This window comes from Salmo trutta, chromosome 18 (assembly GCF_901001165.1).
Source record: "Salmo trutta chromosome 18, fSalTru1.1, whole genome shotgun sequence".
In the NCBI taxonomy this organism is placed as follows: Eukaryota; Metazoa; Chordata; class Actinopteri; order Salmoniformes; family Salmonidae; genus Salmo; species Salmo trutta.
The window spans coordinates 33,066,928-33,139,016 of record NC_042974.1 but is presented as its reverse complement, the minus strand read 5'-3'; the positions used below and the strand labels follow the sequence as shown (position 1 = coordinate 33,139,016).

General features: G+C 44.0%; 1 protein-coding gene across 1 annotated transcript; it reads right to left on the bottom strand.

The window, feature by feature from the left end:
• Nucleotides 1-18,850: 18,850 nt before the first annotated feature.
• On the bottom strand, nucleotides 18,851-50,180 carry LOC115153208 (galactosylgalactosylxylosylprotein 3-beta-glucuronosyltransferase 2). Its single transcript, XM_029698407.1, has 4 exons — nucleotides 48,976-50,180; nucleotides 32,526-32,670; nucleotides 21,703-21,851; nucleotides 18,851-19,809 (listed from the first exon to the last, which is right to left on the bottom strand). The coding sequence occupies exons 1-4, from the start codon at nucleotides 49,498-49,500 to the stop codon at nucleotides 19,723-19,725; spliced, it is 906 nt and encodes a 301-aa protein (XP_029554267.1). The 5' UTR covers nucleotides 49,501-50,180; the 3' UTR covers nucleotides 18,851-19,722.
• Nucleotides 50,181-72,089: the final 21,909 nt, after the last annotated feature.

Below are 72,089 nucleotides of genomic sequence, written 5' to 3'. Positions count from 1 at the left end.
GAAAACCTATTCAAACGTTATGAATCTCCAGTTCACTGTTCTTTTACTCATATTTTCTTCTTCTGAAAATACCTCTTATCTGTTGTGACTTAATTGAAGGGTCCTCTCCTTCAGTTCGGTAGCCTATCAAACTTTTATGCATGTAACTGTGAATGACTGTCAGATAAGTGCGCACAGTGGGGGAGATACAGCTGTGCCAATGAGAGGCGGGTCTGCCCGTTATTCTAATAGGCTATTCGTACATCTGGCCCCTTCAGCATGTAAAATGGCTTTCGCAATGTCAAATCATAGGCTTTATCAGTTGAGTGACAACCATTGTAATTTGCTAGTTTACCTAATGCACTGTAGAAAATTGTGTTTTACCTGAGTTGTGTAGCCTACTAGAGTGGACGCAACTCACATCCAACTGCTGATTGGGGTTTTCAATCATTCCAATTTTATTTAGGCTGTTCAGGTACTCCATAAGACATAATTTTGCTTTAAACAGTTAGTGTATTTGGTCATTTTTACATGAACAGGTTTGGACCCTAATTTCATAAAGGACAGCAATAATTTCACATTTATTGGTCAGAGCAGGAGAAGCTATCTGTAAAATTCCAAACAGCCTAAAACATTCAATTTCGAGGCTGGAGTAAAATCCAAAGCTGCATTATGTTGATTGGCTAAATGACATGCTGATTTCAAAATATAACAAGTTAATCAGTGGGTTATTTAAGATAAAAGGTGGGGGGACAAAATGCCTACATTTCCCCCACCCCTAGTCTGATAGTGGGGCGGTAGATGCTCAGTCTGTCCAATGGCTCAGCTCAGAGAGGCTCAGCTCCTGAGCTCCCATCACCAGCGGATATGAATTTAAAATAGAAAATGAATGTTCATGCAAAAATGTTAGTGTATCGAACCCAAATCACATCAATTCGTTCTCTGAATCAAAACGAATCTCACTGATTCATGTCAAACTAAAAGGTATCATTCCTGTCTCTTATCGGAGCCCATGCATCTAGATGCGTATCGAGGCGTTCATGAAAGGAGAGATGCACATCCCTACATAATCCCCATCATATACATGTATATCCTCCGTATGACTTGTCTTTGGAATTCTGATTAATGGTTCCAAAAATAATGTATCCACAAATTCAATTCCATTTGAACTTCGGAAGTGAAATCACTGAGGATTCAGTTAATTAAAATCCATATCCAACAGAAAGGAATGGTAAAATGGTACAATAGTTATTATTTCTCTTAGTTGACTGTTTTGAGATGGCATTGTTTCGAGAGAGATGACTGTGCTTTTCCGTTGCACATTGAGGTTCTGAACCCCAAATAAATCCATCTCTGAAAACATCCTCCTACATCTTGAGGAGGGAAGGGGTGTAGGCAGCACACATCATGGATAACCAGGAGTCACACACACACACACACACACACACACACACACACACACACACACACACACACACACACACACACACACACACACACACACACACACACACACAGAGATAAGATTTTACACCCAATCAATCCTGCCTACAAGTCAATGTTTAATCTCTCTATCTCTCTCGCTCACTCAGATGCACCTGCAGGCAGAGCTGCAACCAGTTCGGCTGCTGCACACATCAGCGATGAAGACATCTTTGGTCCAATGGTGTCCAACCCTCTGCCGTCCTCCGACAACACTCAGATACCACCTCTCCCTCCAGAGCACGTCAAACTCATTCCGTGGAAGACCTAGCGTCTGCAGGTTTTCACTCCTCCCTTGTACTGAATTGATGAGTTAAGGTCACTGATTGGTAAGGAACTCTCCTCAACTAGTTGTTTAGGTGTTAATTGGACACAAATTGAAAGGAGAAACCAAAAACTGGAAGGCACTGGGCCCACCATGGAATGAGTTTGACTCCCCTGCTCTAGAGCACCCAACATCTCCACAATCCCATATCTCACAATCTTCTTTCTCACCTCTCTCCCCATCAACCTCCCAGTGTTGTCTGCCTATGTCCTCTCCCCTATGGACACAATTGCTGTGTTCAGTGAAGACAGACTGCAGCACTGGGCTTTGTTTTCCTCTGCAGTAAGAACACACACACACCTCTGTATTCATTCATACACACACACACACATTGACCCTAGTTCAAACACCCCTCACACACACACACAGTGTGCAGTCTCCCATTCCATGTCCTCAGAGAGCTGGAGCGAGGTTGGAGTGCATTGTTAACATTTCACAGTGTAAACAAAGGCAGTGTGTTCCAGCTCCCCAGCCCCAGCTAACACTGTCGGTTACAGGCCTGTCAGAAGAAAGGACACACCTCAATAATGTCTGTACATTACCACGGGGGAGGAGAGGGAAGCGGATGAGAGGGGAACGGAGAGGGATGGAGAAGAGGGAGATTGGGACGGAGTGCAGGAACAGAAAGAGAGTATAGTCTGAGAGTCGTACAGAGACTGGAAGAGACGAGCTGGCATTCTCAGCTGTCTCACCAGTCCGAGAACAGATGTGGAAAAAAGAGAGAGAGGGAAAACAGTTGTTTAAATTAAACATTTGTCAATGAGGTGTGTTTGAGAGGTGCCACAGTTATTCCCCCACCCCTACCTTCGTCCCCATCCCACTCCCCTATTCCCTTGGCCCTCCCCTGCCAACACACAGAACATGGATCTCCCCTCTTTCGTTGAATGGCTGCCAGCACACGCCGGCTACATGCCACCTGGGAGCCACGACAACCCGCTACACGTACCTCAAACTACCACTGCTAGCCTGGTACCAACCCCCTGCCTTCTCTCTCTCAGCCTCTCCCTTCATCTCTAAACCCCTCTCCTCCCTCCATCCCTCACTCATCCCCACTACCCTCCATCCTCTCCTCCATCTGCTCTCTACCCCTCTCCTCCCTACATCTATCCCTCAACTCCTCTCCTCCCTCCGTCCCTCCTTCCATCCTTCCTCCTTCTGTCCTCTCTGCTTCCCCCCCTCCCCTTGATTTCCCATCCCTGTCTCCCCCTCCCTGCCTTCATACCGTGCATCTAGGACACACTCAATACATTTGCACTGTTTGCATGTGGAATGAATTCGGACACACAAAGAAAGAATACACATGAATACACACATCACTTTCCTACTGGCTGCCCATTATTATTTTGTGCTACTGGTTTGAGCTGTGGCTGCACACACACACACACACACGTACACACACACACGTACACACACACATGCACACACACACACGTACACACACACACGTACACACACACACACACACACACACACACACACACACACACACACACACACACACACACACACACAGAAGACAGCACTGAGCTGCTTTCCCTCAACTATAAAACAGGATTTTGGGTATGCTCTGCTATCTCTGAATATGTCAATTATAAAAATATGATTAGAGCTCTTCATGATCTGGGATTTGTGTTATCCCCAGCTTTTCAACCAAGCATGCCTTTTTTCTCTCTGAATATTCTGGAAAAACAGAGGCTGACAGATTGGAGTGGGAAGAGAAATATTGATGGAGATGGAGAGAAATAGAGAAGGGGTTCTCCCACTAGTCGGTTATTAGTCTTTCAATCTGTTCTCTCTTTTTTCTCTCTTTCTTCCCTGGCCAGTAAAATAACACCCCCACCCCTCCACACACACACACACACACACACACACACACACACACACACACACACACACACACACACACACACACACACACACACACACACACACACACACACACACACACACACACAAAACCTTCTGTCTGTCGGACACATTGCTCAGTAGGATTGTTGACTGCAGATGGTGTATCAGAGGGGGATAGTGTGTGCCTGCATGCCTGAGTGTGTGTGCATTCTGCCAGATTCAGGCTGGCTGGAACACACGCTGCTAGTGTTTGTGGGTCTGAGTGTAGAAGTGTATGAATACTGACACAGTGGGAAATGGCTGTTGGATGGAAATGCCACTTCTAATTCACAGCTTTGTGGGGATTCAACAGAGGGGAATATAATATGGATACTGGAACACCATGTGCTAGAGTGGGAGCCCAGCTATGCACAGATCTGTGTGTGTTGTTGTGTACCTGACTGTGTCCACTACAACGACAGTCCCTGCTTTACAGTTTTTTACGATTGCTTACACACTCAAATGTAACTTTTCCCACAATTAGCAAAACCTTACACTCAAGGAGCAAAACACAAGGCTAGATTTGCACAACTGTAAGCACATTGTCAGCTTCACACTATTTGCAAAACATTACACACAGTGATTTGCAAAACACTAAACACACTTGTATACATCAGACACAGAAGTATGTCCTGATGTCACTTCCTTGCAATTCCAAAGCACTGACTGTGAAATTACCACACCTATGAGCCAATCTGTTAAACACAGCCATCAGGTGCACAAACACATGATTGCTAAATTGTAGACACACCAATCAGGTTTAAGCACTATAAAAATGCTGCAGGTAGGTTCACCTGCTTTCAACCAAAATGGAAGGATTCAGAAGAAGAGTGAGGGTGAGAGGAGGAGTACACAGAGGAGGAGAAGGAGGTAGAGGAAGAGGCCGAGCCAGAGGTCGAGGAAGACCTGAAGCAGGAGGAGAACGTGCACAAAGAAGAGGACCAAACTTATCAAATGACATTCGTGCAACACTAGTGGACCATGTTGGGAACCACGGATTGACGCTGAGGGAGGCTGGACTGAGAGTTCAGCCAAATCTTAGCAGATATACAGTGGCATCTGTCATAAGGACTTTTCGACAGGAAAACAGGTAAAAGATCTGTCTACAGTTACAGTAATTAGCCGCTTATTTTATGCACCATATCAGCACTTGTGATACCCCTTCCTGTGACATTGTACAGTAAGTTACATGTATTATTCTCTACATAGGACTGAGGGTCGGGAACGACAAGGAGGAAGGGGGCCCATATTCACGCAAGAACAAGAGAGAGAGAGATAATAAACATGTTTTTGGCCAATAGGCTATCGGTGACCATGCCATTTTCAATAATGTCCATCAGGTCTCTCAGTCAGTGAAAAGACATCAGGTTCAAATGAAACAACTTTATCGAGTGCCTTTTGAGTAGAATTCAGAGAGGGTCAAACGGCTGCGGCATGAGTATGTGGAGGTTTGTATTGTTCACTTTAGCACTGTGATGTTGCATACTGCACACATTACTTTTTTACATTGACTGTATACTAGACCTATCCTGAACTACACAATCTTGTCTTTCCCTGTATTTCAGGGAGTTTTGCAGATGGATGCTGAGGAAATCCTGCAGGAATTCATATATATTGATGAGGCAGGGTTCAACCTCACAAAAGCAAGAAGGAGAGGCAGAAATATCATTGGCCACAGGGCTATAATCAATGTCCCAGGGCAACGTGGGGGTAACATCACCCTTTGCGCTGCCATTTCACAGCATGGGGTTCTCCTCCGTCATGCCAAAATGGGCCCTTACAACACACCTCACATTCTCGCATTTTTGGACCGATTACACCACATCGTCACAGCAGGTAATGAAATGCACCAGATGCAATACACTGTCATCTGGGACAATGTGTCATTCCAGCGCTCTGCTTTGGTCCAGAACTGGTTTCAACACCATCCACAGTTGACAGTACTATACCTCCCACCATCTCCGTTTCTAAACCCTATCGAAGAGTTTTTCTCTGCATGGTGGTGGAAGTTTTACGATCTCCAGGCTCAGGTACCCCTCATTCAGGCCATGGAGGACGCCTGTGACCAAGTCGACGCCGCAGCTGTGCAAGGATGGATTCGACATTCAAGACGGTTCTTCCCGCGTTGTCTTGCTAATGAGGATATTGCTTGTGATGTTGATGAAATTCTCTGTCCAGATCCAGCTAAGCGAAGAGATAATGTATAGTATGTTTACTGTAGTATTTTCTGTACAATATTGACAGTTTTTTCAGATTATTTTTTGTTATTTACTGTAATTGTAACCTGTACTGGATACAGTATTTTACGTCTGTCTGTTTGCTGAGCTAACAGTGTTATGCACTCTACTGTAGTAGCATGAAAACTGGGACATGTTTTGTTGGATTCTCCATGTTGACTGATTTGGGTATATGGAGAGAAATAAATGATAATTTCCTCAGTCTGCAGCATTGGTCTTGTGTAGTGTTTGTATAGTTGCACTTTCTCTGTGTACTTCATTTACAGTGCTCTAATCACTGACAATTAGACTTGCTAAAAGGGTTTTAGGTTAGCAACAGCAGTGTGTAACTGGTTCAAAAAGATTGAAGTCATATGAAATGTGTTTCGTATGGTAACAAAATATTGTTTTTATGAAGTTGTGTATAGTTTTGACAAGTGTTCCATTTTGCAAATGATCTGAAGTGTTGTGCTACTTTGGTGTAGGGTTGTGCTAATTGTGTGTAGTGTTTTGACAAACCGGGCCCTGTTTTCAAAATTGTGCTTAAACAATTGAGAACTACAGTGGGGGGAAAAAAGTATTTGATCCCCTGCTGATTATGTACGTTTTCCCACTTACAAAGAAATTATCAGTCTATAATTTTAATGGTAGGTTTATAGACAGAATAACAAAAAAAATCCAGAAAAATGCATGTCAAAAATGTTATAAAATTATTTGCATTTTAATGAGGGAAATAAGTATTTGACCCCTCTGCAAAACATGACTTAGTACTTGGTGGCAAAACCCTTGTTGGCAATCACAGAGGTCAGACGTTTCTTGTAGTTGGCCACCAGGTTTGCACACATCTCAGGAGGTATTTTGTCCCACTCCTCTTTGCAGATCTTCTCCAAGTCATTAAGGTTTCGAGGCTGACGTTTGGCAACTCGAACCTTCAGCTCCCTCCACAGATTTTCTATGGGATTAAGGTCTGGAGACTGTCTAGGCCACTCCAGGACCTTAATGTGCTTCTTCTTGAGCCACTCCTTTGTTGTCTTGGCTGTGTGTTTTGGGTCATTGTCATGCTGGAATACCCATCCACGACCCATTTTCAATGCCCTGGTTGAGGGAAGGAGGTTCTCACCCAAGATTTGACAGTACATGGCCCCGTCAAATGATGCAGTGAAGTTGTCCTGTCCCCTTAGCAGAAAAACACACCCAAAGCATAATGTTTCCACCTCCATGTTTGACGGTGGAGATGGTATTCTTGGGGTCATAGGCAGCATTCCTCCTCCTCCACGGCGAGTTGAGTTGATGCCAAAGAGCTCCATTTTGGTCTCATCTGACCACAACACTTTCACCAGTTGTCCTCTGAATCATTCAGATGTTCATTGGCAAACTTCAGACGGGCATGTATATGTATTCTTGAGCAGGGGGACCTTGCGGGCGCTGCAGGATTTCAGTCCTTCATAGCGTAGTGTGTTACCAACTGTTTGGTATGGTCCCAGCTGCCTTGAGATCATTGACAAGATCCTCCCGTGTAGTTCTGGGCTGATTCCTCACGTTCTCATGATCATTGCAACTCCACGAGGTGAGATCTTGCATGGAGCCCCAGGCAGAGGGATATTGACAGTTATTTTGTGTTTCTTCCATTTGCGAATAATCACACCAAATGTTGTCACCTTCTCACCAAGCTGCTTGGCGATGGTCTTGTAGCCCATTCCAGCCTTGTGTAGGTCTACAATCTTGTCCCTGACATCCTTGGAGAGCTCTTTGGTCTTGGCCATGGTGGAGAGTTTGGAATCTGATTGATTGATTGCTTCTGTGGACAGGTGTCTTTTATACAGGTAACAAACTGAGATTAGGAGTGTGCTCCTAATCTCAGCTCATTACCTGTATAAAAGACACCTGGGAGCCAGAAATCTTTCTGATTGAGATGGGGTCAAATACTTATTTCCCTCATTAAAATGCAAATCAATTTATAACATTTTTTACATGCATTTTTCTCTATATTTTTGTTGTTATTCTGTTTCTCACTGTTCAAATAAACCTAACATTAAAATTATAGACTGATCATTTCTTTGTCAGTGGGCAAACATACAACATCAGCAGGGGATCAAATACTTTTTCCCCCCACTGTAACTTCCTCTTTTACCTATTTATTCCCTCCACATTGACCAGACACACCCCCCCTTCCTCCCTCTCTCTCATCCTCTCTCCTACTCCCACTTCGCTAATGGCACCCCAATGGTGGAACAAGCTCCTTCACGACGCCAGGACAGCGGAGTCAATCACCACCTTCCGGAGACACCTGAAGCCCCACCTCTTTAAGGAATACCTGGGATAGGATAAAGTAATCATTCTACCCCCCCCCCCCTTAAAAGATTTAGATGCACTATTGTAAAGTGGTTGTTCCACTGGATATCATAAGGTGAATGCACCAATTTGTAAGTCGCTCTGGATAAGAGCGTCTGCTAAATGACTTAAATGTAAAAATGTAAATGTAATGATCCAGAAGGTAGTCAGGCAGACACACAGATCCAACATTAGGAAAATGCTCCTCATTGGGCCACATGCAAATGCCTGGGTATTTATAGAACATTGATACCTATTTCAACACTCCAGAGCTGCCTGCTTGTCACCTTAATCGGTCTCTGCCCTAATACAGTGCAAATGGACTGTGTGTGTGTGTGTGTGTGTGTGTGTGTGTGTGTGTGTGTGTGTGTGTGTGTGTGTGTGTGTGTGTGTGTGTGTGTGTGTGTGTGTGTGTGTGTGTGTGTGTGTGCAGTTACTACAACCAAGTCCAAATAGTTGGCATCCTTGATAAAGATGAGCAAAAAAGACTATAAAACAAATAATACATATACTGAGCTATATTGAATTCTCAAAAACAAGTAATTACAAGTATTGGAACCCCTGTTTTCAATACTTTTCAATACCTCACCTTGCCAGGATAACGGCACAGAGCCTTATTTCTAAAATGTTTTATGAGATTGGAGAACATTGGGAGGGATCTTAGATCATTCCTCCATAAAAAAATCTTTCCAGATCCTTGATGTCTTTCGTCTGCGCTTCTGGACTGCCCTTTTCAATTCAAACCAAAGGTTTTTAATGGGGTTCAAGTCCAGAGACTGAAATGACCATTGCAAAATGTTGATTTTGTGTTCTCAAATCTCATAAAAGATTCTAGTCTCAGTGCCGTTATCTTCCAAGGTGAGGTATTGAAAACAGGGGTGCCAATAATTTTGCCCCTTCTATTTTTGAGAAAAAATCATTACTTGTCAAACAAAACACACTTTCAGGTCTTGCCATAGATTTTCCAGTAAATCAAAAGTGTTACTCGGCCACTCAGGAACATTCACTATCTTCTTGGTAAGAAATTCCAGAGTAGATTTGGCCATGTGTTTAAGGTTATTGTCCTTTTGAAAGGTAAATTCATCTCCAAGATTTTGCCTTTGCATAGCTCCATTCTGTTTATTATTTTTTTAAGGATTACAATCATACCCATAACATGATGCAGCCACCACTATGCTTGAAAATATGGAGAGTGGTACTCACTAATGTGCTGTATTGGGTTTGCCCCAAACATAACACTTTGTATTCAGGAAAAACTGAACTGCTTTACCACATTTTTTGCAGTATTACTTTAGTACCTTGTTTCAAACAGTATGCATGTTTAGGAATATTTGTATTCTGTACAGGCTTCCTTCTTTTCACTCTGACAATTAGGTTAGCATTGTGGAGTAATTTCAATGTTGTTGATCCATCCTGAGTTTTCTCCTTTCACAGGCAATAAACTCTGTAACAGTTTTACAACATTGGCCTCATGGAAGGGCCTAAGGCACTGCAGTCTAAGGCACTGCATCACAGTGCAAGCTGCGTCACTACAGATCCTGGTTTGATCCCAGGCTCTATCACAGCCGGCCGTGATTGGGAGACCCATGAGGCGGCACACAATTGGCCCAGCGTTGTCCGGGTTAGGGGAGGATTTGGCCGGCCGTGTTATCCTTGTCCCATTGTGCTCTAGCGACTCCTGTGGCGGGCCGGGTGCAATGCACACTGACACGGTCACCAGGTATACGGTATTTCCTCCAACACGTTGGTGCGTCTGGCTTCCGGGTTAAGCGAGCATTGTGTACAAAAGCAGTGCGGCTTGGCGGGTTTGTGTTTCGGAGGACGCACGGCTCTCGACCTTCACCTCTCCCGAGTGTGTGTGTGTGTGTGTGTGTGTGCACAGAGAGTAGAAGGTCATGCTCATGGATGTTTAAGTCCCTGCTCCAATTACATATCATGTGTTTAATCACCTGCTTGTGTCTGTATCAGCTGTCTGTCTCAGTCTGTGTGTTTGTACAAGGGTATGTGTACAGGTGTGAGTACGAGACACTGCTCGTCTACTTCGCTCTGTTCATTCCCTCAGTGTTCAAAGGGACTGCAGACAGATGGGAGACCAGCACTGCCTGCTAAGCAGCCGAATGCCACAACACACAAAGCCCTTCCTGTGGCTCGTGTGTGTGTGTGTGTGTGTGTGTGTGTGTGTGTGTGTGTGTGTGTGTGTGTGTGTGTGTGTGTGTGTGAAGCTCAGTAATCACACAACTTCCATCCTGTCTCACCTTAACTTATTCATCAGCTCACTCCGTTTTTCTGCTGTCTCTCTCCTCTCTTTCCCTCCTCTCATTTCACCTGTTCTCTCCCCTTTGCCTCTCTTCCTCTCGGCAGCCTCTACCTTAGCCCTCCCTGCCTACATACATGCACCTTTTCATATTCGCCCTCCCCATCCATTAGACTTAATGGGTGTCGGAATTGGGAAGATATATTTCTGTTTAAAAGTTTTTTTTATAAAGGGTGTGTGTCTCCTCATGCTCAACCTCACTTCATGTTTCTCTCCTGTGCCAGTCTAATTAATATCGTCCATCTCACTCATTAAGGTGACAACACCACTTCTTGGCACACATACACACATACACAATATATGTCTCCAATTGTCTCAAGGCTTAAAAATAATGATTTAACCTGTCTCCCCCCCTTCATCTACACTGACTGAAGTGGACTTAACATTGGATTTAACAAGTGACATCAATAAGGGATCAACATGTTCACCTGGATTCACCTGGTCAGTCTATGTCATGGAAAGAGCAGGTGTTCATAATATTTTGTACACTCAGGGTATATCCATTGTTTTGGTAGAGATTGCTGAAGAATTTGGTTGGGAATATTGTCTCAGATTTTCAAGCAAATTTAAGTCAGGACTGAGACTGGACCATTCGGGAACACTCAGCACCTCTTGGAAAGCTATTGTGGTGTATCTTTGAAATTGACATTGTGTAATTGTCACACTATATTTATTTTTTGGTCCTGGGATTAGGTTGAAGTGGGTTTTCCTCTCTTACCTGGCCTTTGCTCCTTTCACATTTTATTTTGGTCTGGACAAACTCCCCCATCCCTGCCAGTGACAAGCATACCTATAACATGATGCTGTCACCACAATACTTAAAAATACAGAGGGTTTCTGTGTGGCTCAGTTGGTAGAGCACGCTGTTTGCAACGACAGGGTTGTGGGTTCGATTCCCACGGGGGACCAGTATGGAAACATTTTTTTTATGAAATGTATGCATTCACTACTGTAAGTCGCTCTGGATAAGAGCGTCTGCTAAATGACTAAAATGTAAAAAATGTTTCAATCTGTATTGTGTTGTTTTATTGGATTTGACCCAAACCTGTTGTTTTAAATGTAGGCCAAAATGGACGCTTTGGCAAAGGAGTAGGGTTGATCCGATCGTTCTGTCCTCAACGGCAGTCAAGCACCCATGCCAACTGGCTAAAGTTAGTAAGCTTGCAAGCTACTTCCAGACAAAAATGAGAGAACACCTCACTCTGACCATTTTACTTGCCCTAGCAGAGCTGGTTAGGCTGTTTTCACGTTATCCAGAGCGTTGGTGACTGCAACTGTGCTGCTGGCAACAATTTAATTATGCTTTTTTGCCGACTTTACTGACACTGGCCATATTCAACACGTGTTTTGCATTTGTAATTTCGTCAGTTATTCTGTGCTCTGGCACACTCAGACGAGAGCACTCTGAAATCGGAGTAGATAGTCAGAGTGAATTTACGAACGTGCCTTTACTTAATGGCCTTGTTGCAAACAGAATGGATCATTTAGAGTGGCTATTTTAGCACAGGCTTCATTCTTTTCACTTCGTCATACAAGCCAGTGACGTGGAATGAATGCAATGTTGTTGATCCTGTATATTTTCAAGTATTGTTGTGGCAGAATCATGTTATGGGTGTGTTTGCAACCAGCAGGGACCATGGAGTTTGTCAGAATCAAAAGAAATATGAAAGGAACAAAGCCCAGGTAAAATGATAGAGAAAATCCACTGTTGTCTTCTGAAAACCTAACCCTGAGGTAGAGTGGTATTTGTTAGTGGAACAATTACACTCATTTTAATGCCAAAGACAGACACACCAGAATGGCTTTCCAAGACGCGTTGTGTTCCTGAATGGTACAGTCCCAGTCCTGGCTCAAATCTGCTTGAAAATCTGAGAAGGTTTGAATATTGCTGTCCATCAATGATTCTCAACCAAATTTACTGAGCTTGAGCAATTTTGACAAAAACAATGGATATGTTGCTCTAAGAGTTGTGCAAAGTTGATATAATCTAATTCCAAATGATTCACAGCTGTAATGGCTGCCAAATGTGCTTTAACCAAGTATTAACTCTGAGGTGTGAAGACATCATTTGTTATTAATTTGGAGAATGTAATCCCTTTTTAGATTTAAACTCTTTGGCATCAAAATGTGAAGCAAAGAGTGTGTAGACTTTGCAATATATGTGTGTTGGTGCATTCTGCTCATGGTTGGCGTCAGTAAATACATTTGGTCACATTTCCCTCTCTCTCTCTCTCTCTCTCTCTCACTCTCACTCTCACTCACTCACTCACTCACTCACTCACTCACTCACTCACTCACTCGCTCGCTCACTCACTCGCTCACTCACTCGCTCACTCACTCACTCACTCGCTCACTCGCTCACTCACTCACTCACTCACTCACTCGCTCACTCGCTCACTCACACACACACTTACCCATTCTCTCTGATGTTCCTATGTATTGTTCTGTCCCTCCAGGCCCTCTCCTGTGCAGTCCCAGGTGCCCCAGCGGTAGCAGCATCAATGGGGGTATCAGGGGGTGCAGCTGCCCCCCAGGCTGATCTGGACCTCTTCAGTGAGAAGAACAGTAGCACCACCAGCAGCATCAAGACAGAGGAGGTGACCAAGAAACTGCTCTCCAAGGACTCCATCCTCTCCCTCTAGAGCAACACTACGGTCAACCCACAGCCTGCTGCCCCAGGTAACGTTACATACATACATAATACATACACAGTAGTGTGAACCTATTCTTTATGTAGTGTTGCTGCAGCAGAAATCTAGCGCAGGTAACCTTGTGGATGTATTGCCTCTGCTAATATTAAGTGTTGACCCAAATTCTTTCCCTTTCTGTGTGTATTTGTGCGTATCCTCTCCTCCTGCTGCTGCTATGTATATGGGCCAGCCTCAGATGCAGCAGTTCCCCAGCCAGCCCTCCGGCCAGCCTACCTTCCAGACCTTCCTAGGAGTGGGCGGAGCTATGCCACCCACCACCATGATGGGTGGGGTTATGGCCCAGGGAGGAGGAGCCATGATGGGGCAGAACTTTGGTGTGATGGTCGGCATGACAATGCCCAACAGTTACATGGGCATGCAGCAAGGCATCGCAGGGCCTCAGGGCGGAGCTATGCCAGCGGGGGCGGGTACTCCCCAGATGTACGCTGCCATGCAGCAACAACAACAGCAGGGGCAGTGGAATATGAACCAGGTAACTAACATACACACCCCCTCTCACACACATCAGTGATGCAGCAACACAGTGGGTGAACATGGGGGAACCCCCCCCCCCCCCCGTGTGTGTCCCTGTTCCCTTATCCGACCGCTCTGTGTGTGTGAGCTCTTGTCATTTTCCTGATGACTGCAGGAGGTTAATGAGAGTTAATAAATCACTGTGCTCCCACTGACAACGCACACACACATTTATATACACACACCAAACACCGACACACACACACAGACACTCTGCCTTTGTCAAGTACGTGATATGATTGGTCGTGTGTGTACTGTAATGGGTTCAGGGCAAGCTGTTGGACTTTAACCTATGGTGGGTTGGGCAGGATGTGGGGGGGGGGGGGGGGGCGACACTCCAAAGTGCTCTGGAGTCATTAGGCTCGTCTGTGCTACACACACACAAACACACACACACACACAAACACACGCGTCTCACACAAGCCTGATAGTTCTGCTGCTGCAGGGGCATGAAGCAGGGTTTCGTTAGGAAGATGTGGCACCAGACATTGGAAAGGCATCGTTGTTGTTTACCAGACTCATATGCATTGGGGAGTTACTTAATTAGGGTGTCCCCCCACAGTGCACAGAATGACAGACATCACATTTAGATTATGGTAACTCATATGAACAGGACATGCAAGTGGAGGATGCCACTATGTGTGGTCCTTCTTATTGAATTCTGATGTGCACTTTGAACATGAACTGTCCTCATTAACTTTTCCTCAGCCAACAAGACGAGTAACGAACAGCAAAATCACTAGCCTATCTCAATCTACTATAGTAGAAAAGTTTAGGCTACATGTTCTATTCATCAGCTGGTCGAGAAAGAAATGGCTTATTCCAAGCAGACTCTGGGACAGTTGTGGGACAATAGAGCCCAAATTCATACAACCAGTAGGCCTAGGCGACATAAAATAAAAATGTTAAAAAGCTATGAGTCTGATGCAAAAGATCAGAATGTTTATCTTAAAATGTTGATAAACTATTTCTTCACAGTATAAGAGCAGCAATGTGCACAATGCAGTAGGCTACGCGTTCGTTCCAATGTTCGTTCCATAATGCAATTAGCGGGAAAACACCATTGTCAAAAGGGCACTGCACATGCGAGCGGTTTCATGTGACATACAGTGCCAGTCAAAAGTTTGGACACGCCAACTCATTTCAGGGTTTTTCTATATTTTTATTATGTTCTACATTGTAGAATAATAGTGAAGACATCAAAACTATGGAAGAACACATATGGAATCATGTAGTAACCAAAAAAGTGTTAAACAAATCAAAACATATTTTATATTTGAGATTCTTCAAAGTAGCCACCCTTTGCCTTGATGCCAGCTTTGCACACTCTTGGCATTCTCTCAACCAGCTTCATGAGGTAGTCACCTGGAATGCATTTCAATTAACAGGTGTGCCTTGTTAAAAGTTAATTTGTGGAATGTCTTTCCTTCTTAATGCATTTGAGCCAATCAGCTGTGTCGTGACAAGGTAGGGGTGGTATACAGAAGATAGGCCTATTTGGTAAAAGACCCATGTCCATATTTTGGCAATAACAGCTCAAATAAGCAAAGAGAAATGACAGTCCATCATTACTTTAAGACATGAAGGTCAGTCAATCCGGAAAATTTCAAGAACTTTGAAAGATTCTTCCAGTGCAGTCGCAAAAACCATCAAGCGCTGTGATGAAATTGGCTCTCATGAAGACCGCCACAGGAAAGGCAGACCCAGAGATACCTCTTTTGCAGAGGATAAGTTCATTAAAGTTAACTGCACCTCAGATTGCAGCCCAAATAAATGCTTCGCAGAGCTCAAGTAACAAACACATCTTAACATCAACTGTTCAGAGGAGACTGCATAAATTTGGCCTTCATGGTGGAATTGCTGCAAAGAAACCACTACCAAATGGCACCAATAATAAGAAGAGACTTGCTTGGGCCAAGAAACACGAACAATGGACATTAGACTGGTGGAAATCTGTCCTTTGGTCTGATGAGTTCAAATGATTTCTTTTTGGTTCCAAACGCCGTGTTTTTGTGACATGCAGAGTAGGTGAATGGATGATCTCGGCATTTGTGGTTCCCACGGTGGAGGAGGAGGTGTGATGGTGTGGGGGTGCTTTGCTGGTGGCACTGTCTGTGATTTATTTAGAATTCAAGGCACACTTAACCAGCATGGCTACCACAGCATTCTGCAGCGATACGCCATCCCATCTGGTTTGTGCTTAGTGGGACTATCATTTGTTTTTCAATGACCCAAAACACACCACCAGGCTATTTGACCAAGGAGATTGATGGAGGTCTGCTTCAGATGACCTGGCATCCACAATCACCCGACTTCACACCAATTGAGATGGTTTGGGATGAGTTGGACCGCAGAGTGAAGGAAAAGCACCCAACAGGTGGTCATGTGGGAACTCCTTCAAGACTGTTGGAAAAACATTCCAGGTGAAGCTGGATGAGAGAATGCCAGGCGTGTGCAAAGCTGTCATCAAGGCAAAGGGTGGCTACTTTGAAAAATCGAAAATATATTTGGATTTGTTTTACACTTTCTTGGTTTCTACATGATTCCATATTTGTTAATTCATAGTTTTGATGTCTTCATTATTATTCTACAATGTAGAAAATAGTAAAAATAATGAAAAACCCTGGAATGAGTAGATGTGTCCAAACTTTTGACTGGGACTGTATATGAAAATATCTGTTAGAAATGTAGATCTAATAGGCTACTTTGAAGCAAGGTAAGATATGACTCATAATATGTAGTAAGTATATGTTTAGAAAAAGGCATACTGCCTCTAGCACATTGCAAAGGGGTGTGTGATGTGTTGATGATGCCTGCCTTCTGTTCGCGTTTGATGCCACGTTCAAAACAACTGGGAATTGGGAGAAGAAAAAAAATCTCAGACAGGGAAAAATCACTTTGAACAGTCATCCAACTCGGAATTTGAACTCGGGCCTCTTTCTAGAGCTCCGGCTTTCTGAGCTGAAGATCACTGACGTCATGATTTTAACTCGTATTTTTCAGAGTTTCCAGTTGTCTTGAAAGCACCACAAGAAGCAGCAGCAGCTTTTGCGTTTATCTGACAGATGTTCCATTCAAAGGTTCTGTATCTGTATGCTGTGTGCATGTGATAAATAAGATATACAACAAATATAATCTACACACGCGCCAACGTAATTCCACCAAATTATGCTAATTAACCTATAGACCGATAAGCATGATCAGTCAAATGTATTTCCATCGACTGGTATTTCCATCAATGAATAAGCTAGAAAGCATTATTTCGCAATGGGATTTTTTTTATATCGGCTTTTCCCACCAAAAGAAATGCGGACCAAAGCGGCTAATGGAAACCCCTGGCATGAAGGTGCATTTATAATGGTTTGGAACTGGACAGGAGGCAAGAGAGGAGAGGGGGAGGAGAGCAGAGGAGAGATAGGGAAGGGAGAATTGATGGGAGTGAAATAAAGGAAATGGACTGAGAAGGAGAAAAGAGAGAAGGAGGGTCTACTCTCTGGTCCTTATATATGCAGTAAGGGAATAATGTCTGCTGTGTTAAGCAGGTTGTTCATGTCATTCTAGAGTTCTTTAACTGGGTTTGTACAACCCTCTAACCTTTCTGTTTTCTCTGCCCCCCCCCTCTCTCTCTCTCTCTCACACACACACACACACACACACACCTCCTTCCATCTCTCCCTCAGATGACCCAGCAGATGTCGGGCATCGCCATGAGTGGTAGTGTGTCAGCGCCACCCAGCTTTGTCCAACCAGGTGCTCCTGAGGGGGGTGGGTGGGACCCCCCTCGGGCCAGACCCTCAGCACCCAGCTGTGGAAGTGAGGGAGGGGACAGGGGAAAATTGTGAACGGGAGGCAGAGCTTCCATGTCCCCCCCAAATCCCCTCCTTTACCTTCTCCCACCAATCCCAAAACAGGAAACACACAGATGGTAATCTATGGACTGCTCCACTGTCCTCCCTCCTTCCCTTTTATCATTCCTTTAGAGACCTTCCCTCTACCTCTCTCTACCTCTCTCTGTGTGTTGAGGAGAGTCAAAGGGAAAGGGGGCGGAGTCTCGAGTGAAAACAGACTGGCATCTCTACATGTGACTTTCACTTTCATCTTCTTTTCACCTTTTTTTCATTTGGTAAAAAAACAAAAACATATTTTGGTCGAAAGAGAATCAAGCGTCTAATAATAATAATAAGGTATCATTACCAAAACCGATAGAGATTAAATAGATATTAAAATGGAAGATAAGGCTATCATGTTGGTGACCCAATCAATCTCATGTGTGTATATTGTACTGTACCCTCCCCCTTCCTCCCCTCTGGGCAATCAGAGCCCCTGTAGCAAAACATTGTATGATCCAGTACTGTATTACTGTATGTGTGTCTGAGATAGAGGCCTCCCACCTATCCCTCCCCGTCATGTTGTGTTCTACTGTCCCCTATCTTACTGTGGTGTTTGGTTGTGTGCAGTACAATAAGACCCACAGTTATGTATGATTCACTCTATATAATGCCAAGCCTGGTTACGTGTTCACATTAGTTGCTAGAACCGTGCTGGACATGACAATGTGAAAAGACAATATCTGAGCCAGCGCAGTATGGTTCGGCTCGGCCATATAGTGTGAACCAGACAGTAGATTGAGGCAAACAAACCTGGGGCAAGGAGCTAACAAGGGATGGGTGGGGAAGGAGACCAGACTGATATGAAGAAAGATATGATAACAGTGACGACATAAAGCTCCAGATGATTCAGGAACTGTGTTGACATTGGGAACCGAATGGAGCTGTCAGGGATTAGAACTGTTGTCTCAAAATCATGTGTACTTCCTGGTCTCTATTATGTCATAATCTCTGTCTAGTCCTGCTTTGTGTCATTCAATAGATTCTATAGTGGGGAAATAGGAAATCCAAGTGAAGAAATATTATAGGACATGGGGGAATATGGGACAAACATACAACAGAACAAACACACCCAATCACAGACATACACACACAGAGATATTGTGTAGTGTAGTTCTAAGGTGGAGATTCTATCCCTCTGCCAAGCAATAACAAGAGAACACACAAACACACAAATATACACTCATGAGAACACACACATACACACAGCGCGTACTCCAGGTTTATTTCTAATGGTGTTTACATTTTCTGGTGCCTAGTACAGAGAAAAAAAGTTTCCGTGCATTAAACAGTGAATAGCCATGAACTGTGTGACCATTTTTGTCCAATGACTCTTTTATTGTAAAGTTGTAGTTTATCTTTTGGTTATTTTCTTTTCTTTATTCCTTCTTTTACAAGAGGGTTCATTTGGAATCAAAGTTGTACTCCTGGAGTTTGTTCTTTGTAGTCCAGTGTGTCAGATCCACAGACACTTGAAGCCAAGAAGACCAACATTAATGTCGGCAGTACACAACTGGTGGCTGTCCTGTCACCTCTGACCATAGAACATCAGATTGCATTTTCTGGTCATTTCCCAACTATTCAACATGTTGAATGTCCACCGTTCATCGGCACCCAGCAAGTGATCTACTTCGCACTTCCTTTTACAGATAAACACACATACTGAACACAAATCTTGTTCCGTTTCATACAAACTGAACTTACATACTCAATGATCAGGCACACAGACAGACACACACACACACAGACAGACAGGTTTAGCCCACATACTTCAGAGGAAGTCCCCTCATAAGGGACTGGTCCACATATTGCAGTACAAGAGCAGAGTCCACTGGGAATGCATAGGTCACCTCAGTGCATTTTGGTCCACTTTGAGTTACAAATGAATCGGGGACCTCATTGAGCCAATCACAACATTCAGGCAGCAGTTCCCATCCATGCAATTGGTCTAAAGTGTCCATCATAGTGTAGTCAAGGTTATGGTCAAGCAAGGTGCTATCGGTAGTGTAGTTCCATAAATTACTGGCAGTCTGTCCGACCAATGGGCTTGTTTATTCCTCCCTGGTTATCCCGCCCGTTAGACCTCGATGACTATACTGTCCTGTCGATGTTTGGGCTCGTTGCCCAGATTCACCTTCTCTGTACGAGTGTGCCACACCAACACCTGAGACAGAGGGGGAGAGAGGGTTAGAGTGCACACCAGTGAACTGATATAAATGGGAATGCCAAAGCAAGGGTTCCACTATAGCAGAGACAACCCTGTGAAAAGGAATGGTGCCTGTTCAAATGCTCAAGAAAAGGCTCTGTGACAGAGAAAGTGAGGGAGTGTTTCAGACTGAACAGACTGATAGTTCTACCTTTTACTGTAGTACATGTGGAAGTGGCTCACTTCTATTTTCAACCCAGTCGATGGTGGTCATTTCTGTGTTCACACACACATGCAGTGATTGATTGTTTGGTGTGTGGTGCTATCCGTTCCCGTCTCCACATGTCATTTCCTGCTAATTGTCCCACTTTGCATATCCAATGAGACCAATGCTGCAGCCAGCGAAGCGGTGCAGAGGGTGGGGAGCAGCATGTGAGTGTCAACATTTCTGCGCAGTTTGTGTGCATTCCATTGTTCTCCCGAACCCCAACCAATATTCTAGTCCTGTCTGTAGGGAAGATCAGAATCTAGTTAGAACCCATGTGTTATAAGATGTTCTGGGAGAGGTTGGGGAGAATTGGGGGGGGGGGGGGGCGGGTGGTGCCTGCGTGCAGTCCAGTCTGTTCACACCCAAAGTGTGGACAGAGTGCCCTGTGCCAGTGTGCCTAGTGATAAGTCTCCTCAATCACGCTGTCTGCAACCTGCCCGGTACAGTTGAAACCGGGATTTAGCCGTGAAGAGCACCCTTCTCCAGCATTTCTATGGCCATCGAAAGGTGAGCATTTGGCCACTGATGTCTGTTCCAATGCCGAACTGCAGTCAGGTCAAGACCCTGGTGAGGACGACGAGCACACAGATGAGCTTCCATGACAGTTTGTGCAGAAATTCTTCAGTTGTGCAAACCCACAGTTTCATCAGCTGTCGGGGTGGCTGGTCTCAGACGATCCAGCATGTGAAGAAGCCGGATGTGGAGGTCCTGTGCTGGAGTGGTTACACCTGGTCTGCGCTTGTGAGGCCGGTTGGATGTACTGCCAAATTCTCTAAAACAACGTTGGAGAGGCAGCTTATGGTAGAGAAATTAACATACAATTATCTGGTAACAGCTCTGGTAGACATTCCTGTAGTCAGCATGCCAATTGCACGCTCCCTCAAAACTTGAGGCATTGTGATGGCATTGTGTTGTGTGAAAAAATTGCACATTTTAAAGTGGCATTTTATTGTCCCCAGCACAAGGTGCACAAGTGTAATGATCATGCTGTTTAATCAGCTTCTTGATATGCCACACCTGTCAGGTGGATGGATTATCTTGACAAAGTACAAATGCTCAATAACAGGGATGTAAACAAATTTGTACCCAAAATTTGAGAGAAATAAGCTTTTTGTACATATGGAACACTTCTGGGATCTTTTATTTCAGCTCATGAAACCAAAACTTTATATGTTGTTGATATTTTTGTTCAGTATATTTCCTCTCTGATGCTTAAGGTTAGCATGTGAAGAATGTAAGCTTATCCCAGATCTGTAACTAAGGGCAACCTACTGTACATGGAGCCTGGCTGGGTTGTTATTAGGGATGATGTCACGTCCTGCTGGCAATGTAACCGTGGGTGATAAGTGATGATGTCACATCCTGCTAATAGTGTATATAAATATCAGCCTACAGCGGCCCCATTAACTTAATGGGCTGATAATGATGATGACTCTACTAGTGTCTTATGCTGCACAGGAGAGGAGGGAGAGGGTTAGCCTAACTGATGAGATGACACAGTCAGACAAGAGGCTATATTAGGAAATTGCGTTTCATCCCAGAAAGTTTAACCAATGGAAACAGTGTTACTGTCAGGACAACTTTTTTGTTGTTGACCTAATAACACTGTTGCCACGGTAACAGTGATAGGCTAGACTACTCACCCTTGTGCAGTTGTTGGCTTTCGGCTCCAGGTCTCCCACCTTTGTGATCTGCTTCAGGAAGTCAGACTCCTGCATGCCGGGCTGGGAACCCCTGCGCTTAAACAGCGCCCGCGGGCTCCCCAGAACCACCTGGAGGTTTACTGCAAAACCTGGAGAAGAGGAAGAGGAGGGTTTAAGGCCTTCTATGATCATGGTCAGAGGATTACACAAAAATTCAGTCTCAACCATTACATGTCATTCTCACATTGGATGTGCTATACTGTTCGGAGAGAGCAATTGAGAGGGGCAACAGGATCAATTCATTTCTTGCATCACTCCTTGACGTAATTATATACAGATCATTGATAACCTTGAACTATTGGAACTGGGTCCCTATCCCACTATGGTGAACTGCATACTAGAGATCAGGTAAGACATTTGAGTGTGTGTGCACGTGTGTTTGTTGTTCATGACTATGCATTGAGAATGCCAAGCTTTGACACAGGAAGAGCCCGCTACAGTATTTCATATGACCCTCCTTATCTCAGTTACAGTATACACTGAGTGTGGAAACCATTACGAACACCTTCCTAATATTGAGTTGCACTGCATTTTGCCCTGAAAACAGCTTCAATTCGTCATAGTATGGACTTCAAGGTGTCAAAAGCATTCCACAGTGATGCTTCCCACAGTTGTGTCAAGTTGGCTGGATGTCCTTTGGGTGGTGGACCATTCTTGATACACACAGGAAACTGAAAAGTCCATTAGCGTTGCAGTTCTTGACACACTCAAACCGGTGCACCTGGCACCTAATACCATACCCAATTCAAAGGCAGTTAAATCTTTCGTCATGCCCTTCACACTCTGAATGGCACACATACACAATCCATGTCTCAATTATATCAAGGCTTTAACATCCTTCTTTAACCTGTCTCCTCCCATTCATCTATACTGATCGAAGTGGATTTAACAAGTGACATCAATAAGAGATCATAGCTTTGACCTGGATTCACCTGGCCAGTCTGTCATGGGGTTCCAGCAAGTGTTCCTAATGATTTGTACACTCAGTGAATATGCCATCCTACTGAGATTGGGGTGTGCTGATGGCTGCATGGAATAGCTTATTATGTGTCCTTGCCTCCTCGTTTCCAGTGAGCACACTGTTTTCTAGGCCAAAACACTACTCACATGGGTATTCTACTTCTCCACTGAGACATTGTGAGATTGTTTGTGTGAGTTTTAATGCGTGAGAGTGTGCATGCACGTTTATGTGCATGTGCGAGAGTGTGTTGTGTATTTCCTGTATTTTGAAGTCACCAGTTTAACACACAGATCCGCAGTGTATGAGTCCAGTGAGATCTGCCTATTGGGTCAGTTCTAAATCAAATCAAATCTTATTTGTCACATACATATGGTTAGCAGATGTTAATGCGAGTGTAGCGAAACGCTTGTGCTTCTAGTTCCGACTATACTGTAATATCTAACAAGTAATCTAAGAAGTTCACAACAACTACCTTATACACACACAAGTGTAAAGGAATTAATAAGAATATGTACATATAAATATATGGATGAGCGATGGCCGAACGGCATAGGCAAGATGCAGTAGATGGTATAGAGTACAGTATATACATATGAGATGAGTAATGTAGGTTATGTAAACATTAAATAAAGTGGCATTGTTTAAAGTGACTAGTGATACGTTTATTACATCCAATTTTTTATTATTAAAGTGGCTAGAGATTTGAGTCAGTATGTTGGCAGCAGCCACTCAATGTTAGTGATGGCTGTTTAACAGTCTGATGGCCTTGAGATATAAGCTGTTTTTCAGTCTCTCGGTCCCAGCTTTGATGCACCTGTCCTGACCTCACCTTCTGGATGATAGCAGGGTGAACAGGCAGTGGCTCGGGTGGTTGTTGTCCTTGATGATCTTTTTGGCCTTTCTGTTATATCGGGTGGTGTAGGTGTCCTGGAGGGCAGGTAGTTTGCCCCCGCTGATGCGTTGTGCAGACCTCAATACCCTCTGGAGAGCCTTGGGTTGTGGGTGGAGCAGTTGCCGTACCAGGCTGTCATACAGCCCGACAGGATGCTCTCGATGGTGCATCTGTAAAAGTTTGTAAGTGTTTTTGGTGACAAGCCAAATTTCTTCAGGCTCCTGAGGTTGAAGAGGCGCTGTTGCGCCTTCTTCACCACGCTGTCTGTGTGGGTGGACCATTTCAGTTTGTCTGTAATGTGTACGCCGAGGAACTTAAAACTTTCCACCTTCTCCACTACAGTCCCGTCGATATGGATAGGGGGGTCCTCCCTCTGCTGTTTCCTGAAGTTCACGATCATCTCCTTTGTTTTGTTGATGTTGAGTGTGAGGTTATTTTCCTGACACCACATTCCGAGGGCCCTCACCTCCTCCCTGTAGGCCGTCTCGTCATTGTTGGTAATCAAGCCTACCACTGTAGTGTCATCTGCAAACTTGATGATTGAGTTGGAGGCGTGTATGGCCACGCAGTCATGGGTGAACAGGGAGTACAGGTGAGGGCTGAGAACGCACCCTTGTGGGGCCCCAGTGTTGAGGATCAGTGGGGTGGAGATGTTGTTTCCTACCCTCACCACCAGGGGGCTGTCCGTCAGAAAGTCCAGGACCCAGTTGCACAGGTCAGGGTCGAGACCCAGGGTCTCTAGCTTAATGACGAGTTTGGAGGGTACTATGGTGTTAAATGCTGAGCTGTAGTCGATGAACAGCATTCTTACATAGTTATTCCTCCTGTCCAGATGGGTTAGGGCAGTGTGCAGTGTGATTGCGATTGTGTCGTCTATGGACCTATTGGGGCGGCAAGCAAATTGGAGTGGGTCTAGGGTATCAGGTAGGGTGGAGGTGATATGATCCTTGACTAGGCTCTCAAAGCACTTCATGATGACGGAAGTGAGTGCTACGGGGCGATAGTCGTTTAGCTCAGTTACCTTAGCTTTCTTGGGAACAGGAACAATGCTGGGCCTCTTGAAGCATGTGTGAACAGCAGACTGGGATAGGGATTGATTGAATATGTCCATAAACACACCAGCCAGCTGGTCTGCGCAAGCTCTGAGGACGCGGCTAGGGATGCCGTCTGGGCCGGCAGCCTTGCGAGGGTTAACACGTTTAAATGTTTTACTCACGTTGGGAATGGAGTGTGCTAATGGCTGCATGGAATAGCGTATTATGTGTCCTTGCCTCCTTGTTCTATCAGACATATTACTGAGCAATAAGTGATACCACAGTGAAAGCCCAGAAGCTGTAACAGGTGTGATAGATGGGTATGAAAGCCATTATAAGATAGACTCTTAATCTCTTAACCTGCAGCTAAAATGGTATGAAGACTGGTGCATCTGTTAGCAATGCCTGCCTGTTATCGATGCAGTTTCTGTCTCAATAGTTTCATCCAGCTTCCTTTCCTGGCTTCATTTCCTTGTGTCCTTTTCTCTATGGTTCTGTTTCTGTGCATCATATGTAAAGTAGTGAAAGTCTACACACCCTTTGCACATAACATGATGCTGCCACCACAATACTTGAAAATACACAGGGTTTCACTCTGAGCTACGTTGTATTGGATTTGACCTGATCCTGTAGATTAAAATGTTTGCTGTTTTGTCTTGCATTAGTACTTAACGTCCTTGTTACCAACAGAATGGATGAGCTTGAGCGATTTCTACAAAAACAATGGATATAGAGTATGTTACCCTAAGAGTTGTGCAATGTTGGTAGAATCTTATTCAAAATGATTCACAGCTCTAATGCTGCCAAATGTGCTTCTACCAAGTATTAACTCTGCAGTGTGAAGACATACTATTGGAAAATGTCACCGGAGGGGATGGCTGCCGTTTTACAGGCTCCTAACCAATTGTGCTATTTTGTGTGTTTTTTACGCATTGTTTGTAACTTATTTTGTACATAATGTTCATGCTACCGTCTCTTATGACCGAAAAGAGCTTCTGCATATCAGAACAGCGACTACTCACCTCGAACTGGATAAAGATTTTTGATTTAATGAGTCTGACGCAAAGGATATAATGTTGCTCCCGGAAAAGGTACAAATCCCCGTCATTCACATTAAGAAAAGAAGATACCGGGGGTGCAGATCAGGGTGCGTTGTGAGAATTAGTCGGCAAGTGGGTAACCCGCCTCTACTATCTGTTCTATTGGCCAACGAGCAATAACTGGAGAATAAACTGGATGAGCTCCGTTTGAGACTATCCAACTAACGGACATTAAAAATGGCAATATCTTATGTTTTACCAAGTTGTGGCTGAACGACGACACGGATAATATACAACTTTCCGGTTTTCCGGAAATAATATTAAGGTTGTCTTGAGGTGTTGCTCGTCTTGAGGTATTGCTCACACACAGAGATGCGTACAATGCTCTCCCTCACCCTCCATTTGGCAAATCTTACCATAATTCTATCATCCTGATTCCTGCTTACAAGCAAAAACTAAAGCAGGTAGTACCAGTGATACGTTCAATATGGAAGTGGTCAGATGACGCGGATGCGTATTTTGCTAGCACAGAAAGGAATATGTTCTGGGATTCATCCAATGGCATTGAGCAGTATACCACCTCAGTCCCCGGCTTCATCAATAAGTGCATCGACGACGTCATCCCCACGGTGACCGTATGTATATATGCCCTGAGACGAACCATCAAACAGGCAAAGCATCAATACAGGACTAAGATTGAATCCTACTACGCCGGCTCTGTTCCTGACGACTTTGTGTTCACACTCTCCGTAGCCGATGTGAGCAAGACCTTTTAAACAGGTCAAAATTCACAATGCCGTGGGGCCAGAAGGATTACCAGGACGTCTACTCAGAGCATGCGTTGACCACATGCCAAGTGTCTTCACTGACATTTTCAACCTCTCCCTGACCGAGTCTGTAATACCTACATATTTCAAGCAGACCACCATAGTCCCTGTGCTCAAGAAAGACTGTTGGAAAGCATTCCTCATGTAGCTGGTTGAGAGAATGCCAAGAGGTTGTGCAAAGCTGTCATCAAGGCAAAAGGTGGCAACTTTGAAGAATCTCAAATAGAAAATATATTTTGATTTGTTTAACACTTTTTTGGTTACTACATGATTCCATATGTGTTATTTCATAGTTTTCATCTCTTCAATATTAGTTTAAAATGTTGAAAATAATAAAAATAAAGAAAAACCCTGGAATGAGTAGGTGTGTCCAAACTTTTGACTGGTACTGTATGTGAGAATGCTGTTCATTGACTACAGCTCAGTGTTCAACACCATAGTGCCCATAAAGCTCATTAGTAAGCTAAGGACCCTGGGACTAAACACCTCCCTCTGCAACTGGATCCTGGACTTCCTGATGGGCCACCCCCAGGTGGTAAGGGTAGGCAACAACACATCTGCCACGCTGATCCTCAACATGGGGGCCTCTCAGGGTTGCGTTCTTAGTCCTCTCCTGTACTCCCTGTTCACCCACGACTGCGTGGCCAAGCACAACTCCAACACCATCATTAAGTTTGCTGACGACACAACAGTGATCAGCCTGATCACCGACAACAATGAGATAGCCTATAGGGAGGAGGTCAGAGACCTGGCAGTGTGGTGCCAGGACAACAACCTCTCCCTCAACGTGAGCAAAACAAAGGAGACTGTGGAATACAGGAAAAGGAGGGACGAACACGCGTCCTTTCACATGGGAGCGGGTCGAGAGTTTCAGGTTCCTTGGTGTCCACATCACCAACAAACTATCATGGTCCAAACACACCAAGAAAGTTTTGAAGAGGGCACGACAACGCCTTTTCCTCCTCAGGAAACTGAAAAGATTTGGCATGGGTCCCCAGATTCTCAAAAGGTTCTACAGCTGAACCATTGAGAGCATCCTGACTGGTTGCATCACTGCCTGGTATGACAACTGCTCCGCATCCGACCGGAAGGCACTACAGAGGGCAGTGCGTATGGCCCAGTACGTCACTGGGGCCAAGCTTCCTAACATCCAGGACTTATATACTAGGTGGTTTTTCAGAGGCACCTTCAGAGGAAGGTCGGGACTTCAGAGGAAGGTTTGGGACCTTCAGAGGAAGGTCCCAAAAATTGTCAAAGACTCCAGTCACCCAAGTCATAGACTGTTCTCTCTGCATGGCAAGCAGTACTGGAGTACCAAGTATAGGTCCAAAAGGCTCATTTACAGCTTCTACCCACAAGCCATAAGACTGCTGAACAATTAATCAAATGGCCACCCGGACTATTTGCATAGCCTCATTATTGTTTTTTTATTGTGTTACTTCTTTTATTTTTTACTTCAGTTTATTTAGTAAATATTTTCTTAACTGCATTGTTGGTTAAGGGCTTGTCAGTAAGCATTTCATGGTATTCTGTGTATGTGACAATTAAAATGGTATTTTATTTGATACGCAATCAAGACATCTTCGTTTTGAAATGTTTATTACTTACCAGGTAAAATAAGGGTAGAGATGTACAGAATTGTGTGTGTTTGTGCCTACACCAGAAGAATACTAAACCATCTCCTCATTCTCTGGTCCAATTGTGGCCTATTAAATGGGATGGAGTAGAGATGGGACAGCTTAGTTGGCTCACTTAGCTGCTAACAATAGCCTCCAATACCACAATACAAGTTATTAAGGCAAACGCTGCAATTTATTCACTGCTCAACACTGCCCATTCTACATTGGATGTATATGTATAGTGATTAAAGGGGGTTATTGTGCATGCGTATGCAAGTGTGAGCACACATGGGTGTACGCATGTATCTGTGTCTTTGTGTGTATGACTTGTCTGGCTGTGTCCATTTATGTGCACGCTTGAGTGTTAGTGTGTGTGGTTAGTGGGACCATTAATGCCGGAGGGACCACTAGATGGGTTTGTTTTGTGCAGAGAGCAAGAGAGAGACAGGAGAAAGAGAGAGAGGGGGCTGAAGTGGTGAGCAGCATCACAGCGTCCCACTTAACTTTTAAATGTGCTTACAGAAGCTTGCCCCTGACTGACCCTTTCAGAGAGGGAACGAAAACAGTCTCCCACTCCTCACCCCAAACACAAAAGGCCATTAATAGTGTGGAGCAGTTTACACCACCAAGATGGGATGCATTCCAAACTGAAAACGTACAGTTATAACTATAACAATTGTTTCCTGAAAGAGGGAGCGGGGTACAACACAGCTATCGGGAGTTTGTGCGCTACGGCCCTCTACTGAAGAACATTAGAATCATGCCTGACAAGGCCAATGAACACAGGGCCTCACCGGAAGCCCCGCCTTCCACAGGTGATAAACACCAGGCACAAATTCATTCTTTCAATTCAGTACCGCTCTTCACCAAGCTCAGAACTGGGCGGAACGGGTCCGAATAGCTGTTGTTCCTCGTTTCCCTCCTTCAGAGAACAGTAGTTATAGTCATAACTGTACATTCCCTTTCAGTCTGACAACTCGGTACAACACAGCTATGGGGATATGAAATCACGTCCTGGCCCGACTTTTGCTGACACAATATGAAATGGCCTACCGGCAAACCATTCAGAGTTCCAACCCAATAGGAAATCCTGCTGTACCTGCGTATTTCACAATCTGCGCGCTGCCTAATGACCCTCTCCTGCCCCAGCCATAAGGGCAGATTGACAGATTTTTCACCTTGTCTGCTCGGGTATTAGTACCAGCGACCTTTCGATTATTGGCCCAATGCTCTAACCCCTAGGTTACCTGCGGTCCTAGGCTACCTGCACCCAAATCCCGAGTGGGCGCAATTGGTTTAGAAACCGGCCTAAGACTGCTCATACCTTTAAAAAAATGCACTGCCAGGGGATGAGCCCCTGGAGTGGCACCATCAATTCCCACATGACATGCTGAAATAACCCCTGTATGCATGTAAAAAAAACTTTTTTATCATAGATGTTATCATGCCCACCAGAATTAGGTACCGGTGACACTGCACCTTGTAACCCAGCTGTAAAAAGGGACAGACAGCTCTGAAAAATGTACCCATCGGTGATAACAGACAGGGCGATACATAATTGAATCCAATTCCTAGGAATGAAACGCGTTGACCAGGAGACAGACAGCTCATTTTGGAGTTCATAAGAACCACAGCGACTGTGTGTGGGATAAAAGCATGATTGCCAACCACCAACTGAGTCCGTAATCTGTATCAATAAGCACCTCAAAGGGACTAGTGAGCTAGAGGGAGGAATCAGCAATGAATCCAGTAATATGCCACCTGTGGGGAGGGGTGCGCTCTTTTGGGCAAAGAGCGCCTGGTACTGTACAGCCCGCCTGAAACCTGGCCCTTTAATGGGTACAGGAACTCCAGCAATGGTCGACAATGTACCCAGGTCGGCCATAGCCAAACACGGAGGCACTGTTGCCACAGTACCGTATGCTAGCCAACGTCAGCCATACAGCTTCTTAGTCTTGCTATGCCAGAACCCAGCTATCTGCATTATCCTCGTGGGCTAGCACTTGCAAAGCCCGCTGCCAACAAAGAACTAGCCAAAGAACAATGAGTGGCGTCTTCCTTCGGTCTCGAGAACCTCTCCGAATGCAACACGGTTCATCTAGAATAACCAAGCGACTGAAAGCTACGTGTGCTAAACGAGAGAGAGAGAGCGCGCTACACAAAAAATTCCACCATGGGAGGTAGGAATAGCCAGTGGCAGTACACTAGCTCGCCTTTAAAAGTCAGCTAACCTGGCTAGCATGCTATGCAGCGCTGTTTAGCTAGCCTGATCCCGTCCACATAAGATTGGATCATCAACCAAGTCTGAGAAGAGGTGCTTGACTGAGGCAGGCACAGGTGGCAGGCAGGGAGTGCTCACTGACCCCGCTGCCCTCTCCCTTCAAGTCGCCTCACTTCGCCCTTAGTTGGCGACAGAGCGCACAGCAACTGGGTTGAGTTAGGGCAGTTTCTGCATGCCTCAGCCCAGGCAGACAAGGCATTTGATCCGGCCCAGGCCCCAATTCATCCCCGGGTCCCTTTACTCAGACCTAGCCGAGGTATGGGCACCTGTGAGAGGAAGCCATAAGAATTCCACACGTTTGCCAAGGGAACCTGCGCGCACCATGGACTAGGGGAACAGTGCCAGCCACCGGGCAAGCCACTGTTACTGACCCGAGTGGAGGCAGCCGTAGCATGCACCACACCGAGACATATCAGGCAATAAAATGTGAGTTTCTATTAATGTTATTTGGGCATGGTCTTGAACCCAAACTCGGCTTGTTAGCCTTCATTGTTTTACTGAGTTACAGTCCGTATAAGGAAATCAGTCAATTTAAATAAACTAATTAGGCTCTAATCTATGGATTTCACAAGACTGGGAATACAGATATGCATCTGTTGGTCACAGATACAGTACCTTTGAAAAATAGGTAGGGGCAAGGATCTAAAAACCAGTCAGTATCTGGTGTGACCATCATTTGCCTCATGCAGCGAGACACATCTCCTTCGCATAGAGTTGATCAGGCTGTTGATTGTGGCCTGCGGAATATTGTCCGATTCATCTTCAATGCCTGTGCAAAGTTGCTGGATATTGGCGGGAACTGGAACACGCTTGGAAGTACTGGGACATTTTCAGCTTCCAGGAATTGTGTGCAGATCCTTGCCACATGAGGCCGTGCATTATTATACTGAATCATGAGGTGATGGTGGTGGATGAATGTCACGATAATGGGCCTCAGGATCTTGTCACGGTACCTCTGGGCATTCAAATTGCCATCAATAGAATATATTGTCTTCGTTGTTTGCAGCTTATACCTGCCCATACCATAACCCACCGCCACAATGGGGCATTCTGTTCACAACATTGACACACGCCATCTGCCCGGTACAGTTGAAACTGGGATTCATCAGTGAAGTGCACACTTCTCCAGGGTGCCAGTGGCCATAGAAGGTGAGTATTTGCCTACTGAAGTTGATTACGACGCCGAAACTGCAGTCGGGTCAAGACCCTGATGAGGACAACGAGCACACAGATGAGCTTCCATGACAGTTGGCAGTTTGTGCAGAAATTCTTCAGTTGTGCAAACCCACAGGTATATCAGCTGTCGGGGTGGCTGGTCTCAGACGATCCCGCATGTGAAGAAGCCGGATGTGGAGGTCCTGGGCTGACATGGTTACAGGTCGCCTGCGTTTGTGAGGCCGGTTGGTCATACTGCCAAATTCTCTAAAACAACATTGGAGGCGGCTTATAGTAGAGAAATGAACATTAAATTATCTGGCAACAGCTTTGTTGCACACTCAGCATGCCGATTGCATGCTCCCTCAAAACTTGAGACATCTGTGGCATGTGTTGTGTGACAAAACTGCACATTTTAGAGTTGCCTTTTATTGTCCTCAGCACAAGGTGCACCTGTGTAATGATCATGCTTTTTTAATCAGCTTCTTGATATGCCTCACCTGTCAGGTGGATGGATTATCTTGGCAAATGAGAAATGCTCACTAACAAGGATGTAAACAAATCTGTGTACACAATTTGAGATAAGTAGTCATTTTGTGCGTATGGAACATTTCTGGGATTTTCATTTCAGCTCATGAAACATGGGACCAACACTTTACATGTTACGTTTATATTTTGGTTAGTATAGTTACCAAACATTAACGCGCAACATCCAGAAGGATGAGCACGCCCTCCTTACGTGGGACAATTAAGTTGGAGCAAAGCCTGATACATTTACAAATAAATGTGAGTCACGGTGTTCATTGGCAATGTCAGGCATGATTCTAATGTTCTTCAGTAGAGGTCACTAGCAAACTCCCCATAGCTGTGCTGTAAGAAGTTGAACAACTGAAAGGGAACCACTGGTGTCTGTTCCTCTACCGTAGATGACTAACTACAGTAAATGCACTTTACCTGCCATGTCGATGGCGAAGGGACGGTCGGGCCTCCAGCCAGTGTACCAGCCCACCACTTTGCCTTTCTCCACTATGGGACGCTCGTACCGCCGCCCACTGACCAGCCCAACCGGCCACACTGACACACCCCGTGTTGAACGCATCTAGAGACACAGAGAGGTTGAGAGAGTTAGACACACAAACACAAACACACAGAAGTCCCATGGGCCACACAGACAGACACACATCTGAAAACACAGGAGAGGTCAAAGCAATAGGATTCTTGGTGTGAATTTTCTCCAGGCTTGTCCAGCTCTTTCATATCAGTGCAGATAGAGGATAGCAGACAAGAAGGCTGTTATAGACTTTTGAGATGTGTCCATATGTAGAACTCCCTGCCCCCCTAAAAAAAGATAAAGCTGTGAAGTTGATCAACAACCACATTTATTTTGTGGAAAACCCAAAAAATATTTTTTTTTATATTATCTTCACTGAAAAATAGAATTTTTCAAGAAAAATTTGTACCCACACACTGAAGGCTGCAAACGTCTGTGTACGCTATCCCTGATACAGTGATAAAATACAACAAATAAAACATTTAAGTATGTTTTATGCAACATCTTTTTGAGTGCAGACCCATCACACCCTTTTGCTTATCTGAAATTATGGGTTTTACGCACTAACCAAACTTCTGGGAGAGCACTATGGTTCCCTTTAAATTAGCTTTCGTGGAAAAGCAGAGATGTCTGATGAAATCTGAAAAGAGGAAAATAAGCTTGGCTAGACGGCTTTCTTCTCTGGATTCTACACTAAATGGTACATTTTCACTGTGAATGAATTCACACACAGACGGGAGCAGTGTAGATCCAGACTCTGTGTGGGGAAGTGTGTAGCCTTGAAGTGTGGAACACCTGACGGATCTCTCTGTGTGTGTGTGTGTGTGTGTGTGTGTGTGTGTGTGTGTGTGTGTGTGTGTGTGTGTGTGTGTGTGTGTGTGTGTGTGTGTGTGTGTGTGTGTGTGTGTGTGTGTGTGTGTGCAATTACTACAACCAAGTCCAAATAATTGGCATCCTTGATAAAGATGAGCAAAAAATACTCTAAAACAAATAACACATATACTGAGCTATATTGAATTCTCAAAAACAAGTAATTATTTTTTTTGCTCAAAAAGATAGGGGTCAAAAGTATTGGAACCCCTGTTTTCAATACCTTTCAATACCTCACCTTGCCAGGATAACGGCACAGAGCCTTATTTCTAAAATGTTTTATGAGATTGGAGAACATTGGGAGGGATCTTAGATCATTCCTCCATAAAAAAAATCTTTCCAGATCCTTGATGTCTTTCGTCTGCGCTTCTGGACTGCCCTTTTCAATTCAAACCACAGGTTTTTAATGGGGTTCAAGTCCAGAGACTGAAATGACCATTGCAAAATGTTGATTTTGTGTTCTCAAATCTCATAAAAGATTCTAGTCTCAGTGCCGTTATCTTCCAAGGTGAGGTATTGAAAACAGGGGTGCCAATAATTTTGCCCCTTCTATTTTTGAGAAAAAATCATTACTTGTCAAACAAAACACACTTTCAGGTCTTGCCATAGATTTTCCAGTAAATCAAATATGTAACTCGGCCACTCAGGAACATTCACTGTCTTCTTGGTAAGAAATTCCAGAGTAGATTTGGCCATGTCTTTAAGGTTATTGTCCTTTTGAAAGGCGAATTCATCTCCAAGATTTTGCCTTTGCATAGCTCCATTCTGTTTATTTTTTTTTAAGGATTACCCATAACATGATGCAGCCACCACTATGCTTGAAAATATGGAGAGTGGTACTCACTAATGTGCTGTATTGGGTTTGCCCCAAACATAACACTTTGTATTCAGGAAAAGGTTAACTGCTTTATCACATTTTTTTGCAGTATTACTTTAGTACCTTGTTTCAAACAGTAGGCATGTTTAGGAATATTTTTATTCTGTACAGGCTTCCTTCTTTTCACTCTGACAATTAGGTTAGTATTGTGGAGTAACTACAATGTTGTTGATCCATCCTAAGTTTTCTCCTTTCACAGGCAATAAACTCTGTAACTGTTTTACAACATTGGCCTCATGGAAGGGCCTAAGGCACTGCAGTCTAAGGCACTGCATCACAGTGCAAGCTGCGTCACTACAGATCCTGGTTTGATCCCAGGCTCTATCACAGCCGGCCGCGACTGGGAGACCCATGAGGCGGCACACAATTGGCCCAGCGTCGTCCGGGTTAGGGGACGATTTGGCCGGCCGGGTTATCCTTGTCCCATTGCGCTCTAGCGACTCCTGTGGCAGGCCGGGCGCAATGTACGCTGACACGGTCACCAGGTATACGGTGTTTCCTACGACACATTGGTGCGTCTGGCTTCCGGGTTAAGCGAGCATTGTGTCAAAAAGCAGTGCGGCTTGGCGGGGTTGTGTTTCGGAGGATGCACAGCTCTCGACCTTCGCCTCTCCCGAGTGCGTACCAGAGTTGCAGCGATGGGATAAGACTGTAACTACCAATTGGATATCCCGTAATTGGGGAGAATAAAAACAAAACCCCAAAATATATATATGTATTTTTTTTTAAATATTGGCCTCATGGTGAAATCCCTGAGCGGTTTCCTTCCTCTCCGGCAACTGAGTTAGGAAGGACACCTGTGTCTTTGTAGTGACTGGGTGTATAGATACACCATCAAAAGTGTAAATAAGTTCGCCATGCACAAAGAGATATTGAATGTCTGCTTTTTTTTATCCAACTACCAATAGATGCCCTTCTTTGCAAGCCCTTGGAAAACCTCCCTGGTCTTTGTGGTTGAATCTGTGTTTGAAATTCCCTGCTCGACTGAAGGACCTTACAAATAATTGTATGTGTTGGGTATGGAGATGAGGTAGTTATTCAAAACTAATGTTAAACACCATTATTGCACACAGAGATAGTCAATGCAACTTATTAACTGACTTGTGTCATGGCCATGACACTTGTTAAGCACATGTTTACTCTTTAAGTTATTTAGGCTTGACATAACAAAGGGGTTGAATACTTATTGACGCAATACATTTAAGCTTTTAATGTATTAATTTGTAAACATTTCTAAAAACATAATTCCACTTTGACATCATGGGGTATTGTGTGTAGACCAGTGACGCAAAATCTAAATGTAATCAATTTTAAATTCAGGCTGTAACAACAATATGTGGAAAAAGTCAGCGGGTCTGAATACTTTCTGAAGACAAAGCAGCAGGATTAGCTATGGAACAGAGGTAAAACATGTCATGGAAATGTGTGTGTGATTGATTGGTTGATTGATTTGTCGATTGATTAACTGATGCACATACATATCCAGTGCTTCGTGTGACTGTGTGAAATGATATGACTGCATATTCATTCTAAAAGCAGCGTAAGGTTGTTTCTAAGTCCCATCTCTAGGAAATACAGGATGTGCACATCTCCTCCCATCCTCCTTATTATTACACACAGAGTGAGTTAATGCAACTTATTATCTGACTTGTTAGCAAATGTTTATTCCTGGACTTATTTAGGCTTGCCATAACAAAGGGGTTGAATACTTATTGACTCGACATTTCAGCTTTTAATTTTTAATTAATTTGTAAGAATTTCCAAAAACATAATTTCACTTTGATGTTATGGTGTGTAGGCCAGTAACAAAAAATATCACTTTACTCCATTTCACTGTAACACAATAAAATATGGAAAATTCAAGGGGTGTGAATACTTTCTAAAGGCACTGTATATGCTTGCTTGTGTGTGCATATGTACCCTTGTGTGTGTACGCTTGTGTGTGTGTGTGCCATTTCATTCCTTATTCCAACCCCACTACGGATCCCATTCTAGTGCAATTCTCTTTACAGAACATCAAACCACCTGAAAGAAGTCACTTGTAAGGGGCAAAACATACAAAACAATATTGGATTACAGAGCGACAATGTTGCTGTGTGATTTGTCACACAAACGGTCAGGGCAGGGCCTACATCTTTCATGTCTCCTCTCTTACTCTCAGCACTCAACAGACTGATGGGAAGGCTCTCTCTCTCTCTCTTCTTCTCCCCCTTTACCTCTGAGCGATGGACACATCTTTGAAGCCCTCTCTTCTAATGCTGTGGCCCTTGACCTTGCGCGACACTAAAACCCTTCTCCCCTTTCTGTTTCCGCTACAGTTTTTTTTCCAAAAGGCTTCTGGTCGGGTCTATAAAAATGGTAACGAAAAGAGAGAGAGTGTCCGTTCACTCAGTGTTTTCTGCTCCCGTGTGTAGTCTTATTTTAGCTTCGTGGTACAGCATCGTTTCTACCTGTAACGGTCTTTGAATGGTTTTTAACCTGAGTAGCCTGATGACGACTGTTGTGGATGAATCATATAGATGACACTAGGGAGCAGCAAAATAAATGAGTGGACATTCATTTGGTTCAAATTAGGTTTTGTCCAGCTTCTGTGGCCCATTTGGATATGCATAATTCCTCCAATTAATGGAGACTAAGGGATGGTTCAGGTGTTTAAAATGCATCCTTAAAAATGCATCCAGTGTATTTTGACTTACAAATGTACTTCTTGCCCTACCCACAAGGCACTCCTATAAGTCTGACATGATTGGATAGTTGTGAGCAATATAGTGGAAATTCCACCCAGCCTTTCAGAAGGAAACGTCTATCATAGTGTTGCTTCTCTCTGATATTTTCAGATCTACAGGAGTGCCTACGGGGGTAGCAGTCATATGTTAATCTGAGAGAATAGCATTGACGAGAGCAGCGGGATGAAAGAACTGTGGTTTCATTTATCCAATCACATACAGATCAGTGATTACTTCAAGAAAGGGAGGAAAGAAGGATGAATGTTCAATTGGACCAGCGCCTCAAAGCGAAAAGCATAGGGAGACCTGGGAACTGTAAAGATTGACTAAAAGCTCTAGCCTCTGCAGCCATAGACCCAGACTGTCAAAACCAACATCAACCTCTAACACCTGAGTTAGTCAATACCCTTCAGACAGAATTCATCTGCAGAGAATTCTAGCTATAAAAGTGGAAAAGTGAATATTAAAAAAATATTGTTTTTGTGAGCCATAACATCCAATGGCTCTTTGATAGCGATTTGTAAGTCGCTCTGGATAAGAGCGTCTGCTAAATGACTTAAATGTAAATGTAAATGTGAGGAAACCAGAACCCATTAAGTTGGAGTGAGACACAGTAGCTGAGTTCCCGGTCTCTGTCTGAAAGGGAAGTACTGTCCAGAGGCATCATCTGACTGAGTGGTAGAGACCATAACCAGGGGAATGGAGGAATACGGCAGGTTACCATTTGACATGCATCCATGTCATCTATCTAATATTGAGTAGCAACTTAGTCAGTGAATGCCTAGGCTGCCTTTGTTTACACCCTATTAACAGAGGTAATATATGAAGGGTATGCATATACAATGGGACTTTAAATTATGCAGTACAAATCCATTATGAATGTGTTTCTCCCCCAGAGAAGAAGCTGTCATTTCATTGTGTGCTCAAATGCACTTTCGGATTTTAATCAAGCCTTCTCCATGTGTCATTAATATGCATAGCAGGAGCAATGAGAGAGCGAGAGGGAGAAAAAAATAATGAATCAAATTAGAGGAGAGAAAATTAAGAGGTTATGAAATTGTGATGCAGTGATGCATGATGTGTTTGTGTGGGGGATGGAGGTGAGTTTGCTGTGTCTGCGTGAATAATAACGTGTGTGCGCGCACGCGGGAATCTGTGTGTGTGTGTGTGTGTGTGTGTGTGTGTGTGTGTGTGTGTGTATGGGCGCGTGTGTGTGTGTTTGTGTTTGTGCTCTAAGGGCATTGTTTCTATCTCTTTCCTTTCAAACCAGCTGGGGGTGGGTTGGGATCAGGGTTGAAGGGTAGACAATGCCAGCATTTAGACAGACTCACACTGCTCCTGAGGGAATAGACAAGGACAGGGATGAGGAGGGGGGGAGCAGGGGGTAGAACATGACAGGGATGTGAAAAAAAGGGAGAGAAGGAGGACAGAGAAGAGGGGGAGAGTATGGAAAAGGAAAGAAGGAAGGAAATGGGAGAGGACAGGATGGAGGAATAAATCTAATCACATGTTATTAGTCACATGCTTCGTAAACAACAGGTGTAGACGAACAGTGAAATGCTTACTTACGGGCCCTTCACAACAATGCAGAGACAAATGGAAAAATAATAGAAAAAAAGAATAACACGAGGACTAAATACACAATGAGGAATGATAACTTAGCTATATACAATATACATATGTTCATGTGAGTAAAAGGGTAAAGTGACTAGGTAACAAGTTAGATAATAACAGGATAATGACCCTTTTATCATACTGTGAAAAAAGGGTCAATGCAAATAGTCTGGGTAGCTATTTGGTTAACTATTTAGCAGTCTTATGGCTTGTGGATAGAAGCTATTCAGGATCCTGTTGGTTCCAGACTTGGTCAAATCAAATCACATTGCATTGGTCACATACACATGGTTAGCAGATGTTATTGCGAGTGTAGCGAAATGCTTGTGCTTCTAGTTCAGACAGTTCAGGAATATCTAACGTGTAATCTAGCAATTCCACAACAACTACCTAATACACACACATCTAAGTAAAGGGATGGAATAAGAATATATACATATAAATATATGGATGAGCAATGACAAGATAGGCAAGATGCAATAGATGGTATAAAATACATATATACATATGAGATGAGGGATGCAAGATATGTAAACATTATTAAAGTGGCAGTATTAAAGTGACTAGTGATTCATTTATTCAAGTGGCCAATGATTTCAAGTCTGTATGTAAGCAACAGTCTGATGGCCTTGAGATAGTAGCGTTTTTTCAGTCTCTCGGTCCCAGCTTTGATGCACCTGTACTGACCTCGCCTTCTGGATGATAGCGGGGTGAACAGGCAGTGGCTCGCGTGGTTGTTGCCCTTGATTATCTTTTTGGTCTTCCTGTGACATCGGGTGCTGTAGGTGTCCTGGAGGGCAGGTAGTTTGCCTCCGGTGATGCGTTATGTAGACCACACCACCCTCTGGAGAGCCTCGCGGTTGTGGGCGATGCAGCTGCCATACCAGGCGGTGAAACAGCCCGACCGGATGTTCTCAATTGTGCATCTGTAAAAGTTTGTGAGGGTTTTCAGTGACAAGCCAAATTTCTGTTGGGCCTTCTTCACCACACCGTCTGTGTGGGTGGACCATTTCAGTTTGTCCGTGATGTGTACGCCATGATGTGTTCCTCTTGTCCAGGTGGGAGAGGACAGTGTGGAGAACAATAAAGATTGCGTCATCTGTGGATCTGTTGGGGCGGTATGCAAATTTGAGTGGGTCCAGGGTGTCTGGGATGATGGTGTTGATGTGAGTCATGACCAGCCGTTTAAAGCATTTCATGGCTACAGATGTGAGTGCTACATTTTGCATTTTATACATTTAGCAGCACGATTAAGATAGCTAGGAGGGACAACCATACATCAAAGGCATAGAACGTACATTTTTCTTCAATAACGTAGCTACCAGTAGAGTCAGAGCTAGAACGGGGTTGTTGTGGGGGGGTGGCGTTCAAGTGCAAGTGCTGGTTAAGTGTTTTTTTTTTAGGGGGGGGGGGGGGTCAAGGTGAGGAGGAGGATTATTTAAGATACTGTTTGAAGAGGTAGGGTTTCAGATGTCTTCGGTAGATGAGCATGGACTTTACTGTACTAGCTTCAAGGGGAAGCTGGTTCCACCATTGGGGTGCCAGGACAGAGAAGAGCTTGGACTGGGCTGAGCGGGAGCTGCCCAGTCCAGGGGTGGGAAGGCCAAGAGAACTGAGGTGGCAGAACGGAGTGCTCGGGTTGGGGTGTAGGGTTTGAGCATAGCCTGAAGGTAGGGTGGGGCAGTTCCTCTTACTGTTCTGTAGGTAAGCGCCATGGTCTTGTAGTGGATGTGAGCTTCGACTGGAAGCCAGTGGAGTGTGAGGAAGAGCGGGGTGACGAGAGAACTTGGAAGGTTGAAAACCAGGCGGGCTGCTGCGTTCTGGATAAGTTGCAGGGATTTGATGGCACAAGTGGGGAGCCCAGCCAACAGTGAGTTGCAGTAGTCCAGACAGGAGATGACAAGTGCCTGGATTAGGACCTGCACCGCTTCCTGTGTGAGGTAGGGTCGTACTCTACTGATGTTGTAAAGTATGAACCTGCAGGAGCGGGCCACTGCTTTGATGTTTGCAGAGAACGACAGGGTGTTGTCCAGGGTCACGCCAAGGTGCTTTGCACTCTGTGAGGGCGACACTGTGGAGTTGTCAACCGTAATGGAGAGGTCATTGAGCTGGCAGGCCTTCCCCTGGAGGAAGTTCTGCGTTCATCAACCCTCTCACCTCCACCTTTCTCACCCCTCTATCTTCTTCAGTACAATACCCTTCTCTTTCTCCCTTCTCCCCTCCATCCACTCAGCCACGGACAATTTCTCTCTGTGAGATTCTCTCCTTTCTGCTTTAGCTCCCAGAGAGAAAAAAACTATCCAGTATGTAATTATGATAATTGCTCACATCGGTTTGATGGAATTGGATTTTGCTCTTCTGTTCTTTCTTGCGGTTCCTTTGTGCCCTCTCTATGGGCCTACTGTACACTCCGAAACTATGGCCCTTGATTTAATTTGTCCTGACGATGTGTCAGTGTATTTCAAGTCCAATTATTGTCACGTATGTATGCCTATCTTCACACCAATTAATAGTCTTCTCATTTCGGAAGTCGTTTATACCCATGTTGATGCAGGAGAGATCAAATTGTGTCCTCTTCTTTTCAGCCATTGGTAAGGCAAATGGCCTGCCATTTCCTTCAAGCCTTTAAGTGAACAGGTTTAGTTGACAAGCTGTCTGGTTGCAGTAATTTTCAAGTCAGACCAATACATATTTCTGACTGACAGACTATGTTTAACTAAACACTTGGGAGCCATTCAGTATTGACTACGATGCTGCAGTTCTACCGCTACAGCTAGCTCACGACTCCCTACAGCCCGAGGGCAAAATGCAATCTCAACGAAAGTAGCCGTCTGGCCTGTCTGTGAGTGGGGAGAGGAGAGAGGTAGGCTAGGCTATGATGTGGACGACTCTGTTTGCTGACACCCCATTTCGAGGCAGCAAAGCTGGCGGAATGTCTTGCGCACATAATGAATTGCACCGAGCCGTGACTTGTTAATGCTTCAGAACAGAGAAAACAACAATAATCTGTCTTTATGCAAATTGTTTCTGGATGGTTTCCTCTTCAACTCAGACATAATACATAAGAGAGTAATAACAGAATCTCTTTCAGGTGTTGTTTCATCGCGTCGAGGATGATAAATTACCTCTTCTAAAATCAGTAAGCCTATAGTGACATCACTCACTCACTTAGTAGTAATTGAATAGTGGTGGTATTGTGAGAGAATTGAAGAGGATGTTATTAAGAATGCATTTATAGGCTATTCATAATGTTTTTGCTCATTGACTACAAATTCAGTTCTAATGTGGTCTATCTCTATATTATTTATTTTGGACACAAAACTGCTAAATGAAAAAATGTGCTTATGTTTGACAGCAGCACTATCTGTGCAATGCTAAAATCAACAGCATAACATGTTTGACAGGTTATTACCACTATATGTCAGGTTATTATCACTATATGACAGGTCATTACCAAACTATGACAGACTATTACCATGGAGTTCTGTAATGTCCTGGATGAGGTGGGGAGAGCAGGCTGACTATCAGCCAATCATATAACTGATATTTACACAGGCCTATCTTTGGAGCTGCGGCTAGACATTGCCATTAGGCACAGATTAAGGCTCTTTATCTCCCCAAATCATAACTTAAGACAGACTTTCCCAAACTTGTTGGGGCCCGGGGACCCCTTTTTTCATCAGGGACCCCTTTAAAATCATAACACAGCTCCGACTTTTAGAGTGCGATAAAAATAGCATACAAGGAGTTTTACTATGACTGCTGCAGGACATGACCGGACTAGATGGTGCCAACAGAGAGGGCCGCCTCACTTCTAGTCCTTAGGAATCTTTGCAGTATTTCGTTTTTTATGTATTATTTATTACATTGTTAGCCCAGAAAATCTTAAGTGTTATTACATACAGCCGGGAAGAACTATTGGATATCAGAGCGACATCAACTTTACAGCATTGCGACCAGGAATACGACTTTTCCGAAGCGGTTCCTTTGTCCAAAACAGCCAGGGCATCTGAACTGATTCCAGAGGCTGACCCAAAACAACGTCGCTGCAGAAGAGGTAGACGGAGCGGCCTTCTGGTCAGACTTCAGAGGCGCGCACACCACCCACCACTTCCGAGTATATTACTCGCTAATGTCCAGTCTCTAGATAACAAGGTAGACGAAATTAGGGCAAGGGTTACTTTCCAGAGAGACATCAGGGATTGTAACATACTCTGTTTCACGGAAACATGGCTCTCTCGGGATATGCTGTCGCAGTCGGTACAGCCACCGGGATTCTTGTGCGTCGCACCGACAGAAATAAACATATCTCTGTGAAGAAGAAGGGTGGGGGTGTATGTTTCATGATTAACGACTCATGGTGTAATTGTAACAACATACAGGAACTCAAGTCCTTTTGTTCACCTGACCAAAAATTCCTTACAATCAAATGCCAACCGTATTATCTCCCAAGATAATTCTCATTGGTTATTGTCACAGCCATGTATATCCCCCCTCAAGCCGATACCACGACGGCCCTCAGGGAACTTCACTGGACTTTATGCAAACTGAAAACCATATATCCTGAGGCAGCCTTTATTGTAGCTGGGGATTTTAACAAAGCAAATTTGAGAACAAGACCACCTAAATTCTGTCAGCATATTGACTGATTGTAGTACACGTGCTGGCAAAACTCTGGATCACTGCTACTCTAACTTCCGCGATGCATACAAGGCCCTCCCCCGCCCTCCCTTCGGCATATCTGACCACCACTCCAATTTGCTCCTCCCTTCCTATAGGCAGAAACTCAAACAGGATGTACCCGTGACAAGGACTATTCAACGCTGGTCTGACCAGTCGGAATCCACGCTTCAAAATTGTTTTGATCACGCGGACTAGGACGTGTTCCGGATAGCCTCAGAGAATAATATTGATTTAAATGTTGATTCGGTGAGTGAGTTTTTAGTGCCTAGGAGATGTTCTACCCACTGTGACTATTAAAAACTACCCTAACCAGAAACCGTGGATAGATGGCGGCATTCGCGCTAAGCTGAAAGTGCAAACCACCGAATTTAACCATAGAAAGTTGACGGGGAATATGGCTGAATACAAACAGTGTAGTTATTCCCTCCGCAAGGCAATCTAACAAGCGAAATGTTAGTATAGAGACAAAGTGGAGTCGCAATTTAACGGCTCAGACAAGGGACATATATGGCAGGGACTACAGACAATCATGGACTACAAAAAGAAAACCAGTCACGTCACGGACACCGACGTCATACATCCAAACAAACTAAACGCCTTCCTTGTCCGCTTTGAGGATAATACAGTGCTGACAACACGGCCCGCTACCAAGGACTGTAAGCTCTCCTTTTCCGTGGCTGACGTGAGTAAGACATTTAAGCGTGTTAACCCTCGCAATCCCTAGCCGCATCCTCAGAGCATGCGCAGACCAGCTGGCTGGTGTGATTACGGACATATTCAATCGCTCCCTATCCCAGTCTGCTGTCCCCACATGCTTCAAGATTGCCACCATTGTTCCTGTACCCAAGAAGGCAAAAGTAACTGAACTAAATGACTATCTCCCTGTAGCACTCACTTCTATCATTATGAAGTGCTTTGACAGACTAGTCAAGGATCATATCACCTCCACCTTGCCTGTCACCCTAGACCCACTTCAGTTTGCATATGCCCCAATAGGTCCACAGACGATGCATTCGCCATCACACAGCAGACTTCCCTATCCCACCTGGACAAGAGGAATACCTACAGTTGAAGTCGGAAGTTTACATACACCTTAGCCATATATATCAGTTTTTCTCAATCCCTGACATTTAATTCTAGTAAAAATTCCTTGTGAGTTAGAAATGTCAGTTAGGATCACCACTTTATTTTATGTGAAATGTGAGAATAATAGTGGAAAGAATGACTTATTTCAGTTTTTATTTATTTCATCACATTCCCAGTGAGTCAGAAGGTTACATACACTTATATAGTATTTGTTAGCATTGCCTTTAAATTGTTTAACTTGAGTCAAACATTTCGGGTAGCTTTCCACAAGATACCCACAATAAGTTGGTTGAATTTTGGCACATTCCTCCTGACAGCGCTGGTGTAACTGAGTCAGGTTTGTAGGCCTCCTTGCTCGCACACGCATTCAAATGTTCTATTGGATTGAGGTCAGGGCGTTGGAATGGCCACTCCAATACCTTGACTTTGATGTCCTTAAGCCATTTTGCCACAACTTTGGAAGTATGCTTGGGGTCATTGTCCATTTGGAAGACCCATTGCGACCAAGCTTTAACTTCCTGACTGATCTCTTGAGATGTTGCTTCAATATATCCACATCATTTTCCTGCCTCATGATTCCATCTATTTTGTGAAGTGCACCAGTCCCTCCTGCAGCAGAGCACCCCCACAACATGATGCTGCCACCCCCGTGCTTCACGGTTGGGATGGTGTTCTTCAGCTTGCAAGCTTCCCCCTTTTTCCTCAGAACATAATTATTGTCATTATGGCCAAACAGTTATATTTTTGTTTCATCAGACAAGAGGACATTTCACCAAAAAGTACAATCTTTGGCCCCACGTGCAGTTGCAAACCGTAGTCAGTTTTTTTATGGCGGTTTTGGAGCAGTGGCTTCTTCCTTGCTGAGCAGCCTTTCAGGTTATGTCGATATAAGACTTCTATTACTGTGGATATAGATACTTTTGTACCTGTTTCCTCCAGCATCTTCACAAGGTCCTTTGCTGTTGTTCTGGGATTGATTTGCACTTTTTGCACCAAAGTACGTTCATCTCTAGGAGACAGAAAGTGTCTCCTTCCTGAGTGGTGTGACGGCTGCGTGGTCCCATGATGTTTATACTTGCGTACTATTGTTTGTACAGATGAATGTGGTACCTTCAGGCATTTGGAAATTGCTCCCAAGGATGAACCAGACTTGTGGAGGTCTACAATTTTTCTTCTGAGGTCTTGGCTGATTTCTATTGATTTTCCAATGATGTCAAGCAAAGAGGCACTGAGTTTGAAGGTAGACCTTGAAATACATCCAGAGGTACACCTCCAATTGACTTAAATGATGTCAATTAGCCTATCAGAAGCTTCTAAAGCCATGACATAATTTTCTGTCATTTTCCAAGCTGTTTAAAGGCACAGTCAACTTAGTGTATGTACATTTCTAACTCACTGGAATTGTAATATAGTGAATTATAAGTGAAATAATCTGTCTGTAAACAATTGTTGGAAAATGACTTGTGTCATGCACAAAGTAGATGTCCTAACCGACTTGCCAAAACTATAGTTTGTTAACAAGAAATTTGTGGAGTGGTTGAAAAACGAGTTTTAATGACTCAACTGTATGTAAGAATGCTGTTCATTGACTACAGCTCAGCATTTAACACCATAGTACCCTCCAAGCTCATCATTAAGCTTGAGGCCCTGGGTTTAAATCCCACCCTGTGCAATTTGGTCCTGGACTTCCTGACAGGCCGCCCACAGGTGGTGAAGGTAGGAAACAACATCTCCACTTCGCTAATCCTCAACACTGGGGCCCCACAAGGGTGTGTGCTCAGCCCCCTCCTGTACTCCCTGTTCACCCATGACTGCGTGGCCATGCACGCCTCCAACTCAATCATCAAGTTGCAGATGGCACAACAGTAGTAGGCTTGATTACCAAAACAAACGAGACAGATAATAGGGAGGAGGTGAGGGCAATCGGAATGTGCTGTTAGAAAAACAACCTCTCACTTAACATCAACAAAATAAAAGAGATTATAGTGGACTTCAGGAAACAGCAGAGGGAGCATCGATGGAACAGCAGTGGAGAAGGTGGAAAGTTTTAAGTTCCTCTGCGAACACATCACGGACAAACATCCTGTCTGGCTGCATCACCACCTGGTATGGCACCTGCACCGCCCATAACCTCAGGGCTCTCCAGGGGGTGGTGTGATCTGCACACCGCATCAACGGGGCAAACTACTTGCCCTTCAGGACACCTACAACACCTGATGTCACAGGAAGGTCAAAAAGATAATCAAGGACAACAAGCAGCCATGCCACTACCTGTTCACCCCGCTACCATCCAGCAGGTGAGGCTAGTACAGGTGCATCAAAGCTGGGACCGAGAGACTGAAAAATAGCTTCTATCTCAAGGCCCTCAGACTGTTAATCAGCCATCACTAACACAGAGAGGCTGCTGCCTACATACAGACATGAAATCATTGGCCACTTTAATAAATGGATCACTAGTCACTTTAATAATGCCACTTGAATAATATTTACATATCCTGCATTACTCATCCATATACTTATATGTATATATTTTTTATTCCATTCCTTTACTTCAATTTTTTTGTATTAGGTAGTTGTTGTGGAATTGTTAGATTACTTGTTAGATATTGCTGCACTGTCGGAACTAAAAGCATAAGCATTTCACTACACTCACAATAACATCTGCTAACCATGTGAATGTGACCAATAAAATTTGATTTGATTTGACTAACCAGGTCTTGGGCCCCCTCTTCAAATCCAATCATTTCTGTCTAGTTTTCAAGGTAATTTCCTGCAATTCTACACATTTTCCTATGGGGCATAGCGACAATTTAGCAGTTTCAAATCTTAAATTACAGGTAATTTGTCACACCCTGATCTGTTTCACCTGTCGTATGCTTGTCTCCACCCCCCTCCAGGTGTCGCCCATTTTCCCCATTATCCCCTGTGCATTTATAGCTGTGTTTCTGTTTGTCTGTTGCCAGTTCTTCTTGTCTCGTCAAGCCTACCAGTGTTTTTCCCGTACTCCTGTTTTTCTCTCTAGTCCCTGTTTTCTAGTTTTCCCGGTTTTGACCATTCTGCCTGCCCTGACCCTGAGCCTGCCTGCCTGCCGTTCTTTACCTTTCGGACTTTGCTCTGGATTACTGACATCTTCCTTCCCTGTCGTTTGCCTGCCCCCTGTTTATGTAATAAACATTTGTTACTTCAAACTGTCAGCATCTGGGTCTTATACTGAGGTCTGATGGCATTTAGGTTAAAAACCTAAGGCCACCCTTTTGACAGTGAAGAGAAAACATTGATGTTTTAAAGTACATTTCCTGCAATTCTACATATTTTGCCATGGGGTGTAGAGAAATTGTTGCAGTTTAAAGCACGTTTTCTGTAATACTACACATCTTCCATAGGGTGGAGAGAATATTTAGCAATTGTATAACTAATTTCATGCATTTCTAGAACATTTTCCATGGGGCAGAGAGAAAAATTACCAGTTTTACAGCTAATTTCCTGCAATTCTACACATTATGTCATGGGGCGTAGGGAAAATGTTGCAATTTTAAAGAAAGTTTGCTGTAATACTACACATTTTCTATAGTGAGGAGAGGAGATTTTGCAATTTTCTAATTCATTTCATTAAAAAAAAAATGTTAATCAGTGGGGTGCAGTGAACATTTTCCGTGGGGTGGAGAGAAAAATTTGCAGTTTTACAGCTAATTTCCTGCAATTCTACACATTATGTCATGGGGCGTAGGGAAAATGTTGCAGTTTTAGAGTAAATTGCCTGAAATTCTACACATTTTGCCATGGGGCGGAGAGAAGTTTTGCAATTGTATAACTAATTTCATGCATTGCTATAATCTTTTTCGTGGGGTGGAGAGAAACATTTTGCATTTTTACAGCTAATTTCCTATAATTGTACACATTTTGCCATAGGGTGGACACAAATGTTTGCAGTTTTTAATGTGATATCTATGATCAATGGCACCCCCCAGTCGGTTATTCGACCATAACTACGACAAGTTTAGATAGCAGGCCGCTAGGCTAACTTACCAATCTAAAACGTTTTAGCTGACATGGGCTAATTGAGTGACTGTCAGTGACTAACATAACAAGCGAAAAACTGCTGATGCACAACCACATTTTTAAATCAATGAGAGATGAGCCCCTGCTGTCGATGAGGTTATTTGAACAGAAAATGATTTAGAAGATCACAGAGCCAACTTGCTCGAAACAAGTTTTAGGCAAATTAACTCTGGGTTGAGTTAAAATTACTAAAATGTAAAATGTATATGCAGGTTTTTGTTCTATCCAGAATCAGTGCCTGGACACAGTGGCACAAGGGTCATCAAGGACCTTAGATGACCCTTGAAGATATCCCAGGCTTATTTCAATACGTTGTCTGATTGCACAGATAGGCTATCTGAAAACTATTGTACTAGAAAACTGATAAGTTTTGTTGTGTGTGTGTGTGAATGACATCACATGCCATGTAGCCTATCTGTCATTAATGTGCTTTATTACCTCTTCAAACAGTTCCAGACTGTATGTGTTGTCATCATCTGCGAAGAATACCACCCCCACGTCCTTCCGCGAGCGATGCGACCGTAGCCACGACAGAGCCGTGTTCCTCTGCTCAGTAGCACGAGGCATCCCGGTCCGTTTGAACCGGCGGGGTGTAAAGATGTTCAAGTGTGTGTATGGCATCCCGGAGCGGGAGAGAAAGCGCGCCACCAGCTCTGTGCGCACGCTCGAGTCCTCCACTACGATCCAGTGGAAGCGAGGAACCTGGCAGAAGGTGTTAGCGAGCCGGGTAAGTTCAGCTTTCTGGACTGGCCGGTTGTAGGTCGGGGTGATGGCGTAGATTACTTGGAGAGCGGAACGATTGGCCCGAGGAAGTCTGGTTCTGTCATGCTGCTGTGCGCCCCCAGCGCGGCCCAGGACTGGACTTCGGGCGGGTGTCCTCTTGGTGTCAATATCGATCATGATGATGACGATGAGGACCCAGGGCAGGAGAATGAAGAAGCGGCTGTAGAAGAGCGATTTCATTTTGCCGAAGTTAGGTGATAAACGAGCCGTGCACTCACTCTATCTCACTCACTCCATCACATCCAAGCATCCCACCACGATCGTGCAACAACAATTTGCACTCTCCAAAGCGATTTTAAGTGACCACGTAAGACCCATTTTTAGAAATTAGGACTTTGTTTATCTCCAATAAACTAATAAATATCAAAATTCATCCCGTTTAGGGTTATGAACACATAGTCACGTCCGCGTCCCGTAGGGACTGTTTGCTGATGAGTCTCCTCCCAGATGAAAGTGGAGAAGTGCCTCATATCCCTCGAACGAGAGAGCGACAAAACGAACCCCTCAACAAAAAAAACCCACATTTAATCCCAAACGCAATCTTCACATGCCTTCAGCCCACAACCTTTTCGATAAACCAGAAATAGCTTTTCGCAGATATCCACCGGCCGCTACTCCCGTAGTGTCTGGGAGAAAGGGACATCATTCCCGGGCTGAATGCGGTTTAAGTCGGTGTCTGATGGGCAGTGGGGAGAAGCAGGTGCGGGAGCGTCAGTGCAGAGAGAGGAGAGACAGCGATGAGAGGGGACGGGAAAGATTGGAATGGACAGGGAGAGAAAGAGAGGAGGAGGGGAGTGAGAAAGGGAGACTTTGTTATGCTGCTAGAGAAGCACGTCAGTGTCCGCTGAGGATGGAGATAAACTCACCCTACAGACAGACAGAGAGAGAGGGAGAGAGAGAGAGAGAGAGAGAGAGAGAGAGAGAGAGAAGCACCATGTTTTGATAAAACGTTTGCTTTCGTTCTAAATGATAATCGGAACTTTGATTTGAACTGCAAATTGTCCACACCAGACCGATTGAGCTGGCAGCGTTCAATGAATAGAAATAAAGACATCTCTCTGGAAGCAAGGGAAATCAGTAGCCTACAGCATGACATTCATTTAGACTCGGTCTCGTTGCAACCCACTATCGTAAATAATCTTGAAATAAACACTAATTACTTATGTGAACAAGTGTGTATTATATTAGTTGCAGGAAATAGGCTTTCAGTTTGATGCTGGTCATCCTTACATGGTTTTGGGCACTTGTCACCAGCTATTTGGATATTCAGGAGGTTTTTCCCATATCTGGTACCCTATTTGTTCAGATGCAATTAATTGCTTGTGCTTGGAAAATATTGAAAAGAAAGATGGTGTTATTTATTCTCCTATCGTGATAAGGAACACTCATATGGATCCTAATCTCGTATGTAGCCTAACAGTCTAAATTGGACTGTAGCTTCTGTTATGCCAGACTCTGGTATTTTATAAATAGAGCAGAAAAATAGAGCCTGATTTGCATTTCATTATTGTCAATTGGTTTAAAATATTAAATCTATACCAGTACATAAATATTGAAATATTGAGTGCATTTTTCAATGTCAGCATGAAGTGAAATCTCTTCTTTGAGTTATGACTAGTCAGTTACTCATTCCCCATATCTAGCTCCACCCTCCTCTCCCCCTCATAGGCTCTGTGCCATCAGCATGTACCTGTCATTCAACTGTCAGACTGGGGTCTTGTCAGTGCACCAGTTCCATCAGATACTCCATTCTTATTGGGTATTGACATTGACAGTGCTCTCTGCTATTGGGAATTACATGATGAGGGGTTCTATGAGAAATGGATGCCTCACTATCAGTTCTGATGGTGGAAATCAGAGCTGGGTTCTGTTGTTTCTTTGCCCAAGGGATTGGCTATTATCTGACATCATGTCAAATGTCACAGGAGTTGGTCTGAGTAAGAGAGACAAGGGAGCATGAAACAGAGTGATGTGTTTGCTAGAGGCAACAATTAAGTGTATAGCCTATCTCACCTGTCTGGAGAGGCCTCAGTAATAGACAACACGCACGCACACAGACACACACACACACACACACACACACACACACACACACACACACACACACACACACACACACACACACACACACACACACACACACACAAAAGAAGGTAGCATCACCAGACACTTGCAGGAGAACAATAGTGGCACAGATAAAGAGTGTGTGTTTGTGAGAGAGAGAGAGAGAGAGAGATAACCCTGGGTCCAATCTACTCTTTGTCATCCTGGTAATACAGTATAGAGAGTGAAAGAGAAAGAAAGACAGGGAGAGAAAACGATGGTGGGGGAAGGAGGTGGATGTTTACTGATGGAGAGAAATATCTAGTTAGCTCCCAGACCAACTGAAGACTCCCTACATCCCAAGACAACAAACGAGTCTTCCATCGTATATGCATAAATCACTATGGAACCCGATTTAAGTGATAATTTAGAGTACAATTCAATTTAGAGACAATTCAGATCCTCTCAACAAATGGAAAGTCTACAAGGCATTTGTCAATGCCATTAGCATTGAAATGACTTTCCGTCCTCCCTATTGTGTAAATTGGAGACAAGCTAATACATTTCCCTCCAGCATAACTCAGTTGGCACAGGTTTGCAGTTGATGACATTAGTTGTTTTATGGGGAAGAGGATGGAGATGCGATTGAATTTACTCCCAGCCCCAAAATCGATCCTGGAAAATGTATTTATTGGAATTTCGCAAATACTTATTTTTTTTATACCCAATTTCATCCCCTAAGAGGTGATGGAGGTTTCTGTTTATGTACTTCATCCCTCCATATACTGTAATGTAAAGTGGTGTGCTGTATAGAGGCAAATCTAGGTCTAATCAATTGGCTTGATACCAACATCTACATCTCAAATAGAATTGACCAATAAAGGTAAAACCAGAGAGGAGTAAGGGAGTCTTTGTTGTCAACCTGTCGACCACAGCTTTCCTCAAGATTTTCTCTAGAGCTTATGTCATTCCCCTTGTCAGCAACAAGACACGCGCACGCACGTGCGCACACACACACACACACACACACACACACACACACACACACACACACACACACAGTGTCAATTAAGACTCATAATCTCATTAAATGACCCATCTGCCACTATAAAGGAATCGATTCCTAGGATGCTCATTGGTAGAATGTCTGTCAAGCACCTTTTAAAATGTACTTATCTAAGCATTTACACCCACCCACACTACGTAATGGATGGAATTCAGTCCTACCTGTCATTCAATAGAATCTGACACAGTCCTATATCACTTACAGGCTAAGTCAGTTTGAAAAATACATTTACTAACAGCGTCACATAATGACTTTGACTGCAGTACCAGAGTGAGTGTGTTGTTTGTGAGGAAATGAAAACACTCACAGCATAGCGACCAAACAAGCTGGTGTTAGGCTAACCTTGAGTCTCTGGCAATATCTTTCCTGATTTACATAACAGAAGAGAGCTTCTCTCTGAACGCAGTGTGCTGTAAAGTAGTTTTTCCGCTTTGCATTGTGAGAGAGAGAGAGAGATCGTGAGAGAGACAGAGAGAGAGAGAGAGAGAGAGAGAGAGAGAGAGAGAGAGAGAGAGAGCAATCAGAGCAGTTAAAGCATGCTGATGCTATCTCTGGCTCCAAACTTTTATGTTAGAGAGAGGCTGAGAAAGTGTGTGTGTGTGTGGTTTAAGAATTCTAATGACATCCAACAGAGGTGCCAAACGGAACTTCATTCCTCTGTATAAATAATGAAGGGCTGTGATTGAGACGGGCAATTCAATAGACTGCCTTGTCCTGTGAAGGACCCATTGATGTGTGTGAAATTAATGCATCAAGAAGGCAGAACTCAGGGCTTTAGTCTGATGTGGTTGGTGACCGCTCCACATGCTGTAACAGTGTAATCCGTTATTGTGACACTTAGTCGGTAACCATGCAGACGAGTGACAGGGTGAGCGATTGGAAGCCTCACCCACCTCTACACAACACAGGCGACAGGGAGATACATCCTGTGTCTGGTGTTACATCAAAATGTGTCCCCCCTATAGAGCACATAATGGACCTTGGGAGCCCATAGAGATCAAACTGCCTGGATGGCTGAGGGATGGGACTCCATTTGGCTTAATTTCTATGCAGCAGGTGTGTCTGTTCTCTGCTATCCTTTCCTATCCAATCCTCTTCTCCACCCCTCCCAACTGCTTCCCTCACTCTATCCGTGGTGCTGATGAACAGCTCCTCCTCATCCCCATGGGATGAAAGCTGCACCCCCCAATCACTCACACACACACACACGGACACACACACCCTCTCAGTAGAGTGGTTCCTTGAAGCTAGCCGAGGTAATTAACATGTTGTCAATGCTAATGTCTACACCTACAGGCACCCTCTCACCTCAGTCCAGAAACACGTGTAACAGCTCCCATCAGCCACACACATGCATGCATGCACACACACACAGGTACATACACACACACACACGCAGTCACACACACAGCAAGTGTGGTCCATTCCCCATCAATCTATTTGAAATTAGTCTACTGTGTAATATCAGCTAGGTTAAGTGTGCTCCAAGCTGAGATAATGATACTGAGAAAAATAGTCAGCTCAGTATCTGTGGTCTCTCTACATTACGTGACGATGTGTGTATTTGCAGATATTGGATTATGAGAAAGTATATTTTCTTCACCCTGTTTTCGGTTTCATTTGACTAATGGCATGTCATCCTTAATTCCCACCAACCCTCCCATGGCTTCCATGGCCACTCTGATAATGGCTCATCTGTAGGCGCTGCCACACTCTACGTTGTCTCTATCTCTCTCTCTTTCTCTCTGTCGATTCAATTTCAATTTAAGCGGCTTTATTGGTATGGTTAACATATGTTTACATTGTCAAAGCAAGTGAAAGAGATAATAAACAAAAGTAAAATAAACAACAACAAAAATAACAGTGAACAATACACTCACAAAATAATAAAGACATTTCAAATGTCATATTATGTCTTTATACATTGTTGTAATGATGTGCAACTAGATAAAGTACAACAGGGAAACTAAGTAAACATAAATATAGGTTGTATTTACAATGGTGTTTGTTCTTCACTGGTTTCTCTCTCTCTCTCTCTCTCTCTCTCTCTCTCTCTCTCTCTCTCTGTCTCTCTCTCTCTCTGTCTCTCTCTCTCTCTCTGTCTCTCTCTCTCTCTCTCTCTGTCTCTCTCTGTCTCTGTCTCTGTCTCAAGCATTATTATATCCACCCTTCTACCAAAGAAATGTCTCCCCTGGCAAATGATCCAAAATGTCAACCAAAAAATCCCCATGGACTACTCCTCACTAGTAAATGTCAGCATCTCTCACCACCACATCCTGACATGTGAGCACTTGTACGACCATGTACACCTGGACCATGAGCGAATCTTTGCCAAGAACCTGAAGGATGCCACATTAGACATCAAATCAAATCAAATGTATTTATATAGCCCTTCGTATATCAGCTGAAATCTCAAAATGCTGTACAGAAACCCAGCCTAAAACCCCAAACAGCAAGCAATGCATGTGAAAGAAGCACGGTGGCTAGGAAAAACTCCCTAGGAAAAACTCTCTAGAAAGGCCAAAAACCTAGGAAGAAACCTAGAGAGGAACCAGGCTATGAGGGGTGGCCAGTCCTCTTCTGGCTGTGCCGGGTGGATATTATAACAGAACATGGTCAAGATGTTAAAATGTTCATAAATGACCAGCATGGTCAAATAATAATAATCATTGTAGTTGTCGAGGGTGCAACAAGCACGTCCGGTGAACAGGTCAGGGTTCCGTAGCCGCAGGCAGAACAGTTGAAACTGGAGCAGCAGCATGGCCAGGTGGACTGGGGACAGCAAGGAGTCATCATGCCAGGTAGTCCCGAGGCATGGTCCTAGGGCTCAGGTCCTCCGAGAGAAAGAAAGAAAGATAGAAAGAGAGAATTAGAGAGAGCATATTTAAATTCACACAGGACACCGGATAAGACAAGAGAATACTCCAGATGAAACAGACTGACCCTAGCCCCCCGACACATAAACTACTGCAGCATAAATACTAGAGGCTGAGACAGGAGGGATCAGAAGACACTGTGGCCCCATCCGATGATACCCCCGGACAGGGCCAAACAGGCAGGATATAACCCCACCCACTTTGCCAAAGCACAGCCCCCACACCACTAGAGGGATGTCTACAACCACCAACTTACCGTCCGAAGACAAGGCCGAGTATAGCCCACAAAATCTCCGCCATGGCACAACCCAAGGGGGGGGCGCCAACCCAGACAGGAAGACCACGTCAGTGACTCAACCCACTCAACCCACTCAACGCACCCCTCCCATGGACGGCATGGAAGAACACCAGTAAGTCAGTGACTCAGCCCCTGTAATAGGGTTAGAGGCAGAGAATCCCAGTGGAAAGAGGGGAACCGGCAAGGCAGAGACAGCAAGGGCGGTTCGTTGCTCCAGCCTTTCCGTTCACCTTCACACTCCTGGGCCAGACTATACTTAATCATAGGACCTACTGAAGAGATAAGTCTTCAGTAAAGACTTAAAGGTTGAGACTGAGTCTGCGTCTCTCACATGGGTAGGCAGACCATTCCATAAAAATGGAGCTCTATAGGAGAAAGCCCTACCTCCAGCCGTTTGCTTAGAAATTCTAGGGACAATTAGGAGGCCTGTGTCTTGTGACCGTAGCGTACGTGTAGGTATGTACGGCAGGACCAAATCGGAAAGATAGGTAGGAGCAAGCCCATGTAATGCTTTGTAGGTTAGCAGTAAAACCTTGAAATCAGCCCTTGCCTTAACAGGAAGCCAGTGTAGGGAGGCTAGCACTGGAGTAATATGATCAAATTTTTTGGTTCTTGTCAGGATTCTAGCAGCCGTATTTAGCACTAACTGAAGTTTGTTTAGTGCTTTATCCGGGTAGCCGGAAAGTAGAGCATTGCAGTAGTCCAGCCTAGAAGTAACAAAAGCATGGATTAATTTTTCTGCGTCATTTTTGGACAGAAAGTTTCTGATTTTTGCAATGTTACGTAGATGGAAAAAAGCTGTCCTTGAAACAGTCTTGATATGTTCTTCAAAAGAGAGATCAGGGTCCAGAGTAACACCGAGGTCCTTCACAGTTTTATTTGAGACGACTGTACAACCATCCAGATTAATTGTCAGATTGAACAGAAGATCTCTTTGTTTCTTGGGACCTAGAACAAGCATCTCTGTTTTGTCCGAGTTTAAAAGTAGAAAGTTTGCAGCCATCCACTTCCTTATGTCTGAAACACAGGCTTCTAGCGAGGGCAATTTTGGGGCTTCACCATGTTTCATTGAAATGTACAGCTGTGTGTCGTCCGCATAGCAGTGAAATGTAACATTATGTTTTCGAATGACATCCCCAAGAGGTAAAATATATAGTGAAAACAATAGTGGTCCTAAAACGGAACCTTGAGGAACACCGAAATGTACAATTGATTTGTCAGAGGACAAACCATTCACAGAGACAAACTGATATCTCTCCGACAAATAAGATCTAAACCAGGCCAGAACTTGTCCATGTAGACCAATTTGGGTTTCCAATCTCTCCAAAAGAATGTGGTGATCGATGGTATCAAAAGCGGCACTAAGATCTAGGAGCACGAGGACAGATGCAGAGCCTCAATCTGACGTCATTAAAAGGTCATTTACCACCTTCACAAGTGCAGTCTCAGTGCTATGATGGGGTCTAAAACCAGACTGAAGCGTTTCGTATACATTGTTTGTCTTCAGGAAGGCAGTGAGTTGCAGTGCAACAGCTTTTTCTAAAATTTTTGAGAGGAATGGAAGATTCGATATAGGCCGATAGTTTTTTATAATTTCTGGGTCAAGATTCGGCTTTTTCAAGAGAGGCTTTATTTCTGCCACTTTTAGTGAGCTTGGTACACATCCGGTGGATAGAGAGCCGTTTATTATGTTCAACATAGGAGGGCCAAGCACAGGAAGCAGCTCTTTCAGTAGTTTAGTTGGAATAGGGTCCAGTATGCAGCTTGAGGGTTTGGAGGCCATGATTATTTTCATCATTGTGTCAAGAGATATAGTACTAAAACACTTTAGTATCTCCCTTGATCCAAGGTCCTGGCAGAGTTGTGCAGACTCAGGACAATGGAGCTTTGGAGGAATACCCAGATTTAAAGAGGAGTCCGTAATTTGCTTTCTAATGATCATGATCTTTTCCTCAAAGAAGTTCATACATTTATTACTGCTGAAGTGAAAGCCATCCTCCATTTGCGAATGCTGCTTTTTAGTTAGCTTTGCGACAGTATCAAAAAGAAATTTCGGATTGTTCTTATTTTCCTCAATTAAGTTGGAAAAATAGGATGAGGATGACATCTCCGGCTCCTACCAACATGTCAGAGCCCAGCAGTGCTAGACCCAGACCAGTTCAGCCGGCAGTGCCAGAACCAACCAGGCTCAGCCCTGCGGTGCTAGACCCAGACCAGTTCAGCACAGCGGTGCCAGAACCAACCCATCTCAGCCCAGCGGTGCCAGAACCAGCCCAGCTCATCCCAGCGGTGCCGGTCACAGCTCAGCTCAGCCCAACACTTCACAGCACTGGACTGTACTCTAGGGGTTGGACAAATAGTGGCCAACAGGAGGGTACCCCAGCCCAGACCATACTTCAGCCTCACTGCCAGCCCACATATGCAGAGGCAGCCTCTGGTAAGAGACATATAGACCCTTCAGCCATCGGAGAGACGACCATACCCGGCCCGCATCAGCACAGCTCAATCAGACCCGGCCCATCACAGCACAGCTCAACCAGACTTGGCCCACCTCAGCACCGCTCTACCAGACCCGGCCAGCATCAGCATAGCTCAACCAGACCTGGTCCATTACAGCACATCTCTACCAGAACAGGCCTGCCTCAGCACAGCTCTACCAGACCCGGCCCATCACAGAACAGCTCTACCAGACTAGGCCCATCTCAGCATAGCATAACCAGACCCGGCCCATCACAAACAGACCCAGCACACCTCAACACAGCTCTACCAGACCAGGCCCGCCTCAGCACAGCTCTACCAGACATGGCCCACCTCAACTCAGCCCAGTTCTACACAGCACGACCACTACAACAGAGTCTGGAAAAACACTGTTGAGGGTGGTGCACCACATGATGCAGTCTGCACCATGTATCATTCTCATCATCAGCCCTCATATGCTGAGAGTTTGGAGCTTCACCAGCCAAACTGCCCTCCAAACCACCCTCCTCAATTCCCCCCACAACCTCCCTCCCAGGCTAGTTTTGGTTACTCTACCTACTCCCATCACCATAACAGGCCTAAGACACTCCTTCTCCGAATGGCAGCCCCAACCCTGCAACAGGAGCCCCACCAAGGCCTCCTGCTGCGCACACCCAGAATGGAGCATTGGCAGCCACTCCGGTCCCCTGCAGCAGCTCCACTCCTTTGGCGGGAGCTTCATCCGGGTGGACTGAGTTCTGCCAAAACTGCTCTTCCAGTTCCCGCCCCAGCCCCTGCATCAAGTGACTTGAGGGAGGTCTGTCAAATGCTCAGTCTGCTCTGCTCTCACGTGGTTGGCCAGGGACACGTGAGATAACTGCAGGTGACCCTATGCCTGTTAGATCTGATGGGAATGAGCTGAATACCCCTCTGACTTGAAATCTCGTAGAGGGTATGGGATAATGCACCTAAATGTGTAAAGTATAATAAAAAAATGGACACAATTGACATTTGGGTACAGGACTCATGTCCTGACATTTTGGTTCTCTCAGAAACATGGTTTAATGGTTCTGTATATGTGACAGATTATAGAAAGGGGGAGGAGTGGCCGTATATGTAAAATCTAATTTCCTGTCATCTCAATTTTTTTAAATATTTCTGTTACCAAGAAATTCGAGCTCCTGGTTGTAGTAGATGTGTCCATAAATCAGAATACACATTTATTTGTTGTTGGGATTTACCGCCTCCCTGCTGTCATGGCGGATGCTATTGCTGCTATTTCTTACTAATAACGCCTTAAATATTTGTCTAGTGGAGCATTTGCATATAATCTCAGTGATTATTGTCCCATAGTATGTATTAGAAATACGAAACAGCAAAATACTAATCCTTGTTTAATTAAGAAGAGAAATGTTAAAAAGTTCTCTCCTCAAGGATTCAAGATGGCGCCGACAGAGATGGTCGCCTCGCTTCAAGTTCTTAGGAAACAATGCAGTAATTGTCACAGTTTCTGTTTCATTTGATTGTTGTTTCCTTAGGTTACCGCTGGAGGGCACCTTTACCTTGTTTTCTAGTTTACAGGTTACCCTGATTATTACTTATTGGTTTCACCCGTGTTTAATTACTTTCTCTGTTCACCTGGTTGCCTTGCTATTTAGGTTCCCCAGTTGGCCTGTATCTGTGCTTAGGTCTCATGTTTTGTTAGTGTACTCTTGTGCGGTTGCCTTGTTTCTATCAAAACTTTAAGTAAAATATCTGAATTTACTCTCACCTCTGCTTGCTGTGTTTCTCTGCGCCTCTGTTTGAGTTCATACAAGCATTATTGTACCAGTAATTTGTTTTTTTATGTATTATTCTTACATTGTTAGCCCGGAAAATCTTATGTGTTATTACATACAGCCGGGAAGAACTATTGGATATAAGAGCGAAGTCCATTTACCAGTATTACGACCAGGAATATGACTTTCCCGAAGCAGATCCTTTGTTTGGACCTCCACCCTGGACATTCGATCTAATCCCAGAGGCCGACCCAAAACAATGTCGTCGCCGTAGGAGAGTCTGACCTCCTGGTCAGACTTAGCAGGAGATCACACTACCCTTCGCTTCCGAGCTTATTAGTCGCCAATGTCCGGTCTCTAGACAACAAGGTGGATGAAATTAGGGTACGAGTTGCCTTCCAGAGAGACATCAGAGATTGTAACATTCTCTGTTTCATGGAAACATAGCTCATGGAAACATGACAATGTTGTCAGAGTCACTACAGCCACCGGGTTTCTTCATGCGTCACGCCAACAGAAACAAACATCTCGCTGGTAAGAAGAAGGGTGGGGGTGTATGCCTCATGATTAACAACTCACGGTGTAACAATAACAACATACAGGAACTCAAGTCCTTTTGTTCACCTGACCTAGAATTCCTTACAATAAAATGCAGACCACATTATCTCCCAAGAGAATTCTCTTTGATTATAGTCACCGCCGTGTATATCCCCCCAAGCAGATACCTCGACAGCCCTGAAAGAACTTCACTGGTCTCTATGTAAACTGGAAACCATATATCCTGAAACTGCATTTATTGTAGCTGGGGATTTTAACAAAGCTAATTTGAGAACAAAACTACCTAAATTCTACCAGCAACATTGACTGTTGTACCTGCTTGAGCAAAACACTGGACCACGGCTACTCTAACTTCTGCGATGCATACAAGGCCCTCCCTCACCCTCCCTTCGGCAAATCCGACCATGACTATCTTGCTCGTACCGTCCTATAGGCAGATTCTCACAGGATGTACCTGTGACTAGAACCATTCAATGCTGGTCTGACCAATCGGAATCCATGCTTCAAGATTGTTTTGATCACGTGGACTGAAAAATGTTCCGGGAAGCCTCAGACAATAACATTGATTTATTACGCTGACTCTGTGAGTGAGTTTATTAGGCAGTGCATTAGAGATGTTGTACCCACTGTGATTATTAAAACCTACCCCAACCAGAAACCGTGGATAGAAGGCGGCATTCAAGCAAAACTGAAAGCGGGAACCACCGCATTCAACCACGGAAAGAGGTCGGGGAATATGACAGAATATAAACAGTGTAGTTATTCCCTCCGCAAGAAAATCAAACAAGCGAAATGTCGGTATAGGGACAATTCAACGGCCCAGACACGATACATATGTGGCAGGGTCAACAGGCAATTACGGACTACAAAAAGAAAACCAGCCACGTCACGGACACCAACGTCTTGCTTCCAGACAAGCTAAACACCTTCTTTGCCTGCTTTGAGGATAATACAGTGCCACCAACACGGCCCGCTACCAAGGACCTATGTAAGAATGCTGTTCATTGACTATAGCTCAGCATTCAACACCATAGTACCCTCCAAGCTCATCATTAAGCTTAAGGCCCTGGGTCTCAACCCCGCTCTCTGCAATTGGGTCCAGGACTTCTGACGGGCCACAGGTGGTGAAGGTAGGAAACAACATCTCCACTTCGCTGATCCTCAACACTGGAGCCCCACAAGGGTGCGTGCTCAGCCCCCTCCTGTACTCCCTGTTCACCCATGACTGCGTGGCCATGCACGCCTCTAACTCAGTCATCAAGTTTGCAGACAACACAACAGTAGTAGGCTTGATTACCAACAACGATGAGACAGCCTACAGGGAGGAGGTGAGGGCCCTCAAAGTATGGTGTCAGGAAAACAACCTCTCACTCAATGTCAATAAAAAAAGGAGATGATCGTGGACTTCAGGAAACAGCAGAGTGAGCACCCCCCCATCCACATTGACGGGACAGTAGTGGAGAAAGTGGACAGTTTTAATTTCCTCGGCTTACACATCACGGACAAACTGAAATGGTCCACCCACACAGACAGCGTTGTGAAGAAGGCCTCTTCAACCTCAGGAGGCTGAAGAAATGTGGCTTGTCACCTAAATCCCTCAAACTTTTACAGATTCACAATCAAGAGCATCCTGTCAGGCTGTATCACCACCTGGTACGGCAACTGCACCGCCCTCAACCGCAAGGCCCTCCAGAGGGTAGTGCGGTCTGCACAACGCATCACCTGGGGCAAACTACCTGCCCTCCAGGACACCTACAGCACCCGATGTCACAGGAAGACCAAAAAGATCATCAAGGACAACAACCACCCGAGGACTGCCTGTTCACCCCGCTACCATCCAGAAGGTGAGGTCAGGACAGGCGAATCAAAGCCGGGACCAAGACACTGAAAAACAGCTTCTATCTCAAGGCCATCAGACTGCTAAACAGCAATCACTATCATAAGGACGCTGCTGCCAAGATACAGACTTGAAATCACTGGCCACTTTAATAAAGGTAATAAAGGTTTAATAAAGTCACTTTAAATAATGCCACTTTAATAATGTTTACATATCCTACATTACTCATCTCATATGTATATACTGTGTTTCATACCATCTATTGCGTCTTGCCTATGCCGCACAGCCATCGCTCATCCATATATTTATATGTACATATTCTTATTCCGTCCCTTTACATTTGTGTGTATAAAGTAGTTGTTGTGAATTTGTTAGATGACTTGTTAGATATTACTGCACTGTCGAAACTAGAAGCACAAGCATTTCGCTGCACTCGTATTAACATCTGCTAACCATGTGTGTGTGACAAATAACATTTGATTTGATTTGATTTACATGTCAATTTCTACTCTGATTGATCCACTGTCTCCTGTATTCCTGGCCCTGAGTTGTCTCTTGGAAAATTCTCCTACATATTTATTCATCTGACAGATCAACACTCCCCTTATAAACAATTCAGAGTGAAAGATAGATCTAACGCTTGGATTTCGTCTGAGCTATCTGAGCTCATTCAGATGAGAAATCAGGCCTGAGCCAAAGCAAGGAATACTGACTCTGTAGTGGACTGCACATTTTTAAGACAATTGAGAAACATACTATATACGCAATAATATAGTAATATGCCATGTCTCGATTAAGAAAGCTAAATCAAGCAACTTTTAAAGCTCAATCTCTGACACTGCTAGTGAGCCTTCTAAATTTTGGGAAAACAGTACATGCATTAAAGTGTACAAATTTCTCTTCTTCCCTGCCAAGCAAGTTCTGTCTGACTCTGGCATCATAACTGAGAAGAAGGGGACAAGTGATGCTTTTAAGAGAAACAGTGGTTTAATTGACCTTGGCCCGTCAATCAACTGCCCTTCCCTCTGCCAGCCTCTAGCTGACCAGACGGTTAACACGTCAACTTCTAGTGAATTTTGTTTTCATTTCAGCAATTTACTCTCTGTAAGGCGCAAGATGCCATGCTCAAGATTGATGTGAAAAGAATCCTCTGGGACTGATATGCTTGATCAATTTTTGCTGCAGCTCTCTGACCCCTTGATTGCTGAATCATTAACCCATATTTGTAACCTAACAATTATATCTGGTACTATCCCCAAGGTTTGGAAGGTGGCCCATGTACTCCCCCTTCACAAAAGTGGTGATCCTTATGACCTAAATAATTATCGCCTTATTTCTAATCTTTCTTGCCTAGCTAAAATATTATCAGCTACGATCTTTCTTATCTTTGAAATGTATTCTAAATGTACATCAGTCGGGTTTTAGACCATAGCACTATCTCTACTGCATCCCTAGTTATAATTGTATGGATAAAAGGCAACATTATTCTGTCCTCTTCATTGACCTGTCAAAGGCTTTCGATACTGTTGATCACTCACTGCTAATTCAGAGGTTTTCCTCAATTGGCCTAGACCAGGATTCGTGTAACAGGTTTAAAAATTACTTGACAGAACTCAATGTGTATCTACTGATGGTGTTAGATCAGGTTTCCTGGATATTACAAAAGATGTCCCACAGAGGTTGATTTTGGGTCCTGTACTTTTTACTGTTTACATTAACAATATCGACTTGTAACCTGCGCTTGTATGCTGATGATACTGTTGTGTATGCAATTGTCCCTACCGTTGACAGGGCTCTATCTGAACAACAGTCTGCCTTCATTGTATTAAAAAAAACTTAATTGACCTGAAATTAGTATTGAATGCAGGTAAAACTAAGTACATGTTGTTCTCTGATGATTTACAGTGGCTTGCGAAAGTATTCACCCCCTTGGCATTTGTCCTATTTTGTTACCTTACAACCTGGAAGTAAAATGGATTTTAGGGGGGTTTCTATCATTTGATTTATACAACATACCTACCACTTTGAAGATGCAAAATCATTTTTCTTGTCAAACAAACAAGAAATAAGACCAGAAAAAAATTAACTTGAGCATGCATAACTATTCACCCCCCCAAAGCCAATACTTTGTAGAGCCACCTTTTGCAGCAATTACAGCTGCAAGTCTCTTGGGGTATGTCTCTATAAGCTTGGCACATTTAGCCACTGGGATTTTTGCACATTCTTCAAGGCAAAACTGCTCCAGCTCCTCCAAGTTGGATGGCTTCTGCTGGTGTACAGCAATCTTTAAATCATACCACAGATTCTCAATTGGATTGAGGTCAGGGCTTTGACTAGGCCATGTGAAGATATTTAAATGTTTCCCCTTAAACCATTGAAGTGTTGCTTTAGCAGTATGCTTAGGGTCATTGTCCTGCTGGAAGATGAACCTCCATCCCAGTCTCAAATCTCTGGAAGACTGAAACAGGTTTCCCCACAAGAATTTCCCTGTATTTAGAGCCATCCATCATTCCTTCAATTCTTACCATTTTCCCAGTCCCTGCCGATGAAAAACAAACCCACAGCATGATGCTGCCACCAGGTCTTGGGTTTGCACCAGACATAGTGTTTTCCTTGATGGCCAAAAAGCTAAATTTTAGTCTCATCTGACCAGAGTACCTTCTTCCATATGTTTGGAGAGTCTTCCACATGCCTTTTGGCGAACACCAAACGTGTTTACTTATTTCTTTCTTAAAGCAATGGCTTTTTTTCTGGCCACTCTTCCGTAAAGCCTAGCTCTGTGTAGTGTGTGGCTTAATGTGGTCCTATGGACAGATACAACCAATCTCCACTGTGGAGCTTTGCAGCTCCTTCAGGGTTATCTTTGGTCTCTTTGTTGCATCTCTGATTAATGCCCTCCGTGCCTGGTCTGTGAGTTTTGGTAGGCGGCCTTTTCTTGGCAGGTTTGTTGTGATGCCATATTCTTTCCATTTTTAAAAAATGGATTTAATGGTGCTCCGTGGGATGTTCAAAGTTTCAGATATTTTTTTATAACCCAACCCTGATCTGAACACAATGCAAATAGTCCGGGTAACCATTTGGTTACCTGTTCAGGAGTTTTATGGCTTGGGGGTAAAACTGTTAAGAAGCCTTTTTGTCCGAGACTTGGCACTCCGGTACCGCTTGCCATGTGATAGTAGAGAGATCAGTCTATGACTGGGGTGGCTGGGGTCTTTGACATTTTTCAGGGCCTTCCTCTGATACTGCCTGGTGTAGAGGTCCTGGATGGCAGGCAGCTTTTCCCCAGTGATGTACTGGGCCGTACGCACTACCCTCTGAAGTGCCTTGCGTCAGAGGCCGAGCAATTGCCGTACCAGGCAGTGATGCAACCGGTCAGGATGCTCTCGATGTTGCAGCTGTAGAACCTTTTGAGGATCTCAGGATGCCAAATCTTTTTAGTTTCCTGAGGGGGAATAGGCTTTGTTGTGCCCTCTTCACGACTGTCTTGGTGTGTTTGGACCATTCTAATTTGTTGTTGATGTGGACAGCAAGGAATTTGAAGCTCTCAACCTGCTCCACTACAGCCCTGTCGATGAGAATAGGGACGTGCTCGGTGGTCCTTTTCCTGTAGTCCACAATCATCTCCTTAGTCTTGGTTAAGTTGAGGGATAGGTTGTTATTCTGGCACCACCCGGCCAGGTCTCTGACCTCCTCCCTATAGGCTGTCTCGTCGTTGTCGGTGATCAGGCCTACCACTGTTGTGTCGTCAGCAAACTAATGATGATATTGGAGTCGTGCCTGGCCATGCAGTCGTGGGTGAACAGGGACTACAGGAGGGGACTGAGCACGCACCCCTGGGGAGCTCCAGTGTTGAGGATCCGCGTGGTAGATGTGTTGCTACCTACCCTTAACACCTGGGGGAGGCCCGTCAGGAAGTCCAGGATCCAGTTGCAGAGGGAGGTGATTAGTCCCAGGTTCCTTAGCTTAGTGATGAGCTTTGAGGGTACTATGGTGTTGAACGCTGAGCTGTAGTCAATGAACAGCATTCTCACATAGGTGTTCCTTTTGTCCAGGTGGGAAAGGGCAGTGTGGAGTGCAATAGAGATTGCATCATCTGTGGATCTGTTTGGGCGGTATGCAAAATGGAGTGGGTCTATGGTTTCTGGGATAATGGTGTTGATGTGAGCACTTCATGGCTACGGACGTGAGTGCTACGGGTCTGTAGTCATTTGGGCAGGTTGCCTTTGTGTTCTTGGGCACAGGGACTATGGTGGTCTGCATGAAGCATGTTGGTATTACAGACTCAATCAGGGACATGTTGAAAATGTCAGTGAAGACACCTGCCAGTTGGTTAGCACATGCCCAGAGCACACGTCCTGGGAGTCCATCTGGCCCCGCAGCCTTGTGAATGTTGACCTGTTTAAAGGGCTTACTCACGTCGGCTACGGAGAGCGTGATGACACAGTCGTCCAGAACAGCTGATGCTCTCATGCATGCCTCAGTGTTGCTTGCCTCGACCCGAGCATAGAAGTGATTTAGCTCGTCTGGTAGGCTCATGTCACTGAGCAGCTCGCGGCTGTGCTTCCCTTTGTAGTCTGTAATAGTTTGCAAGCCCTGCCACATCCGACGAGCGTTGGAGCCGGTGTAGTATGATTCAATCTTAGCCCTGTATTGACGCTTTGCCCTTTTGATGGTTCGTCGCAGGGCATTGCGGGATTTCTTGTAAGCTTCCGGGTTAGAGTCCCGCACCTTGAAAGCAGCAGCTCTACCCTTTAGCTCAGTGCGAATGTTGCCTGTAATCCATGGCTTCTGGTTGGGGTATGTACGTACAGTCACTGTGGGGACGACGTCCTCAATGCACTTATTGATAAAGCCAGTGACTGATGTGGTGTATTCCTCAATGTCATCGGAAGAATCCCGGAACATGTTCCAGTTTGTGATTGCAAAACAGTCCTGTAGTTTAGCATCTGCTTCATCTGCCCATTTTTTTTATAGACCGAGTCACTGGTGCTTCCTGCTTTAATTTTTGCTTGTAAGCAGGAATCAGGAGGATAGAGTTGTGGTCGGATTTACCAAATGGAGGGCGAGGGAGAGCTTTGTACGCGTCTCTGTGTGTGGAGTACAGGTGATCTAGAATTTTTCCCCCTCTGGTTGCACATTTAACATGTTGATAGAGATTTGGTAGAACTGATTTAAGTTTCCCTGCATGAAAGTCTCCGGCCACTAGGAGCGCCACCTCTGGGTGAGTGGTTTCCTGTTTGCTTATTTCCTTATACAGCTGGCTGAGTGCGGTCTTAGTGCCGGCATCTGTCTGTGGTGGTAAATAAACAGACACGAAAAGTATAGCTGAGAATTCTCTAGGCAAGTAGTGTGGCCTGCAATTTATCACAATATACTCTACTTCAGGCGAGCAAAATCTAGAGACTTCCTTAGATTCCGTGCACCAGCTGTTGTTTACAAATATGCGCTGACCGCCCCCCCTCGTCTTACCGGAGTGTGCTGTTCTATCCTGCCGGTGCAGCGTGTGTCCCTCGAGCTGAATATCCATGTCGTCATTCAGCCTCGATTCCGTGAAACATAGGATATTACAGTTTTTGATGTCCCGTTGGTAGGATATTCGTGATCGTACCTCGTCTAGTTTATTGTCCATTGATTGCACGTTGGCGAGTAATATTGACAGTAGCAGCAGCTTTGCTAGTTGCCTTCTTCGGGTCCGGACGAGGCATCCCGCTCTTCTTCCTCTGCGTCACTTCCTTTTGTGAATAATTGGGATGTCTGCCCTGTGGGGTGTTTGGAGAATATCGTGTGAGTCCTGCTTGCTGCTGTTGTTGTTGTTGTTGAAAAAATCTTTGTCTAATCCGAGGTGAGTGACCGCTGTCCTGATATCTAGAAACTCTTTTCTGCCGTAAGATACGGTCCCGCTTGCTTGGTGGTGTTGCAAAATCTGGGGCCTTTCAGAACAGGTATATACAGTTCAAGTCAGAAGTTTACATACACCTTAGCCAAATACATTTAAACTCAGTTTTTCACAATTCCTGACATTTAATCCTAGTAAAAAGGTAGGATCACCACTTTATTTTAAGAATGTGAAAAGAATGTGAAATGTCAGAATAATAGTAGAGAGAATGATTTATTTGAGCCTTTATTTCTTTCATCACATTCGCAGTGGGTCAGAAGTTTACATACGCTCATTTAGTATTTGGTAGCATTGCCTTTAAATTGCTTAACTTGGGGCAAACGTTTCGGGTAGCCTTCCACAAGCTTCCCACAATAAGTTGGGTGAATTTTGGCCCATTCCTCCTGACAGAGCTGGTGTAACTGAATCAGGTTTCTAGGCCTCCTTGCTCGGACACGCTTTTTCAATTCTGCCCACACATTTTATACAGGATTGAGGTCAGGGCTTTGTGATGGCCACTCCAATACCTTGACTTTGTTGTCCTTAAGCCATTTTGCCACAACTTTGGAAGTGTGCTTGGGGTCATTGTCCATTTGGAAGACCCATTTGCGACTAAGCTTTAACTTTCTGACTGATGTCTTGAGATGTTGCTTCAATATATCCACATAATTTCCCCTCATGGTGCCATCTATTTTGTGAAGTGCACCAGTCCCTCCTGCAGCAAAGCACCCCCACAACATGATGCTGCCACCCCCATGCTTCACGGTTGGGATGGTGTTCTTCAGCTTGCAAGCATCCCCCTTTTTCCTCCAAACATAACGATGGTCATTTTGGTCAAACAGTTCTATTTTTGTTTAATCAGACCAGAGGACATTTCTCCAAAAAGTACGATCTTTGTCCCCAGGTGCAGTTGCAAACCGTAGTCTGGCTTTTTTATGGCGGTTTTGGAGCAGTCGCTTCTTCCTTGCTGAGCGACCTTTCAGGTTATGTCGATATAGGACTCGTTTTACTGTGGATATAGATAGTTTTGTACCTGTTTCCTCCAGCATCTTCACAAGGTACTTTGCTGTTGTTCTGGGATTGATTTGCACTTTTCGCACCAAAGTACGTTCATCTCTAGGAGACAGAACGCGTCTCCTTCCTGAGCGGTTGACGGCTGCGTGGTCCCATGGTGTTTATACTTGCTTACTATTATTTGTACAGATGAACGTAGTACCTTCAGGCATTTGGAAATTGCTCCCAAGGATGAACCAGACTTGTGGAGGTCTACAATTTTTTTCCTGTGGTCTTGGCTGATTTGCCTTGAAATACATCCACAGGTTTGCCTTGAAATACATCCACAGGTACACCTCCAATTGACTCAAATGATGTCAATTAGCCTATCAGAAGCTTCTAAAGCCATGACATCATTTTCTGGAATGTTCCAAGCTATTTAAAGGCACAGTCAACTTAGTGTATGTAATCTTCTGACCCACTAGAAATTCTGATACTGTGAATTGTAAGTGAAATAATCTGTCCGTAAACAATTGTTGGAAAAATTACTTGTGTCATGCACAATATAGATGTCCTCACCGACTTGCCAAAACTTTAGTTTGTTAACAAGAAATTTGTGAAGTGGTTGAAAAACGAGTTTTAATGACTCCAACCTATGTGTATTTAAACTTCCGACTTCAACTGTAAATACTGAGATCATGTGACACAGGTGGACACAGGTGGACTTTATGTAACAAATTATGTGACTTCTGAAGGTAATTGGTTGCACCAGATCTTATTTATGGGCTTTCTAGCAAAGGGGGTGAATACATATGCACGCACCACTTTTCTGGGTTTTATATTTTTTATTTTTTGAAACAATTAATTTTTTTCATTTCACTCCACCAATTTAAACTATTTTGTGTATGTCCATTACATTAAATCCAAATAAAATGTAATTTAAATTACAGGTTGTAATGTAACAAATAGGAAAAACGCCAAAGGGGATGAATACTTTTTCATGGCTCTGTAAGCATATGTATTTTGTATGGTGTCCATATTGATCATGTTCCTGCTTACAAGTATCTGGCTAGATGAAAAGCTATCTTTTACAAAGCATATTGACGAGTTAGTTAAGAATACAAATTGGCTTCTCTATATAAATAGGTCCTGCCTCTCGATAAATAGTATAAAGCAGATTATTCAGTCGACGTTCCTATTGGTCCAAGACAATGGCGACATCATCTATATGAACACAGCTGCTACTTCATTAAAATCCGTTAGATGCAGTTTATCATAGCGCAATGCGCTTTATTACAGGAGACAGTTTTAGCACTTTTTAGCACTGCATTCTTAAAGTTGGTTGGTAGCTTGATACATTGCTATGTTTTCATTTATAAAGCCCTTTTACAAAAAGTCCCACTGTACCTAACATCATTACTAACCTTTAGACATATGAGTTACCACTCCTGGTCTCAGGGATGGCTAACTCTGGAAATTCCTTTAGTATCTACCAAGTAAGGTAAATCAGCTTTTAGTTTTTTTCCACCTTATTTGTGTAACAATCTTCAAAATGTTGCTAAAATAAAGGTTAAATAAAATAAATAAAAAGTATCTGTCTCTCTCTCTCTCTCTCTCTCTCTGGCTCTGTCTCTTTTTCTCTCTCTGTCTGGGTCTCTCTCTCAGTCTCTCTCAATTCAATTCAAGGGTTTTATTGGCATGGGAAACATATGTTAACATTGCCAAAGCAAGTGAAGTAGATAATAAACAAAAGTAAAATAAACAATAAAAATGAACAGTTAACATTACATTCACAGAAGTTCCAAAATAATTAAGACATTTCAAATGTCATATTATGTCTATATATAGTGTTGTAAAGATGTCTCTCTGTCTCTCTATACTAATGGTGTAGTTGAAGGAATCATAAGTGTAGTCTGTTTCAATGATATGCATATTTATTCCCTATTATTTTATTTTATTCCAAAGATAAACGTTTGAAATAAAATATGGCTGAACAATCGAGCATAGAGTTAGTGTGCCAGTAATGTATTCAGGCTTCTTGCTTTCTGGCTAGGAGGACTTCCCTGTATTTCATGGATTATCTCCACTAGCTAGGTTTCCATCCAATTGGCGACAGATTTTCATGCAAATATTCGAAAATCTGCATAAAGAAAATGTGGGCATTTTTCCACCAGGCTAGTGTTTCCACCAAACAGACTTGTTGTAGATAAAAATTAGTGTGATGACGTAGTGCACACAAAAATGTATTGTTTTCACTTAAGTTTCCATGAACGGAATAAAAATCTAAAGTGCAATGTGTTTCCATTGCACGTTCGACTCTACCAATAGGTTTTGTCACAAAAACGATTGCGTTAAATAGCAAATGTGACTACTCTGGTCTTGGCACGTGCGCTCTAGCCAACAGCTAGTAGATATAGTGTGGGTAGGTCAGTCTTCCTGATGAGATTATTATGGATAAGAGCAAGAATATTCTTGTTTGTCAAATGGCAGTCAAGCATTGATCATCATGTCACCAGAATAAGACCCTATATATTTTATTGGAGAATCAAACTCATCACTGTGCGCATTCACCACTCTGTGAAGTTCATCATAATTTATTTCAACTTTAGCCTAATAAACTGTACAGTTTCCTGAGTCTTAGTGGGAGGACCACACGCCATGTCATCACGTGACTCCAAGTATACTTCAATATGATAGTTATTATACCAATATTTTTTGCAGAAATGTGTTTCTGCCGCCATTTCTCGCATAATTAATTTTCACCGACATAAAAAGATCCCACCATGTCTAACAAACAAATGATCTGTCAGCATTTATAAAATTGTACTGAAACTTCCTGTTTCCATCTCAGTTGTCTTGATTTTTTAAATACAATATGACTTTACTCGCATAAAAACTGTGTATGGAAACGTGATTACTGTCATGTGGTGCTTAACTGCAGGATTGCAAGAGTTCGATTTTGCCGCTGTCCATCTTGCTGAATCTCCG

Bases quoted from the DNA above. Each gene is read 5' to 3' on its own strand.
- LOC115153208 (XM_029698407.1), bottom strand. From the start codon at position 49,500: ATGAAATCGCTCTTCTACAGCCGCTTCTTCATTCTCCTGCCCTGGGTC. The intron at 32,671-48,975 runs GTAATAAAGCAC...CTGTGTCTCTAG, and splicing joins GTCTGGAACTGTTTGAAGAG to ATGCGTTCAACACGGGGTGT. The intron at 19,810-21,702 runs GTGAGTAGTCTA...CCTCTGTCTCAG, and splicing joins AAGCCAACAACTGCACAAGG to GTGTTGGTGTGGCACACTCG.